This window comes from Oncorhynchus mykiss, chromosome 16 (assembly GCF_013265735.2).
Source record: "Oncorhynchus mykiss isolate Arlee chromosome 16, USDA_OmykA_1.1, whole genome shotgun sequence".
In the NCBI taxonomy this organism is placed as follows: domain Eukaryota; kingdom Metazoa; phylum Chordata; class Actinopteri; order Salmoniformes; family Salmonidae; genus Oncorhynchus; species Oncorhynchus mykiss.
The window spans coordinates 63,771,806-63,843,894 of record NC_048580.1 but is presented as its reverse complement, the minus strand read 5'-3'; positions in this window follow the sequence as shown (position 1 = coordinate 63,843,894).

Here is a 72,089-nt window from a genome sequence, read left to right as displayed (position 1 = left end):
GCAGGAGGAGAGGAAGGCAGGAGGAGCGGAAGGCAGGAGGAAAGGAAGGCAGTAGGAGAGAGGCAGTAAGAGAGAGAGGCAGTAGGAGAGAGAGGCAGTAAGAGAGAGAGGCAGGAGGAGAGAGGCAGGAGGAGAGAGGCAGGAGAGGAAGAAGGCAGTAGGAGAGAGAGGCAATAGCGGAGAGAGGCAGGAGGAGGGAGATGCAGGAGAGGAGGAAGGCAGGAGGATATAGAGGCAGAATAGCAAGAGAGGCAGGATAGCGAGAGAGGCAGGAGAGATAGAGGAGATAAGGTGAGGGAAGCAGGAGAGACAGATGGATCCCCAGTGGTGAAGGGTACACAGCCTCCTCTGAGCCCCCTCAGGTGGGCACAACCTTGGCTCTCTCCTGCCCCCTTCTTGCCCCCCCTCGCCACGCCCAGAGGGGTACCCAGGCATCCTGCAGGCAGGCAGCTGTTTTTTGGGTGTCCTTTCCTTAACCCCTTATCCCTCACCACTCACCCCAGGGAAGGGACAGGGACAAGCCCCCCCCACTACTGCTGCTGGTACCCCAGCCAGCCTCAATCTGTGGGACACCCAAGGACATCCTCTGATCATAACACACTTACAAAGGATACAGAGGATAGCACTGAGAGATGGAGTGAGAAAAGACAGATACCTTTGGATATAATGCAGTCCAGAGTAAGCAGGGAATGAGAGGTGTGTGGACAAGGTGTGTGAGTGTGTGTGAGTGTGGACAAAGTGTGGGTGTGCGTGGGTGCGTGCGTGTGGTCTGTCTCATGACCAGGGCCTGCTCAGTGTTTACAGACCTCTATTTTCTTGACTGGAACTCAGGCCGGCCTCCCACCATGCACCTCTCACCACACAGCTCACAGAGGATAAACAATATTCACGGCCAAGTGTAAAAAACCCAGAGTTTCACCTCAACTACCGCCCTCTACACCAGCTGTGGGAGGCCAGAGCAGGGGCTGTGTGAGGTGTGTGTGTGCAAATGTCCGTGTGTGAGAGAGAGAGCAAAAGACTGTGTGTGTGTAGGTGTGGGCGGCAGTGTGTGTGTGTGACTGGGGTTGCAGGACGGGTGACTGTTGGATTATGAGGTTGTCACCTTGTCCTGACCCCAGACCCCAGTCATATTGCTGTTTTATCATCATAGAGTTGGCCCTGTGAAATCCCCTTCTGACTGCTCTGTTTGCTTTGTTCTCTGTGCTGTATTTGTAAGGGGAGAGGCAAAGGTGAAAAGGATGTGCTGCTTACCGTCAGCAGGGAAAATTCCCTGGAAAACTATGAGAGCCATCCTTTGAAGAGTGAGTGGTTGTATGTTTGTGTGAAAGGGTGTGGGTGATTATGATTCAACTTTTCACTAAGGAGCATAACAGTAAGTCTTGAATATTCTTGTATGTTCTCTCTGCTGTGGGGTTTCTGTTGTGTGCATATGGCATTTCTTGTCCCGTGACTTCATAGTTACATGTTGTCTTCTTTGTTTGTGAGTGCTGTTTGTGTCTGTTCCTTCCCCCTTTTAACTTTGGTATGGATGAAAAGTGTCTGGGTTTCTTTATATCCGTCTCTTCTGTTAGTCATATTAACCCACAAAACAGCTGCATGTCCACTGCTACACACACACACACACTAACTTGAAATGATCTGACAAGATGTGATTGGACATTGGAATATAGTGAAGACCTTTCAAAACCACTGACTGATGATGCATGTTCTGGGTTATTTATTTAATACGTCAGAATTGAGACCTACGTTAAGCACCGTAAAGCTATGTTGTTGAAGCGGGATTCGTGACAGTACCCCCCCTCCGACGAACGCCACCGTGCGGACTACCTGGAGCGCCAGGGTGGAGGCGGTAGAAGTAACGAAGCAGGTCGTCATCAAGGATCTGACGCCGAGGAATCCAACTCCTCTCCTCTGGACCATATCCTTCCCAATCCACGAGATATTGGGTCAGAAACTCTAAGGAGGACCTTCCTGGCCCGATGCCAGGTCCGGTGGCAACGACGAATGTGGGCCTGGACAGAAGGAACCGAAAGATCCCTCTCCTGAGAAGGAAACAAGGGAGGTTGGTATCCGTACAGGCATTGGAAGGGGGACATCCCAGTGGCAGATGAAGGAAGGGTATTATGGGCATACTCGACCCAGGGTAATTGAGATGAACAAGAGGTGGGATCAGAGGAGACAAGACAACGCAGCGTGGACTCCATCTTCTGGTTGGCTCTCTCCGCCTGACCATTAGATTGTGGGTGAAATCCAGAAGTGAGACTGACTGTAGCTCCAATGGCCAAACAGAAGGATCTCCAAACAGCAGAGGTAAACTGAGGACCACGGTCAGAAACAATGTCACTGGGCAATCCGTGGACCCTGAAAACCTCCCTAACCAGGATCTCGGACGTCTCCGTGGCAGATGGAAGCTTGGAGAGAGGGACAAAATGAGCAAACTTGCTGAATCTGTCCACAATGGTCAGAATGACCGTGTTCCCAACAGAAGGGGGCAATCCCGTGACAAAATCCAGGGCCAGATGCAACCAAGGTCGCCGAGGAATAGGTAGGGGGTGAAGAAGCCCAGAGCTGGGCCGATTGGTACTTTTGTTCTGAGCACAAACAGGACATGCGGCAACAAACCTCCGGGTATCTTCTCCCATGGCAGGCCACCAAAATCGTCTGCGCAGTAGCGCCATAGTCCGAGCAACGCCAGGGTGACAAGCTATCTTGCTGGCGTGGGACCACTGAAGAACAGCAGAACGGACCGACTCAGGCACGAACAACCGACCGGGTGGACCGTTACTGGGGCCGGGCTGCGTCCGAAGGGCCGCCATCACATCCTCCTCAATCCTCCATGTAACGGCTCCCACGACAAGGTTCTGGGGAAGAATCGTCTCAGTCTTGGCCCCACTCTCATCCGTCTTGGAGAACATCCGGGACAAGGAGTCCGCTTTGCCGTTCTTCGACCCAGGTCGGAACGTCAGGGAAAAATTGAAGCGTCCAAAAAACAAAGCCCACCTGGCCTGACGGGAGTTGAGACGTTTAGCCGATTGCACGTAAGCCAGATTCTTGTGGTCAGTCCAGACCACAAACGGTTGCTCCGCTCCCTCCAACCAGTGACGCCACTCCTCCAAGGCAAGCTTCACAGCGAGAAGCTCCCGGTTACCCACATCGTAGTTTCTCTCAGCTGGTGAAAGACGACAAGAGTAGAAGGCACAGGGATGGAGTTTACCGTCAGTGGAGCTACGCTGGAACAGGATGGCACCCACCCCCACATCAGACGCGTCCACCTCAACAACAAACTGACGGGAAGTGTCAGGTTGAGAGAGAATCGGCGCGTTGGTGAATCGGCTCTTCAAGTTCAGAAATGCTCGGTCTGCCTCAGGAGTCCAACAGAAAATTCTGGTGCAAGATGTCAGAGCAGTTAAAGGGGCGTCCACCCGGCTGTAATCACGGATAAACCTCCGATAGAAGTTCGCAGATCCCAGGAATCTCTGGAGCTGCAATCTCGTACCGGGCCGGGCCCAATCCCGAACCGCCCGAACCTTCTCTTGGTCCATCTTGATCTCACCCCTGGAGATGATGTACCCGAGGAAGGATGTAGTGTGGGCGTGAAAATCACACTTCTCTGCCTTCACAAACAGACGGTTCTCCAATAACCGCTGCAGGACCTGCTTAACATGCTGGATGTGGCTGGAAAGCTCCTTGGAGAAAATCAGAATGTCATCCAGGTAAACGAACACAAACAGACCGATCATATCCCTCAGCACGTCATTCACCAAACCTTGGAACACTGCTGGAGCGTTGGAAAGTCCAAACGGCATCACCTGGTACTCGAAATGTCCCATAGGTGTATTGAATCCAGTCAACCACTCGTCCCCCTCTTTGATCCGAACCAGATGATACGCATTGCGTAGATCAAGCTTCGTAAACACAGTAGCACCCGGTAAAGAATCGAAAGCGGAGCTCATCAAGGGCAAGGGGTACTTGTTCTTGACCGTAATATCATTCAACCGCCGATAATCAATACACAGTCGAAGAGAGCCATCCTTCTTACTCACAAAAAAAATCCAGCTCCCAGGGGTGATGACGAGGGACGAATTAGACCTGCAGCAAGAGACTCCTTTATGTAGGTCTCCAGGGCTTCCCGCTCAGGTCGAGAAATACTGTATAACCGTCCCTTGGGAAAGGCAGCTCCAGGGAACAGCTTAATTGTACAATCATAAGGTCGGTGGGGAGGAAGTGACTGAGCTTTCTGCTTACTGAACACCTCACCCAACTCGTGATATGTTTCAGGAACCAAGGACAAATCAGGAGGAGCAGACTCACTGACCCGACTGGGGACAGCATGAGAACAGGCAGTCCTGAGGCAGTTAGCATGGCACTCAATGCTCCAACTAGTTACCTTACCAGTCACCCAATCGAACAAAGGATTGTGTTCTCTTAGCCAGGGGTATCCAAGAACCAGAGGAACATGGGGGGAAGGCAAAATGAAAAAAGAAATAACCTCTGAATGATTCCCCGACAACAACATCTTAACCGGTTCAGTCCTCATAGTGATCCGTGCCAGAATACTGCCGTTCAGAGTGGTTGCTTCAATGGCTTCCGGTAATTGCTCCTTGGAAAGCCCCAGCTGTTCCACTAAGTCGGCATCAATGAAGCTGTCATCGGCACCTGAATCGATGAAAGCGTTAATCGCTAAACTCTGATTCTTATTTATGAGGGTAGCAGGAAAACGAGGTCTGACAGGGCTCTTGAGAGGTTGAAACTGGCTCGCTAACAAACCTCCCAAACTTAACGAGCCGAGCAGTTTAACGGGCGCTGAGGACAAATGGAGATGTAATGTCCCGTCTACCACAGTAGAGGCAGTTGTTGGTCTCACATCTACGTTGGCGCTCGTCCTTAGTTAACCCGTGCAGCCCCACTTGCATAGGTTCAGGATCTGGCGGCAGGACTCCTCCACTAATCCCGTGTGAAGGAAAATGATCAACCTGTTCTGGTCCACTTCCGGACCAGAATGGTAACCGAGTCTCAGATTGATTCGATGGACCCCACTGCTTCTCCCCCTTCTCTCTCGGACTCTATTATCTACCCGAATAGCTAAGGTGACCAAGCTGTCTAGATCACTAGGCTCTGGATAGGATATCAGCTCGTCCTTGAGTTGCTCCGACAACCCCTGGTAAAAAGCCGCTTGTAGTGACTCCTCATTCCAACCACTCTCCACAGACAATGTCCTGAACTCGATCATAAATTCTGCCACACTGCGAGCTCCTTGGCGAAGAGTGAACAAACGTTTAGCTGCGTCCTTACCTCGGACTGGATGGTCAAAAAGCTTTCTCATCTCTCCCATGGACTCCTGGTATGAAGCCATGCAGGACTCCTGTCGTTCCCAAACGGCTGAAGCCCATTCCAGAGCTCTTCCACGCAGCAGTTCAATAACAAAGTCTATCCTAGCCTTGTCAGAGGCGTAAGAATGGGGCTGCAGATCAAACACTAACCCACACTGCATAAGAAAAGAACGGCATCTTCCCAAATCCCCTTCATATACCTTGGGTTCACGGAAGGAATCCGCACCAGACACGGCAGGTGAGATGGGTGAAACAGGTGGTGAATGAATCGCCGGCAAACTGAGCTGATCCTGGATTTGTGTCAAGCTAGCAGATAAGTTCTGGATTGAACCCGCTATCTCCTGTAGCGCCGTCTTGTGTTGTCCCAATGTCTTCCCCTGCTGGGTAATGGCATGGCAAACAGAGTCCAGGTCCGCTGGGTTCATCCTTGGCCGGATCGTTCTGTCACGTTCTTTCAAAATCGAACCCAGAAGCAGACCAGGACAAGGAGAGTAGGAAGAAGGTGAGTATTTATTTACAAGTGAATGTGAATGGGTAGATATATCCAGGTGGCGTAGCGGGCAGCGGTGGTGAGTTGATGGGAGTAAATAGGTGGATCCAATGGGGTAGCGGAATCCTCCGACGACTAGGCGGGAATGGGGTAAATGATCCGGGTGAGTAACTGAAGACAGAACAAATGGAGGTAAGTTTAAGGCAAGCAATACGTAAAAAACAACAAAACAAATTCTATCCAACTTGAGGCTGATACTATGGCACAACATACTGTTCATGGCTAACGATCCGGCAGGGAATGGATGTCAGGTCAGAGCTTTTGAAGGGGAGAGGTGATGATCAGGACAGGTGTGCAGATTACTGATGGGATACAGGTGCGGGTGAACATCGATCTCCCAACAAGCTAATTCGCCCGGCAACCAGACAGGGTGCGTTCCAGGACACCGGAAACACACTCCAGGACAGAAACACAGGCAAACACAGACTCAGGAAGCGAGATTCGTGACAAGGAGAGTCACCTTTGGTGGAAGTCGTGACACCCAGTTCCCCCCCCTGGCGCGCGGCTCCTGCAGCGCGCCGCCGCTGGCCTCGAGGGCGACCCGGAGGGCGAGGCGCAGGGCGATCCGGATGGAGGCGGTGGAACTCCCTCAGTAGTGATAGATCGAAGATGTCCTCCACCGGTACCCAGCACCTCTCCTCCGGACCGTACCCCTCCCAGTCCACGAGGTACTGTAGGCCCCTCACAGTCTAGAGTCCAGAATGGAACGTACAGTGTACGCCGGGGACCCCTCGATGTCCAGAGAGGGCGGATGGACCTCCAGCACCTCACCTTCCTGCAGGGGACCAGCCACTACTGGCCTGAGGAGAGACACATGAAACAAGGTGTTAATAAGAAGGAAGTTGTAACCTATAACACACCTCGTTTATCCTCCTCAGGACTTTAAATGGCCCCACACCCTGTGGCCCCAGCTTCCAGCAGGGCAGGCGGAGGGGCAGGTTTTGGGCCGAGAGTCAAACCCGGTCCCCCGGTGCGAACACGGGGGCCTCACTGCGGTGACGGTCAGCGCTCCTCTTCTGCCGTCCACCAGCTTGTTTAAGTGATTCCTGGACGGCTCTCCAGGTCTCCTTCGAGTGCTGCACCCACTCCTCCACCGCAGGAGCTTTGGTGTGGCTCTGATGCCATGGGGCCAGGACCAGCTGGTAGCCCAACATGCACTGGAAAGGTGACATGTTAGTGGAGGAGTGGCGGAGTGAATTCTGAGCCACCTCCGCCCATGGGACATACCTCGCCCATTCACCTGGCCGGTCCTGGCAATACGACCACAGAAACCTACCCACATCCTGGTTCATCTCTCCACCTGCTCATTACTCTCGGGGTGAAAACCTGAGGTCAGGCTGATCAAGACCCCCAGATGCTCCATAAACGCCCTCCAAACTCTGGACGTGAACTGGGGACCCCGATCAGAAATGATGTCCTCAGGCTCCCCGTAGTGCCGGATGACGTGGGTAAATAGGGCCTCCGCAGTCTGTAGGGCCGTAGGGAGACCGGGCAACGGGATGAGACGGCAGGACTTAGAAAACCAATCCACAACGACCAGGATCGTGGTGCTCCCCTGAGACGGGTGAAGGTCGGTGAGAAAACCCACTGACAAATGCGACCACGGCCGTTGTGGAACGGGGAGGGGCTGTAACTTCCCTCTAGGCAGGTGTCTAGGAGCCTTGCTCTGAGCGCACACCGAGCAGGAGGAAACATAAAACCTCACGTCCTTGGCCAAAGTGGGCAACCAGTACCTCCCCCAAAGTCCCCGCACTGTCCTCTCAGTACCAGGATGACCCGAAGAGGGTAGTGTATGGCCCCATCGAATCAAACGATCATGAACACCAAGTGGAACGTACTGAACACCCGCTGGACACTGAGGACGTGCAGGTTCCAACCGTAACGCCCGCTCGATTTCCGCGTCCACCTCCCATACCACCTGTGCCTCTCCTCGGTGTCATAGAGATGGGACAGCGCGTCGGCCTTAGTATTAAGGGAGCCTGACCTATAGGAGATCGTGAACCGAAACTGGTAAAAAACATGACCCACCTTGCCTGAATTGCGATTCAATCTCCTCACTGCCCGGATATACTCCAGATTATGACGGTCAGTCCAGATGAGGAAAGAGTGCTTGGCCCCCTCAAGTCAATGTCTCCACACCTTCAGTGCTTTTACCACAGCTAACAACTCCCGGTCCCCCACGTCATAGTTCCGCTCCGCTGGACCGAGCTTCCTCAAAAAGAAAGCGCAGGGGCGGAGCTTCGGTGGCATGTCCAAGCACTGTGACAGCACGGCTCCAACCCCAGCCTCGGACGTGTCCACCTCCACTATGAACGCCAAAGAGGGGTCCGGATGAATCAGCACGGGAGCGTCGGTGAACAGCTCCTTCAGACGACTGAAGGCTCTGTCCGCCTCCGCAGACCACCACAAACGCACCGGCCCCCCTTTCAGCAGTGAAGTAATGAGAGCAGTCACCTGACCAAAACCCCGGATAAACCTCCGGTAGTAATTGGCAAACCCTAATAACCGCTGCACCTCCTTTACCGTGGTCGGAGTCGGCCAATTACCCACGGCTGTAATGCGGTCACACTCCATCACTACCCCAGAGGTGGAAATGCGATAACCCAGGAAGGAACCGGCTTGTTTGAACACACATTTCTCAGCCTTGATGTACAGGTCATGCTCTAGCAGTCGCCCAAGTACTTTACGCACCAGAGACACATGCGCGGCGCCTGTGGCAGATTAGATCCGTATATCATCAATATACACAACCACACTCTGCCCGTGCAGGTCTCTGAGAATCTCGTCTACGAAAGATTGAAAGACGGCTGGAGCATTTTTCAACCCATATGGCATAACGAGGTACTCATAATGGCAAGATGTGTACTATATGCAGTCTTCCACTCATCTCCTTCCCTCCTGGATACGCAATCCTAAGGTCCAGTTTGTGAAAAAACGCGCTGCGTGAAATGATTCTACCGCCATGGCGATGAGAGGTAGCGGGTAACTAAACCCCACTGTGATGGAATTTAGACCTCTATAATCAATGCACGGACGCAGACCTCCCTCCTTTTTCTTCACAAAAAAGAAACTCGAGGAGACGGGTGACGTAGAGGGCCGAATGTACCCCTGTCCTAGAGATTCAGTCTGTCTCCATAGCCACTGTCTCCTCCTGGGACAACGGGTACACATGACTCCTGGGAAGTGCAGCATTTACCAGGAGGTTTATCGCACAATCCCCTCGTCGATGAGATGGTAATTGGGTTGCCTTCTTTTTACAGAAAGCGACAGCCAAATCGACATATTCAGTGGAAACGTGGTCTGGACTCTCCACCGTCGTCACATCGATGGAAACTCCTCTGCACCTACCTGAACACTCCTCTGACCACCCTTGGAGAGCCCCCTGTTTCCATGAAATCTCAGGATTGTGATTAGCCAGCCAGGGAATCCCCAGCACCACCGGAAACGCAGGTGAATCAATAAGGAAGAGACTAATCCGCTCCTTATGATCTCCCTGCGTTACCATGTCCAGTGGAACCGTGGCCTCCCTGACCAGACCTGACCCTAATAGTCAGCTATCTCAGGAGTGCACGGGAAGGGTTGGTCTAGCGGCACCAGCGGAATCCCTAGCCTTAATGCCAGTCCACGATCCATAAAGTTCCCAGCTGCGCCTGAATTGACTAGCGCCTTATGCTGGAGAGAGGGAGAAAACTCAGAGAAAGAAATTAGTAAGAACATGTGACCAACAGGGAGCTGGTGCTGACTCACCTGTGGTGACCGAGAAGTGCTCTGCCTGCCCTCTCGACTCACAGACGAGCTCCTCCAGCACCGATCCGCAGTGTGTCTTCTCCGACCACACCTGGTGCAGGAGGAGCCTCCTCCTCCGGTCCCTCTCGATGCGGCCCCCCTAACTCCATAGGGATTGGAGCGGGAGAGCCAGGAGGTGGAACTAACAGGGCCCGTTCAGCCAGCAGGTTGTCAATGAGTTCGTTGAGGGAGAGGGTGGCTTCCCAACAAGCCAGCTCCCAGCGGACGTCCTCCCGGAGGCTACATCGATAGTGGTCCATCAGGGCCCTGTTGTTCCACCCCGCTCTAGCGGCTAAGGTACGGAACTCCAGCGCAAAGTCCTGCGCTCCTCGTCTCCTGACGAAGGTGAAACAGCCATTCACCCGCAGCTCGGCCCTCTGGTGGGTGGTCGAACACGGCCCGGAACCGGCGGGTGAACTCTGGATAATGGTCCCTCGCAGAGTCTGGGCCATTCCACACTGTATTGGCCCGCTCCAGGGCTCGACCCGTCAGACAGGAGACGAGGACGCTCACGCTCTCCTCACCAGAGGGAGTCGGACGAACGGTAGCCAGGTACAGCTTAAGCTGTAGTAAGAGCCCCTGGCACCCAGCCGCCGTTCCATCGTACTCCCTGGGGAGCGCCAGACTCAGAGCAATGGATCCGGACGCCACCGGAGGAGTAGGTTGAGCCAGCAGGGTGAGGTAGGGAGACCACTCCTCTCCCATTGGTCCATTTTCTCCATCATTTGATCCATTGCTGACCCGATTCGGTGGAGAATGGCCGTATGATGGATGATACACTCCTCCACGGATGGGAGAGGGGGTGCAGCTGCTCCTGCTGACTCCATGGGTAATGGTGCGGGCTTCTGTCACACAGCCATGAGTGGTGGGTGTGGAGTCAAGCGCAGAGAGCAGAGGAAAATGGGGTAACCAAACTTTATTGCGGTATCCACAATTAACGCCAAAATCAACAGGCGAAGACAAAAGTGTCCAACCCAAAACTGGGCACAAACAGACAGGGAACACAACACGTAACCAACCTCGACTAACAGAAAACAAGCCAGCACAAAAGCAGCACAAAAGGGGATCGGTGGCAGCTAGTGGACCGGCGATGACGACCGCCGAGCGACACCCAAACAGGCAGGGGAGCCACCTTCGGTGGAAGTCGTGACAGAGTTTGTGTTGCTGAGATGCACTTGGAAAGTAAAGGAAGAAATACACAAGATGGGTTGAATAAATATATTTTCTATATTTTTTTTACGAATAAATAATTTCATTTGAAAACAAACAAAACAAACAATTAAATCTCGACCTCCATCCCTATAATGTCACAAAAATCGCAATAAAAATCCAGCTCTACTGCCACCTCTGGACCCCACTTCACATACCTGCAGTGGAACCAGAGCTGGCAGAAGTCACAGCACACCCATGGCACCTCAAACCTACACTCCTGCAGTGAGCTTGCAGGTGGATCACGCTCTTAAATAAATAAATAAAAACATTGATTAACATGGTTGTGCAAAATGTGGAAGTACTACAGCAACAATAGTAATTGATACAACTGAGAGAGAGGAAAAACCAACAGATGATGATTAACCTGAGAGTGGTGCCTTGGGTGGCGTGACAGAGGAGGCCGGTGGAGCTTTTCTCTTCCTTTTCTGTGCTGCAGTTGAGAGTAAAAGTAGTGTCAGACAGAGCATGAAAACACTTTTTAACTTTCTTACATCAATACCTCTGGAGGAAGCTGCAGAAGTTTTGGAGGAGGAGGACATGCCTTGAGGGCTGTGCTATGGACTGTGGATATGTAAAGAGAGGAAAAAAAACATTGCAGTTTTATAAAACATAACTAACATTCATTTTATGTAATTTAACATGTGTTTACCTGTGGAGGTGGCTGTATTTGAATTGCAGGGGGCAGGGACTCCAGACGAGACTGCTATGGTGGTGTGACCAGAGGAGACGGAGGAGGGAGTTGGTCCAGACGAGACTGCTGTGGTGGTGTGACCAGGGGAGACGGAGGAGGGAGTTGGTCCAGACGAGACTGCTATGGTGGTGTGACCAGGGGAGACGGAGGAGGGAGTTGGTCCAGACGAGACTGCTATGGTGGTGTGACCAGAGGAGACGGAGGAGGGAGTTGGTCCAGACGAGACTGCCAGCAGAGGCAATTGCGTCAATGGTCTCATCCATGCTCTTTCTCCTCTGCCTCGGCCTTCTCCTTCTCACCCCTCTCCTGACACTGGAGTGTGTATTCCTCCCCGGTGAGGCATGTAGCGACCACAGGGAGTCTTCTGTATCAGTCTATCCGATTCTTCAGGACAGTAAGGATGTGCCCCAGGTCCTTCGCTATCAGACCCTCCTCTATTAGGGGGTACTCTTCTAGAGCTAGTTTTAGAGCTGAGACTGGAGCAGGGACTGGGACTGGAACATGGGCTGAGGATCCTCCTGTGGTCGCTTTGGAGGAGGTGCTGATGGACGGCACAGTGCTGCTGGTTCCAGGAGAGGCGGTGGTGGGACACAGTAGGGACCGATACGGCATTAAACGGGACCCTTCATTGGCTGAAGGGTCAAAAGGGAACAGGTCATACTTCTTAATCCCTTCCACCACATAGCACATCCTTGAAGCGCTAGTACGGGTAGCGGAATACTCTGGAAAATTCTGATTTGTTTACCATGTAGGAGTTGTCAAAATGGCTAAGGCCTCTAGCTACCTTTGAGATCTCAGCCTTTTAAGGGCTAAGGTATGCCATGTCCAGCGGCTGCAGGACATGGGTGCAGTGTGGTGGAAGACAATGAAGTATAACCCCTTTGCCGCGAGCACCTCCGGTTCCATGTGGCTCTTGTGCCCATCAAAGAGGAGAAGGAGAGGACGCTTCTTTACTGCATGCTCAATGAAGTGCTGAAACCTCTTCCCGAACAGGTCCCCGTCAATGTAGCCACTGTTTGTAGTGTGTAGGGACAACTGGGGAAATACATGTGGTAGATGATAAATGGGGGGACATCCTCCCCAGCAGCATTGAAGCAGGCCAGCACTCTGATGTGCTCCTTGGTCCCCGGAGCCTGCAGGTACACGTGTTTTGCTCCCCGGGGAACCAGCACTTTGTGCCTGCTCTGGTCACTACAAAATCCAGACTCATTGCAGTTATAGATTTGTCTGGGTTTCTCCCCCAACCCACTCTCCTCCAAGTGCTTCTCATAAGAAGTGAAGAAGGTATCCATCGTCGGACATGTGGCACACTCAGCTCTCCCCCTGTCCAGGGTGTCCGGCCTCCTCATGCTCAGGTTATTGTGCCTCCTCCTAAACATTTCCCACCTCTTCCCAGGTGGTGGGATTATTTCCCCTGGGTGCAGAAACCTACAATAGAATAAAATATAAAATTGTCCATCAGGATGGAAATGTTTGTTTTGGCATCACCATACACATCCACATTTACATCACACACATTGAGAACAATCATTCTACATACATAAACACATGGAACACCAAATACCTGCTTATTTTGTCAGAGTATTTCATCAGCCTCTGTCTGGTGAAGGGGAACCCATGGCTGACGCAGTAGATACAGTACTGCACCAGAGAAATGATCCTTTTCATCCTGGTGCAAGCAATGTGGGTGGTTCACTGTGACAACCATGGGTCACCCGACCGCTCAGCCTGTCCGCCAGTGTCTGCTGAGGTACACCATCCACCTTAGTAGATAAGAAAATGTAACTGTTGCTAGCAGACAAAATGTACATACACGTGGTAATCTCCTAAAAATGAAAGATGCCTAACCTTGGATGCCTGGCGGATAGTCCCATGTCCAGCTCACTCCACTGCTTCCTCTCCATGCTGTGGTGGTAAATACATGTAGCTAAATGACTTGAGACACTATACACATTTTAGGAAGATAACCCAATCTGAATATGTATAAACATTTACATTTCAGAGCTAAGGCATTGAAAGGTGATGAAAGTTTTCACAAGAACTGAAAGTGTACCCACATTTTTTGTTTGATGTTATCTGAAATTAAAATTGTGCCAATTAGTTTAATATTGATGCGTACATTGTAACATTTGACTAAATACTGCCTCTATGTAGCTGTTGTAAGATGAAACATAGCCTACAGTGATACCGTGGCAAGGAAAAGAATGTGAACCCTTTGTAAATACCTGGATTTCTGCATAAATTGTTCATAAAATGTCATCTGATCTTCATCTAGGTCACAACAATAGACAAACACAGTCTGCTTAAACTAATAACACACAAATAATTATACGCTTTCATGTCTTTATTGAACACACCGTGTAAACATTCACAGTGCAGGGTGGGAAAAGTATGTGAACCCTTAGATTTAATTACTGGTTGACCCGCCTTTGGCAGTAAGGACCTCAACCAAACATTTTCTGTAGTTGCAGATCAGACCTGCACAATGATCAGAAGGAATTTTGGACCATTCCTCTTTACAAAACTGTTTCAGTTCAGAAATATTATTGGGATGTCTGGTGTGAACTGCTCTCTTGAGGTCACGTCACAGCATCTCAATTGGGTTGAGGTCAGAACTCTGACTGGGCCACTCCAGAAGGCGTATTTTCTTCTGTTGAAATCATTCTGTTGTTGATTTACTTCTGTGTTTTGGGTTGTTGTCCTGTTGCATCACCTGACTTTTGTTGAGCTTCAGTTGAAGGACAGATAGCCTAACATTCTCTAAGCTATTGCGTAGCGGTTTGTGTAGACTCCTGAACAAGACAGATGTTTTTTTAGGTTTTATTTACCGCCGTGTCTATTCATTTTCCAAATGCACGGCCACTTTCTCACTCTACATTTCTATAGAATTTTTGCTATAGAATTGCTGTAGAAATGCCTTAGCATACGTCATTCCCAAACATTCTAGAAATGTGTGTAAATGACCATATCTAAGTGATCGCTTGTCAGAAAATATAAAGAAAAGGTGTCATTTTCTTCCTGGGGGTGTATATGAACAGATTTGAATAATATTTCATGTTGTTAAAACACTGCCAGTTCCACTTTAAAGGGATACTTTGTGATTTTGTCATATCCATAGACTTCACAGGACACAGAGACATAACAATGGTATCCAAAACTTAATCTGACTGAAGTAGTTATAGGGCCTCATTACCAAAATCCCAAAGTACCCCTTTAATGTCTACCATTCAAACTCCTGTTACTATCTGTTAGTTGATGATGAATCTTGCTGTTGTTCATTGATCTTCCATTGATAAACTGTGATGTAGAGTTGCTATGGAAAGTATGTTGCAATTAAGAGGTTAAGTAAAAACACACACACACACACACACACACACACACACACACACACACACACACACACACACACACACACACACACACACACACACACACACACACACACACACACACAAACTTCTGTTTCACTCTCTTTCAACTCTTTCCTTCTCCCCCACTCTTCTCTCTCTGGTAAGTTTCCATGTTATAACCTGAACCCTATCTATCCTCTCCAGTCTTTTCACTTAGAGCCAGTTAAACAGGAGGTTAAACCTGGTCTCGGTACCCCAGAATGTGCTGTGGTGCCTGGGCAGCCTGCCCACTCCACCCCCAGGCTCCATCTTGGAGCTAGGCCTCCCTGGGGACAGCCCCGCTGCCATGAGCCCTACTTACTACTCTGATTATGTCTCTGTGTGCCGGCCGCTCGATGGCCGTAATAAAATTACCATGGCAATATCACTATTAAATGATGTTGTCCCAGCATTACAATAACGCTTATGCTGTGCATTGGTGGAGGGGATAACATTTATTATGTCTTCTTCTCTGGATCAATATTGGCTCAGATGTATAAACCCAGATTAGCATTGTGAATATCAATTAAGGAAGCGAGTGGGTCGATAGCATTAACAAAAATAAGTTGGCTTCAAAACCTTTGGGGAGTTCCTCCCGTAGCTCAGGGATCTGCTCTGTCTCAATGGAATTCTGGAGGGGGACAGGGGGAGGGTGGATGAGAGGAGGGGGCAGGAGAAGACAGGAGGTTGAGAGAAGGGGGAGAGAGGACTGTGAGAGAAGGGGGAGAGAGGGCCGTGAGAGCCGGGGGAGAGAGGACTGTGAGAGAAGGCTTTGAGAGCTGGGGGAGAGAGGCCTGTGAGAGCCGGGAGAGAGAGTCGAGAGAGAGGGAGGAGAGAGGACTGTGAGTGCCAGGGGAGAGAGGTGAGGGAGAGAGAGGAGAGAGGACTGTGAGTGCCAGGGGAGAGAGGCGAGAGAGAGGGAGGAGAGAGGACTGTGAGTGCCAGGGGAGAGAGGCGAGAGAGAGGGAGGAGAGAGGACTGTGAGTGCCAGGGGAGAGAGGCGAGAGAGAGGGAGGAGAGAGGACTGTGAGTGCCAGGGGAGAGAGGTGAGAGCGAGGGAGGAGAGAGGACTGTGAGTGCCAGGGGAGAGAGGCGAGAGAGAGGGAGGAGAGAGGACTGTGATTGCCAGGGGAGAGAGGCGAGAGAGAGGGAGGAGAGAGGACTGTGTGAGGAGGGGGAGAGGGGACTGTGAGTGCCGGGGGAGAGAGGCGAGAGAGAGGGAGGAGAGAGGACTGTGAGTGCCAGGGGAGAGAGGCGAGAGAGAGGGAGGAGAGAGGACTGTGAGTGCCAGGGGAGAGAGGTGAGAGAGAGGGAGGAGAGAGGACTGTGAGTGCCAGGGGAGAGAGGCGCGAGAGAGGGAGGAGAGAGGACTGTGAGTGCCAGGGGAGAGAGGCGAGAGAGAGGGAGGAGAGAGGACTGTGAGTGCCAGGGGAGAGAGGCGAGAGAGAGGGAAGAGAGAGGACTGTGTGAGGAGGGGAAGAGGGGACTGTGAGTGCCGGGGGAGAGAGGACATATACTTTGTCAGTATGTGTAGGGGGAGAAGTGATGGGAGAGAGGTGAAGCGGAGAAGTGAAGGACGTAGGGGGGAAGAGTTAGAGAGAAAAGCACAACAATGAGGTACTACAGAGTAATCACCCACTGGGGAGAGGGAGAGAGGTGACAAAAAGGGTAGGGAGGGATACGGTGAGGAGGAGAGGAAATGGGGGATAGTGGAGAGATGGAGAGATAGAGTGGAGTGGAGTGGAGTGAAGGGAGTGAGAGAAAGGAGATAGATGTGTAAGATGGAGTATGGTTAGGGGTAGAGAGAAAGGACAAGGAATACAATGAGGGTAGAGGTAGGAGGGGGCAAAGGCAGAGAGAGAGAGCGAGAGAGTGAGCGGAACGAGAGAGAGAACAAAAAGGAGAGAGGGCTTGCTAATTCAGTGAATAGCTGTGAATAGCAGCCAAGTCTTTTTTGTATGAACATAATGAACAGATGGTTTTAGTGATTAGGTTACATGTGATTCAGGAAGCCAGGCTGAGGCAGTGCTATTAGCAGAGTGGAGAGGCTGTGATTCAGGAAGCCAGGCTGAGGCAGGGCTATTAGCAGAGGGGAGAGGCTGTGATTCAGGAAGCCAGGCTGAGGCAAGGCTGTTAGCTGAGTGGAGAGGCTGTGATTCAGGAAGCCAGGCTGAGGCAGGGCTGTTAGCTGAGTGGAGAGGCTGTGATTCAGGAAGCTAGGCTGAGACAGGGCTGTTAGCTGAGTGGAGAGGCTGTGATTCAGGAAGCCAGGCTGAGGCAGGGCTGTTAGCTGAGTGGAGATGCTGTGATTCAGGAAGCCATGCTGAGGCAGTGCTATTAGCAGAGTGGAGAGGCTGTGATTCAGGAAGCCAGGCTGAGGCAGAGCTGTTAGCTGAGTGGAGAGGCTGTGATTCAGGAAGCCAGGCTGAGGCAGGGCTGTTAGCTGAGTGGAGAGGCTGTGATTCAGGAAACCAGGCTGAGGCAGGGCTGTTAGCTGAGTGGAGAGGCTGGAAATTCTGTCAGCTGGAAAAAAGATTGGTAAAAATCAGTGGAGAGTATTCAAACAACACCCACACATTTTATTATACTCAAAAGTGGGGGAAATACACACACACACACACACACACACACGCGCGCGCGCGCAATAATACACACATTCCTACAGCATACACAGAATATACAATGTCACATAAGAACACATTGGAGCGCTAATGTATTGTTTCGCTCTTCTGTGGTGAGAGATATAAAGAGGTTTTTATGAGCTGTGGCCCACTTTCAAAGCTTTGTGTCTGCATGTAAACAGATATTTGATATGAGAATAGTATGGTGCTGGGGGAACAGTCTTTGTGACTCCGTAAAATACAGAAATAGTCCTACTGGCCCACTAATATGTGTGTGTGGGTGCCTTTTGTTTTCTTCTGTATTTTTTGTGAATGTGTGTATGTGTGTGTGTGTGTGTGTGTGTGTGTGTGTGTGTGTGTGTGTGTTTTTGTTTATGTGTCTCTGTTTGTGTCTCTGTATTTCATTTTTTGTCTATCTTCCTGTGTGTGTGTTTTTCAATCAAATGTTCAGTCAAATGTATTTATAAAGCTGTTTTTACATCGGCAGATGTCACAATGTGCTATAAAGAAACCCAGCCTAAGCCTAAACCTAAGCCTAACCCCAAACAAAAATGTATCTTAATGTAGAAGCACAGTGGCTAGGAAAAACTCCCTAGAAAGGCAGGAACCTAGGAAGAAACCTAGAGAGGAACCAGGCTCTGAGGGGTGACCAGTCCTCTTCTGGCTGTCCCGGGTGGAAATTATAAGAGTACAGACTGTTCTTCAAGATGTTCAAATGTTCATAGATGACCAGCAGGGTCAAATAATAATCACAGTGGTTGTAGAGGGTGCAACAGGAGTAAATGTCAGTTGGGTTTTCATAGCCAACCATTCAGACCTTGGGACAGCTGGTGCGGTAGAGAGAGTCAAAAACAGCAGGTCCGGGACACGGTAGCACATCCGGTGAACAGCCACACGTTCCATAGCCACAGGCAGAACAGTTTAAACTGGAGCAGCAGCATGACCAGGTGGACTGGGGACAGCCAGGAGTCATCAGGGCAGGCAGTCCTGAGGCATGGTCCTAGGGCCTAGGTCCTCAGGGAGGTGAGGGAGGGGAGGGATGGAGAGAGGGAGAGAGAAAGAATTAAAGGGAGCATAATTCACACAGGACACCAGATAAGACAGGAGAATTACACCTAACATAACAGGTGGAGCCTAGCCCCCTGGCACATAGACTACTGCAACATATATACTGGAGGCTGAGATGAGGGGGGGACACTGTGGCCCTGTCTGACAATATCCCCGGACAGGGCCAACCAGGCAGGATATAATCCCATCCACTTTGCCAAAGCACAGCCCCCACACCGCTAGAGGGATATCAACAGACCACCAACTTACTACCCTGATATAAGGCTGACTTTAGCCCCCAAAGATCTCCTCCACCGCACAAGCCTGAGGGGGCACAAGACCGGACAGAAAGATCACGTCTATGTCTCAACCCACTCAAGTGACTCACCCCTCCCAGGGACGGCATGGAAGAGCACTATTAAGCCAGTGACTCAGCTCCCGTAATACGGTCAGAGGCAGAGAATTCCAGTGAAGATAGGAAAGCAGACCAGGCAGAGACAGCAAGGGTGTTTCGTAGCTCCAGTGCATTGCTGTTTACCGTCGACTACCTGGGTCAGACTACACTCAACCTGCTGATGAGATGAGTCTTCAGTAAATACTTAAAGACAGAGACCTGAGTCTGTGTTTTTCACATGAAAAAGCAGACAATTCCATAAAAATGTATCTCTATAAGAAAAAGCCCTGCTTCCAGCTGTTTGCTTACAAATTCTAGGGACAATAAGGAGGCATAAGTCTTGTGACCGTAGCGTACGTGTAGGTATGTATGGCAGGACCAAATTAGATAGGTAGGAGCAAGCCCATGTAATGCTTTGTAGGTTAGCAGTAAAACCTTGAAATCAGCCCTAACAGGAAGCCAGTGTAGAGAGGCTAGCAATGGAGTAATATGATTACATTATTTGGTTCTAGCAGCTGTGTTTAGCACTAACTGAAATTTGTTTTGAACTTTATCCAGGTAGCCGGAGAGTAGAGCATTGCATTAGTTTAATTATTTATTTGACCTTTATTTAACTAGGCAAGTCAGTTAAGAACACATTCTTATTTTCAATGACGGCCTAGGAACAGTGGATTAACTGCCTGTTCAGGGGCAGAACAACAGATTTTTATCTTGTCAGCTTTGAACCTGCAAAAACGGTCCTAAAACGGAACCTTGAGGAACACCAAAACATACAAAGGACATACCATTCACAGAGACAAACAAATATCTTTCCGACAGATAAGATCTAAACCAGGCAAGAACTTGTCCGTGTATACCAATTAGTGTTTCAAATTTCTCCAAAAGAACGTGGTGATCGATTGTTTCAAAAGAAGCACTAAGGTATGAGGTACTAAGGCCTGAGGACAGATGCAGAGCCTTGGTCTGACGCCATTAATCACTGCTGATGTGAAAGCCATCCTCTCTTGGGGAATGCTGCTTTTTAGTTAGCTTTCACGACAGAATATTTTTTTGGGGGGGATTGTTGTTATTCTTCTCAATTAGGTTGGAAAAATAGATTGCTCGAGCAGCAGTGAGGGCTCTTTGATATTGCATGGTACTGTCTTTCCAAGCTAGTCGGATGACTTCCAGTTTGATGGAGCTCCTATTCCGTTCTAATTTTATGGATTCTTGCTTCAGGGCTCGGGTATTTTCTGTATACCATGGAGAAAAAAGTTGTTCTAGGGTGTTATGCAAGGTTAAATTTAGATTCTCAGTTAGGTGGTTAACCAATGTTTGTACTCCGACTTCTGGAAGGGCATCTAGGTATCTTTGGGTTGTCTGAAAATTTATAGCACGGCTTTTGATGATCCTTGGTTGGGGTTTGAGCAGATAATTTGTTGCGATAGCAAAGATAATTTGATGCTGGTCCGATAGTCCAGTATTATGATATTATTTTTCTCTTTACCTTTTTAATCAGTGTGTGTGAGTGTATCATTATACTCCCTGATCACTGAGGTCCGGCACACTCATGCTGTGTTAGTCAGAGAATAGGAAGTGCAGTGTCTGTTATGGTTAGTTTCTGTCCATCAGACACTCACTCTGCCTGTGTGAGCCAATCCCATGAGCCATAGTCATTATTGAATCAGTTACATAATATTGTATATTCAGCAAAGCAGGTGAGATCATCATGCACATGTAATTGTAAGTATTTCTGTCTCTAGATGTCTGCCAGTTGACCAGTGTTTTCAGTTTTATTTGTCCCTCTGTGTGTATGTGCCTACAAAATCTGTTACTAATAAACTGGTGAATATTTCTCCAGAATCTAGTGTGTGTGTGTGTGCGTGTGCATGCGTGTGTGTGTGTGTGCTATTGCGTGTGTGCTTGTACTTGGTAGCCTTCCGGCATTCAGCACAGACATGGAGTGTCTCCGGCTCCTTGGGGACCTGTATGTGAATCAGTCTGGCCTCAATCACACATCCATAAAACCAGACTAATACGCTGATTATGACTGACCATTTTCCAGGACTCATCAGTTTTCCAAAACATCCCAAAATGGTTCTGATTATTGGTCCCGTGTCATCAAGCCAAGTAGGGTGTGATCAAGTTATCATTCAGTCAGTCTGTTGGCCCAAGGATGATTAAAGATTACATAATACTCTCTGTCTGTCTGTATATAACATAGGCCTAACACTGCAACCCACACTATACTCTCCATACTATATAACACAGGCCTTACCCTACACCAAACACTATACCCTCCATACAATATAGCACATGACTCACCCTATACCCCACCCTATACCCTCCACACTATATAACACAGGCCGCACCCTATACCCCACCCTATACCCTACATACTATATAACACATACCTTACCCTATACCCCACCCTATACCCTCCATTCTATATTAATCATATCTTACCATATACCCCACCCTATACCCTCCATTCTATATAACACAGACCTTACCCTATACCCTCCATTCTATATAAATCATATCATACCCTATACCCCACTCTATACAACACCATATACCTTACATACAATTTAAAACAGGCCTCACCCTACACCCCACCCTAAACCCTCCATGCTATATAGCACTGGCCTTGCCCTATACCCCACCCTATACACTCCTTACTATATAACAACGACCTTACCTAACACCCCACTATACCCTCCATACTATAAATAACAAAGAACTTACCCTATACCCCACTATACCCTCCATTCTATATAAATCATATCTTACCCTATACCCCACTATACCCTCCATTCTATATAAATCATATCTTACCCTATACCCCACTATACCCTCTATTCTATATAAATCATATCTTACCCTATACCCCACTATACCCTCCATTCTATATAAATCATATCTTACCCTATACCCCACTATACCCTCCATTCTATATAAATCATATCTTACCCTATACCTCACTATACCCTCCATTCTATATAAATCATATCTTACCCTATACCCCACTAGACCCTCCATTCTATATAAATCATATCTTACCCTATACCCCACTATAGCCTCCATACAATTTAACACAGGCCTCATCCTATACCCCACCCTATACCCTATTTATTGCCTTACCTCCGTAATCTTACCTCATTTGCACACACTGTATCTAGATTTTTTTCCTATTGTGTTATTGACTGTACGTTTATTTATTCTATATGTAACTCTGTGCTGTTGTTTGTGTCGCACTGCTTTGCTTTATCTTGGCCAGGTCGCAGTTGTAAATGAGAACTTGGTCCTATCACAGTGCCATCCGTTTTGTCGCCAAAGCCCCATATACTACCCACCATTGCGACCTGTACGCTCTCGTTGGCTGGCCCTCGCTTCATACTCATCGCCAAACCCACTGGCTCCATGTCATCTACAAGACCCTGCTAGGTAAAGTCCCCCCTTATCTCAGCTCGCTGGTCACCATAGCATCACCCACCTGTAGCATGCGCTCCAGCAGGTATATCTCTCTGGTCACCCCCAAAACCAATTCTTTCTTTGTCCGCCTCTCCTTCCAGTTCTCTGCTGCCAATGACTGGAACGAACTACAAAAATCTATGAAATTGGAAACACTTATCTCCCTCACTAGCTTTAAGCACCAGCTGTCAGAGCAGCTCATAGATTACTGCACCTGTACATAGCCCACCTATAATTTAGCCCAAACAACTACCTCTTTCCCTACTGTATTTATTTTATTTATTTATTTTGCTCCTTTGCACCCCATTATTTGTATTTCTACTTTGCACATTCTTCCACTGCAAATCTACCATTCCAGCATTTTACTTGCTATATTGTATTTACTTTGCCACCATGGCCTTTTTTTTCCTTTACCTCCCTTATCTCACCTCATTTGCTCACATCGTACATAGACTTGTTTCTACTGTATTATTGACTGTATGTTTGTTTTACTCCATGTGTAACTCTGTGTCGTTGTATGTGTCGAACTGCTTTGCTTTATCTTGGCCAGGTCGCAATTGTAAATGAGAACTTGTTCTCAACTTGCCTACCTGGTTAAATAAAGGTGAAAAAATAAATAAAAAATATCCCAACCTATACCCTCCATACTATAAAACACATGCCTTACCCTATACCCCGCCCTATACCCTCCATACTACATAACACAGGCCTCACCCCATAACCCACCCTATACCATCCATACTATAAAACACAGGCCTTACCCTATACCCTCCATACTATATAACACATACCCCACCCTATACCCTACCCTATATCCTCTATACTATATAACACAGGCCTCACCCTATACCCCACCCTATATCACCCATATTATATTACACAGGCCATACCCCTTACCTTATACTTCATACCCTATACCTTATACCCTATACCCAGCCCCACCTCCTGCCCCCTCCAAAGCTCCTGTCCCAGCCCCAGCCACAGCTTCTCTACCAGCCCCATTCCCATGCCCAACCCCTGCTCCTGCCCCAGGCTCATCTCCAGCTCCTGCTTCAGCCCCAGCTCCTGTCCCAGCCCCAGCCCCAGCCACAGCTTCTCTACCAGCCCCATTCCTATGCCCAACCCCTGCTCCTGCCCCAGGCTCATCCCCTGCTCCTGCTTCAGCCCCAGCTCCTGTCCCAGCCACAGCTTCTCTACCAGCCCCATTCCCATGCCCAACCCCTGCTGCTGCCCCAGGATCATCCCCAGCTCCTGCTTCAGCCCCAGCTCCTGCCCCAGCTCCTTCTCCAGCCCAAGTCCCAGCTCCTGCCCCAGTTCCTGTCCCAGTTCCTGCCCAAGCCCCATTCCCATCTCCAGCCCCAGCTCCTGCCAGTTTCTGGTGTGGACAGGGGCATAGAGGATCAATCAAAGCCATTATATCTTATTACTAACCTTATTTCACTCAGGCCAGAGCTGGGCAGTATAGATCCATGCATTAGCCTGGCTGCCCCAATGTCCGGTCTGGAGTGTGAAGTCATGAGCTCTGCTGGTTGGCTGCTGCATAGCAACCTAGCAGTGCCAAAAGTCCTGGTCTGCCCTAGAAAGCCTATGCAAATTATGATCAACAGAATGGCCTCACAATATTTTGGCCTCTAAAATTAGTTTATTTTGATTAAGTTCAAACCCCATGGTGAAGTATTTTAAAGTTCGCTACAAATGGAGATATTGCATAAAATAGTGATCCATTCAGACAACAGGACCACATACAGGACCACATGCTGACACAGACCAATCACGGGCCGGAATCCTACAAGGAGGCTCCCGGTTGACTATCTCATGGAGGATGAAAATGACTACATCGACCATGATCTTTTGCTATTTCCAGGCACTTTCACCATGATCCTTAACGATTTTTCGGTGCCCTTCAACGCCATTCAGCAATATGGCATGCTTCAAATTCGAATACTTCCGGCTTTATGTGTCATCGGGACTTTTCCATAGGAATACGTGGATGACATCAGCGAAATCGCCATCTACTGGTTTTAAATGGCTATGGACTGCCCTTGATTTGGAGCACAGGGGAGTAGGCTGGGAGGAAATGTGTGTGTGTGTGTGTGTGTGTGAGTGTGAGTGTGTGTGTGTGAGAAATCGTGTGTCTGTTTTCGTGGAAAGGTGTTTCCTGAGAAGGCCACAGCATGAGGATTAATTGAAACGAAATTGACAGGGAACCTCCACTTGACTTTAGAATAGAGCCTCATACAACCAAAACAAAGCTTTAAAATAGCCTCTATTAGTGGAAAAGAGAAGAAAACACACACAGCTGGGAATCAAGTTCAAGTTCAGGTGTTTTGCACACACTCACACACACACACACACACACACACACACACACACACACACACACACACACACACACACACACACACACACACACACACACACACACACACACACACACACACACAACTGACGTAGCTGTGGTCAAAGACTGATTTAAGAACGTCAGAGGTTGAAGGGAAGTAGAGTTTTGGCTGCACGTTCTAGGGAAGTGAATCTGCCAATTCCAGCAAATTTGGCCAAAACCCACCAAACTCTTTACCATACTGTTGTGGTGGGGAAAACTGATGAGAATGTCACTATTGGCGGCCCTTTACCCACTATCAACCTCTCTCTCTCTCTTTCTCTCTCTCTGTCCCTCTCCCTCTCTCCTGCTCACTCTCTCTCACTCAGACAGAAACAGGCAGACATTTTAAAAGTTCACTTTATGCAGAATCAAAGAGTCTGGCTATGTGGAGTTAAGAAATTATCTGTCTGCTGGTAATGGATATTTGCTTTTGTGAAGCATACCGCGCACACCACACACACACACACACACACACACGCACGCACACGCACGCACACACAAACGCATGCTGATGCACACCCAGACTGACTCCTCTCTACCCTTTATTGTTTTTAGTAATAAGAGAGAGTAATCGATACTGTCACAGTAACAAAGCAAAGAAATGAAAGAAACAAAACTGAGATTGACAGACAGGTGGGGTTAGCTATCTCTCTATCTCCTTCGGTCTCCCTCTCTCTATCTCCTTCGGTCACTCTCTCTCTATCTCCTTCGGTCTCTCTCTCTCTCTATCTCCTTCGGTCTCTCTCTCTCTATCTCCTTTGGTCTCTCTCTCTATCTCCTTTGGTCTCTCTCTCCCTCTATCTCCTTCGGTCTCTCTCTCTCTCTCTCTATCCCCTTCAGTCTCTCTCTATCTCCTTCGGTCTCTCTCTAGCTCCTTCGGTCTCTCTCTCTCTCTCTCTCTCTCTCTCTCTCTCTCTCTCTCCTTTCTTCTGTCTTTCTCTCACTGTAGAGGTCGTTTTAAAGACAAGGCCTAGGCCAATCAAAGTGGAGTTGGTTAGCCCTAGTTGTGGCTCACTGATTGAGAGTGACATTGACACGATTACCACAGACAAACTTGATTAACAACGACATGGCACTCCCTTCTCCCCCCCCCCCCCCCATACACAAATACTCTCTCTCATCCCCCCTTCTCTCTCCAACTTCTCTCTCGATCTCCACTCTCATCCCACTCTCATCCCACTGTCTCTCCCATCCAGCCTCACTCTTTTCCCTAACCTATCTCCCTATTCTTCTTATATCTCTTATTATTATCTCCCTAGTCTCTCTGATTTGAAGGAGTGTGTGTTTTCGATGTGTCTGTGTGTGTGTGTGTTGTGATGAGGAGGAAAGAGGATTGTTCTGGCTGATGATCTAATAAGACTCCATCTCGTTTTTCAGCGCTGCCCTCAGCCCCTCTCCCAAACATGGTTAGTATCGGTGCCATGATTACTTTAATGAAGTCTGAGGGAAGTCACTTCTCTGGCCCCTCTACACATCTACCACCTGAGAGCCTGCCACTCTGGCCCAGCAGAGTTGCTCCTGGATGGGGAAAGACTCACTCTGTGTGGGTGCTCCATTTGGGCCTCCACCCCCCCCACTCCCACACCGAGCGAGTTTTACTATCTAGGCAAGGCTATAGGTTGTTCAATATGGCTGTGATGAGTGACATTGATCCCATGGAGTGTCACCCCTGACCCATCTTTCTATATGCAGCCCTGAGGAACCACACCAATATGGGCTATCAGCCTTTCACAATCTAATCACTGAACGCCATCATATCACTGAGAGCTGTTATTACAAAATGACTTTATGATTTGTCTATAGTTACCAAGCTAGCTGTTACAAACACACACGGTTGTGTTTCCCAGCGCAGGCTAGATTCAACACTTTTATCCGTCTCTCGTGTCAACAGGGATGTGTGTGTCCTTGTGTTGGAGTGTGGAAGTGTGAGGGTTTGCATGCGTGTGTGTATGTGTATCAGGTGTGTGTGCATGTCCATGCATGGGTGCGTGTCTGTGTGCATGTGTCCTGGGCCTCCTGGCTGATTCCACTATGTTGTTCATGCTATTGTCTCCACAGCCAAGTCTTCGCCTACGTTGAATGAGTGTTTCATAACCTAATTCTTCTTCAAGACCTGAAGTGTCTCCATTATTAGAGGCTTCAATAGAGAGTATGAAAGGTCAGGGCAGCAGGTTGCCCCAGAGAGAGGACACTGGAGATGGTCTTACTACCTGCCTGCCTGCCTGCCTGCCTGCCTGCCTGCCTGCCTGCCTGCCTGCCTGCCTGCCTGCCTGCCTGCCTGCCTGGGAGACAAGTTGCTGCAGCGTTTCACAGTAGTGTAGTTTGGGATAATTTCATTGTATGATGCTATCACAGTGTGTCTGTTCAAGTATGTGTGTTTGTATTTGTGTGTGTGTGTGTGTGTGTGTGTGTGTGTGTTTGTGAATAATATGCACGTGCAAGTGACTGTGTGTGTGTTTGATTGTGTGTGTGTGTGACCGTGTGTGACTGTGTGTGCGTGTGTGTGTGTGTGTATGAGAGCCCTTTCATGAGGGCCTATCCCTAGGGGTGAGGTAGAGGGAGGGAGTCAGGGTGGGCCTGCACCCTGCTCCAGACCCTCTTTGATAACGCACTCTAATTGGTCTGAGTCTCACTCTCCTGAGAGGACTAATTAGAACAAGGTGATGAAGAGGAGAATAACACAACTTTCTTTCTCTCGCTCTCTCTCGCTCTCCCTCGCTCTCTCTCTCTCTCGCTCTCTCTCGCTCTCTCACGCTCTCTCTCGCTCTCTTTCGCTCTCTCTCACTCTCCCTCGCTCTCCCTCGCTCTCTCTCTCTCTCTCTCCCCCCCAACCCCCCACAACACCCTAGCAAAACTGAAGCCTACTTGATGGTAACAGCGCCTCACTGTAGCCCCAGTGGCCAGTTTTTAAGGCATTTCCCGACATCCTCAGGACATGGATAGACATCCAATTTCAATCTTGAACAACCTGGCTGCTCTCTCTCTCTCTCTTTTTCACTCTCTGTCTTTCTTTCTCTTTCTCTCTCTTGCTCTGTCTCTTTCTCTCTCTCTCTCCTCCTTACTCTCTTTTATTTTTTCTCTCCATCTGTCTCTGTATCTGTATGTCCTGTCTTTGTCTTTGTATATGTGTGTGTATAAGTGCTTTGTGTGTTTGTTCATAATCTACATGTGCAACTTTACATGCGTGTGTGTGTGTGTGTGTGTCTGTGCATGTGTGAATGAGTATGTGGGAGGCACATACTGATTTACAGCATCACTACGACACATTGATTGAAATCCTCCTTTTATGGATTGGGAGATGTATTTCTCACCACAATAAATCACATGCATTCAGACACGTGACGTAAATCTACAGCAGTGACATGCAGCGAGGTCGGTGGCTGGGTAGACACGGGCTATAATCAAAGCCAGATATACTCAAAAATACACCTTAAGCCCAAGTTCACCATACAACAGATTACTCCAACAACCAGAGTGATATAGGCTATTAACCGAAATTGTCGAACAATTTTCACCAAATGTAAATACCAATGTAACCAAAATACATAAGCGGTATCATCTGTTGGCGGCATATTTCATATCATTAAGAAAAACTACACACGGCTCAACAGCTCAGACAATTCTTCCAATGCACCACACACGGTGCGTGCAAGCACACAAACACATCTATCATAATATTATTAAGTGAAATATTATTACAGACACGTATCATAAATAGGGTTCTAATGTCATTTCCATATCAACAATCGATAGATGCAGTTCAAAACTGCTAAAAAGTTTATTGTAAAAACAAAATACTAGCTTGATAAATTAAATCAAATGTTATTTGTCACATGCTTCGTTGACAACACGGACACAGAACGAGACAGGAATAATGAATGCGGAAGCGGGGTACAGAGCTGGGGAATTGGGGAGGTAATAAACAGGTGATGAGTGAGTCCAGGTGAGTCCAATATCGCTGATGCGAGGGAAGGCAGGTGCGCGTAATAGATGATGGCAGGAGTGCGTGATGCAGGGCAGCCAGGCGCCCTCGAGCACCAGGGGGGAAGAGCGGGAGTAGGTGTGACACAACAGGTGTGGACTAACTGTGAAATTATTCCTTACATGTTCTTCCCAACAATACAGAGAGAAAGAAAATCGAAAAATTTAGAAAAAGAAAGAGGAATGTAGAAATAAAAAGAGAAGTGGGAGGCCCCGGTGCACAACTGAGCAAGAGGACAAGTACATTAGAGTGTCTAGTTTGAGAAACAGACGCCCCACAAGTCCTCAACTGGCAGCTTAATTAAATAGTACCCACAAAATACCAGTCTCAACATCAACAGTGAAGAGGCGTCTCCAGGATGCTGGCCTTCTAGGCAGAGTTCCTCTGTCCAGGGTCTGTGACACTCTAATGTACTTGTCCTCTTGCTCAGTTGTGCACCAGGTCCTCCCACCCCTCTTTCTATTCTGGTTAGAGCTAGTTTGGACTGTTCTGAGCGTTGTTCAAGATCTTCAGTTTCTTGGCAATTTCTCGCATGGAATAGCCTTCATTTCTCAGAACAAGAGTCAATTGATGAGTTTCAGAAGAAAGTTATTTGTTTCTAGGCATTTTGAGCCTGTAACTGAACCATCAAATGCTGATGCTCCAGATACTCAACTAGTCTATAGAAGGCCAGTTATATTGCTTCTATAATCAGAACAACAGTTTTCAGATGTGCTAACATAATTGCAAAAGGGTTTTCTAATGATTAATTAGCCTTTTAAAATTATCAACTTGGATTAGCTAACACAACGTACCATTGGAACACAGGAGTGATGGTTGCTGATATTGGGCCTCTGTACGCCTATGTAGATATTCCATAGAAAATCTGCAGTTTCCAGCTACAACAGTCATTTACAACATTAACAATTAACAATCATTAGAAAACCCTTTTGCAATTATGTTAACACTGTATTTCTGATCAATTTGATGTTATTTTAACGGACAAAAATGTGCTTTTCTTTCAAAAACAAGGACATTTCTAAGTGACCCCAAACATTTGAACGGTAGTGTATGTCTACTTCACCATCTGCCCATTTTCTTGGTAAACTACAAGGTAGAGTAAACACTGTATTTTTTTTACGATCCAATAGGTAATATGGTACACTAGATAGGCTAGAAAAGTGATCAAGATCTTCAATGAGACTGTGCAGGGATCCAGATTGCGGACTTAAGAAATAACTATATTCATCGGCATACATTGACACTTTTGTTTTTATCCCCTTGATTTCTAACCCCTTGATGTTTTTGTTGGATCTAATTTTAATAGCTTGCATTTCAATGGCCATAATAAATAGATATGGAGACAATGGACAGCCTTGTTTAACTCCTCTTAAAAGCTCAATACTTTCTGGGAAGTAACCATTATTTACTATTTTACATCTGAGGTTGCTGTAAATAACTTTAACCCATTGTATAAGAGATTCACCAAAATTAAAGTAATCCAGCAATTTATATGTATATTCTAGTCGTACTTTATCAAACGCCTTTTCAAAATCTGCTATGAAGACCAGGCCTGGTATCTTTGATGTTTCATAATGTTTAATTGTTTCAAGTAATTGTCATATATTACCTTCAATATATCGTCCGTGTAAAAACCTGTCTGATCAGGATGAACAATATCTGGTAAAAAACTTTTTTATTCTATGTGCTATGCATTTCGTCAGGATTTTCACATCACAGCATTGAAGTGTTTAGAGACCTCCAGTTTTTTAAATTGACTGGATCTTTATACTTACCACCTGGGTCCTGTTTTAGTAGTAATGAAATCAGACCTTCTTGTTGAGTACCAGAAAGTCTACCATTTGTATAGTAATTAAAACATGCTAAAGAGGTCTGATATTCCTCTACTAGTATACCGTCAAGCCCTGGGGTTTTTCCAGACTGATAAGATTTTGACTCAAAAAGTTCCTTTTCTGTAAGTTGGCCTTCTCACAGGTCTTTCTGTAAAATGTGTTAATTTTACATTATTATTATTAGGAAATAAATCCTTACAGCTAACACCATTCAGTGGAAATGGAGGAGATTGAAAAGAAAACATATGCTTCAAATATTTTGCTTCCTTTGTCAAAATGGAATTTGGTGAATCATGGATGACTCCAAGATTTCTAACCAGTTTCTGTAAATTCTTCCTGGTATAATTTCTATGTTAATGATTCATGAAAAATGAAACATTTTGTGAATTTCTCACCATTTTCCATCCAATTTGCTTTATTTTTGTAATACATTACACTTGATCGTTATTGAATAAGTACCTCCATTTCTTTGTGTTGTTCCTCTAACCTATTCTGTGCCTCTATAGTACAGTTTCCATTACCATTTCCATTACCATTCCATTACCTGTGCTGTTACTTCCTATATTTCCTTTATTAGTCTAATCTCTTTTGACCTAAACTGCTTTTCTTTTAATGTTGAGTATTGTATTGAATGGCCTCTAAAAGCACATTTAAAAGTGTCCCTTACAATAAAGGGATCTGCTGTACCTATGTTGTGCAGAAAAAGAAAGTCAATTATTAATTATTTTGTCTTCATTAAGAACAAATTGATATCCAATAGGCTTTGATTAAGTGTCCAATATCCCCGTCCATGTGGAGTTATATCAAGGCCAGTTAGATGGTGGTCCGATCACACTCGGTCTCCTATTAATACTTTAAAAACTTTTCATGCCAGCAAGAATGAGACTAGGAAGTAATAAAGATGACTAGCTTGTTTAAGCCTCCATATAGCACATCAAATCAAATCAAACCTTATTTGTCACATGTTCCGAATACAACAAGTTTAGACTTTACCATGAAATCCTTAAGTTAAGAAAATATTTACCAAGTAGACTAAAATAAAAAGAAATAATGAAAAAGTAACAATATGAATAACAATAATGAGGTTATACACAGGGGGCACCGGTACCAAGTCAGTGTGCGGGGGTACAGGTTAGTTGAGGTTATTTGTACATGTAGGTCATTTGTAAATATATCCACTTGTTCTAATGTATCCATGATATTTGTGATCTCCTTAAGTGCTTGAGGGTGATAGTTTGTAGAATTATTTCCTTTCTAATCCATTGAGGTACTTAAAACCGTATTATAATCTCCCACCATAATAATAGATGAATTAGTTGCTTGTGAGCTCAATAGATTATTATAGTGTGGATCATCATTATTTGGCCCATATATATTCATTCGCCAGATCTGTTTTTGGTCCAATAGCATATTTAAAATAATCCACCTTCCTTTTTTTGTTGTTTGTTTTTTTGGATCTGTTGCGGATCTGTTTGCACAGTTTGCACAGTTTGCACAGTTTGCACAGTTTGCACAGTTTGCACAGTTTGCACAGTTTGCACAATCAGATCAAATGTGTATTAAATAGTATAATCTGTCATGTACTGTCATGTTGTCTTGTCTCTGTCCTTTCCCTTCACCCTGTCTCCCTCTGCTGGTCGTGTTAGGTTACCTTTTCTCCCCCGCTTTCCCCCAGCTGTCCCTTGTCTCCTCTAACTACCCATTCACCCCGTTCCCCACCTGTTCCCTTTTTTCCCTCTGATTAGGTCCCAATATCTCTCTCTGTTTCTGCTCCTGTCCTTGTCGGATTCTTGTTTGTTTGTGTCATTCATGCCTGAACCAGACTGTCGTCATGTTTGCTGTAACCTTGTCCTGTCCTGTCGGAATCTGCCGGTCCATCTGAGCCTACCTATGTTTGGTAATTAAAGAAGCTCTGTTTAAGTTGATTCGCTTTTGGGTCCTCATTCACGCACCGTAACAGAAGAATCCGACCAAGAATGGACCCAGCGACTTCGGATCCTCTCCACTCAGCCGTCGAGATCCAGGGAGCGATGCTAGGCAGACACAAGCAGGAATTGTCTGCTGCTCGACATGCCGTTGAGACCCTGGCCACCCAAGTCTCCAACCTCACAGAACAGGTTCACCATCTCCGCCTCGATCCACCGGCCACTTCCAGGGCTTTCGAATCTCCGGAGCCCAGAATCAATAACCCGCCGTGTTACTCTGGGGAGCCCACTGAATGCCGCTCGTTCCTCACCCAGTGTGATATTGTGTTTTCTCTCCAGCCCAACACTTACTCCAGGAGCACTGCTCGTGTCGCCTACGTCATATCTCTCCTTATTGGACGGGCTCGTGAGTGGGGCACGGCAATCTGGGAGGCAAGGGCTGAGTGTACTAACCAGTATCAAGACTTTAAGGAGGAGATGATACGGGTTTTTGATCGATCTGTTTTTGGGGAGGAGGCTTCCAGGGCCCTGTCTTCCCTATGTCAAGGCAATCGATCCATAACAGACTACTCTATTGAGTTTCGCACTCTTGCTGTCTCCAGTGGCTGGAACGAGCCGGCCTTGCTCGCTCGTCTTCTGGAGGGTTTCCGCGCAGAGGTAAAGGATGAGATTCTCTCCCGGGAGGTTCCTTCCAGCGTGGATTCCTTGATTGAACTCGCTATTCGCATTGAGTGACGGGTTGATCTTCGTCACCGAGCTCGTGGAAAGGAGCTCGCGCTCTCCGTCGCCTCCCTCTCCGCATCACTACCATCTTCCTCTGCCGGCTCGGGTGCTGAGCCCATGCAGCTGGGTGGTATCCGCATCTCGACTGAGGAGAGGGAACGGAGAATCACCAACCGCCTCTGTCTCTATTGCGGTTCCGCTGGTCATTTTGTCACTTCATGTCCAGTAAAAGGCCAGAGCTCGTCAGTAAGCGGAGGGCTACTGGTGAGCGCTGCTACTCCTGTCTCTCCTTCAAGATCCTGCACTACCTTGTCGGTCCATCTACGCTGGACCGGTTCGTCAGCTTCCTGCAGTGCCTTAATAGACTCTGGGGCGGAGGGCTGTTTTATGGACGAGACCTGGGCTCGGGAACATGACATTCCTCTCAGACATTAAAGGAGCCCACGGCCTTGTTCGCCCTGGATGGTAGTCCTCTCCCCAGGATTCAGCGTGAGACGCTACCTTTAACCCTCACTGTTTCTGGTAATCATAGTGAAACCATTTCTTTTTTAATTTTTCGTTCACCTTTTACACCTGTTGTTTTGGGCCATCCCTGGCTAGTTTGTCATAATCCTTCCATTAATTGGTCTAGTAATTCTATCCTCTCCTGGAACGTCTCTTGTCATGTGAAATGTTTAATGTCTGCTATCCCTCCTGTTTCCTCTGTCTCTTCTTCACAGGAGGAGCCTGGTGATTTGACAGGGGTGCCGGAGGAATATCACGATCTGCGCACGGTGTTCAGTCGGTCCAGGGCCACCTCTCTTCCTCCACACCGGTCGTATGATTGTAGTATTGATCTCCTTCCGGGAACCACCCCCCCCCGGGGTAGACTATACTCTCTGTCGGCTCCCGAACGTAAGGCTCTCGAGGATTATTTGTCTGTAGCTCTTGACGCCGGTACCATAGTCCCCTCCTCCTCTCCCGCCGGAGCGGGGTTTTTTTTTGTCAAGAAGAAGGACGGGTCTCTGCGCCCCTGCATAGATTATCGAGGGCTGAATGACATAACAGTGAAGAATCGTTATCCGCTTCCTCTTATGTCTTCAGCCTTCGAGATCCTGCAGGGAGCCAGGTTTTTCACTAAGTTGGACCTTCGTAACGCTTACCATCTCGTGCGCATCAGGGAGGGGGACGAGTGGAAGACGGCGTTTAACACTCCGTTAGGGCACTTTGAATACCGGGTTCTTCCTTTCGGCCTCGCTAACGCTCCAGCTGTCTTTCAGGCATTAGTCAATGATGTCCTGAGAGACATGCTGAACATCTTTGTTTTCGTTTACCTTGACGATATCCTGATTTTTTCACCGTCACTCCAGATTCATGTTCAGCACGTTCGACGTGTCCTCCAGCGCCTTTTAGAGAATTGTCTTTTTGTGAAGGCTGAGAAGTGCACTTTTCATGCCTCCTCCGTCACATTTCTCGGTTCTGTTATTTCCGCTGAAGGCATTAAGATGGATCCCGCTAAGGTCCAAGCTGTCATTGATTGGCCCGTCCCTAAGTCACGCGTCGAGCTGCAGCGCTTTCTCGGCTTCGCGAACTTCTATCGTCGTTTCATCCGTAATTTCGGTCAGGTGGCAGCTCCTCTCACAGCCCTTACTTCTGTCAAGACGTGCTTTAAGTGGTCCGTTTCCGCCCAGGGAGCTTTTGATCTCCTCAAGAATCGTTTTACATCCGCTCCTATCCTTGTTACACCTGACGTCTCTAGACAGTTCGTTGTCGAGGTTGACGCGTCAGAGGTGGGAGTGGGAGCCATCCTTTCTCAGCGCTCCCTCTCTGACGACAAGGTCCACCCATGCGCGTATTTTTCTCATCGCCTGTCGCCGTCGGAACGTAACTATGATGTGGGTAACCGCGAACTGCTCGCCATCCGGTTAGCCCTAGGCGAATGGCGACAGTGGTTGGAGGGGGCGACCGTTCCTTTTGTCGTTTGGACTGACCATAGGAACCTTGAGTACATCCGTTCTGCCAAACGACTTAATGCGCGTCAGGCGCGTTGGGCGCTGTTTTTCGCTCGTTTCGAGTTCGTGATTTCTTATCGTCCGGGCTCTAAGAACACCAAGCCTGATGCTTTGTCTCGTCTCTTCAGTTCTTCAGTAGCCTCCACTGACCCCGAGGGGATTCTCCCTGAGGGGCGTGTTGTCGGGTTGACTGTCTGGGGAATTGAGAGGCAGGTAAAGCAAGCACTCACTCAAACTCCGTCGCCGCGCGCTTGTCCTAGGAACCTTCTTTTCGTTCCCGTTCCTACTCGTCTGGCCGTTCTTCAGTGGGCTCACTCTGCCAAGTTAGCCGGCCACCCTGGCGTTCGGGGTACGCTTGCTTCCATTCGCCAGCGTTTCTGGTGGCCCACCCGGGAGCATGACACGCGTCGTTTCGTGGCTGCTTGTTCGGTCTGCGCGCAGACTAAGTCCGGTAACTCTCCTCCTGCCGGCCGTCTCAGGCCGCTTCCTATTCCCTCTCGACCGTGGTCTCACATCGCCTTAGATTTTGTCACCGGACTGCCTTCGTCAGCGGGGAAGACTGTTATTCTTACGGTTGTCGATAGGTTCTCTAAGGCGGCTCATTTCATTCCCCTTGCTAAGCTTCCTTCTGCTAAAGAGACGGCACAAATCATCATCGAGAATGTTTTCAGAATTCATGGCCTTCCGTCAGACGTCGTTTCGGACAGAGGTCCGCAATTCACGTCTCAATTTTGGAGGGAGTTTTGCCGTTTGATTGGGGCTTCCGTCAGTCTCTCTTCCGGCTTTCACCCCCAGTCTAACGGTCAAGCAGAACGGGCCAATCAGACTATTGGTCGCATCTTACGCAGTCTTTCTTTTCGCAACCCTGCGTCTTGGTCAGAACAGCTCCCCTGGGCAGAATACGCCCACAACTCGCTTCCTTCGTCTGCGACCGGGCTATCTCCTTTTCAGAGTAGCCTCGGGTACCAGCCTCCGTTGTTCTCATCTCAGTTCGCCGAGTCCAGCGTTCCCTCCGCTCAGGCTTTTGTCCAACGTTGCGAGCGCACCTGGAAGAGGGTCAGGTCTGCACTTTGCCGTTATAGGGCGCAGACTGTGAGAGCTGCTAATAAGCGTAGAACTAAGAGCCCTAGATATTGTCGCGGTCAGAGAGTTTGGCTCTCCACTCAGAACCTTCCCCTTAAGACGGCTTCTCGCAAGTTGACCCCGCGGTTCATTGGTCCATTCCGTATCTCTCAGGTCATTAATCCTGTCGCAGTGCGACTTCTTCTTCCGCGATATCTTCGTCGCGTCCACCCGGTCTTCCATGTCTCCTGTGTTAAGCCCGTTCTTCGCGCCCCCGCTCGTCTTCCCCCCCCCCCCCCCCATCCTTGTCGAGGGCGCACCTATCTACAGGGTCCGTAAAATCTTGGACATGCGTCCTCGGGGCCGTGGTCATCAGTACCTAGTTGACTGGGAGGGGTACGGTCCTGAGGAGAGGAGTTGGGTTCCCTCTCGGGACGTGCTGGACCGTGCGCTGATTGATGATTTCCTCCGTTGCCGCCAGGTTTCCTCCTCGAGTGCGCCAGGAGGCGCTCGGTGAGTGGGGGGGTACTGTCATGTACTGTCATGTTGTCTTGTCTCTGTCCTTTCCCTTCACCCTGTCTCCCTCTGCTGGTCGTGTTAGGTTACCTTTTCTCCCCCGCTTTCCCCCAGCTGTCCCTTGTCTCCTCTAACTACCCATTCACCCCGTTCCCCACCTGTTCCCTTTTTTCCCTCTGATTAGGTCCCAATATCTCTCTCTGTTTCTGCTCCTGTCCTTGTCGGATTCTTGTTTGTTTGTGTCATTCATGCCTGAACCAGACTGTCGTCATGTTTGCTGTAACCTTGTCCTGTCCTGTCGGAATCTGCCGGTCCATCTGAGCCTACCTATGTTTGGTAATTAAAGAAGCTCTGTTTAAGTTGATTCGCTTTTGGGTCCTCATTCACGCACCGTAACATAATCACCCTTTTTGAGTTTCTTTGCCCATGACAAAAATATATTTCTCCCTCCCAGTCCTTTTTCCACCCACCCTTATCTATATTTGTAGAATGAGTTTCCTGTAAACAATAGAGATTATATTCTTTCTCTTTTATCCATGTACATTTGTAATATTTTTTATGATCTGCTAAGCCATTGCAATTATAACTGGCTATACTTATTTCCCCACTTACCATAATGATACCCAAGTTTAAATTATACTTACCACAACCAATGTTTGTAAACTTACCATTAAAAAGCACCATGATTATTAAGTGTCAATATAGCTGTACCATAATATTTGCCCTAATATTCCACCCACTAAAACCTCCCACCATGTCTAGGTCTGTTGTCACTAAGACCATCAGACCATCTCCCTGACTCATGATGCACCTTTGAGTCCTCAGGCAAACCCTTAGCCGCCAAATGGCTTTGGCCAGAGGGAAAAACGAGGGAAAAATGAGCAGTCCCATGATAACATAAATATCTATGAGGGTGCTTAAGATAACTAACCAAACCAAAAAAATTAATAGTAACAATAATAGACCATATTGATAGAAATAATAACAGCACAATCTTATAAATGAACGCTCATATTAGAAAGTCCTAGCAAGGCTATAAGCATGTCAGCCCAGCCTGCTCACTTCATTGAATTCAGTTGTTTGAAAAATTGTTCTAATGGCCACTAATGACTGCAATTAAAAATGTGTCTTAGGCATCACACTGCCCATAAAGAAATACACAAGTTTAACTTACAATCAACTCCAACACAGTCATGGCACGATAGCCAAGAACACATGCAGTACTGACAATCCAGAGTGAGTAAACCTGTAAAACCAACCCTCTCCACCCACACATGTTGTTTTTTTATTCCAGTGTTGTTCGTTGTTCTATCACCTCGTCTGTTTTACACCTAGGCCTAAATCATTAGGATCAAGAATATAAAAAGGTAGCATAAATAGCTTTTATGGAAATATATAACATACGTCTTTCTCGTTTAGAGAAGTCCTTCCATAAGCCAGTTATTGTGTTTGTTCAACCACTAATAGAGACAATAACCCTGTTGACAATACCTAATCCATTTGCTGTTGTGTGTCGGAACAATAATCATCCTTCACATTTTTTATTTTGAGATGTATTTTTTTAAATGTGAAAGGGTAATTATTTTAGGATCGTATAAGCTTATTCCAATAGATAACCTAGGGAGGTTTTTAATGCTATAGTCCTTTAACCTAGTCCTACAATAAATATTTTCCTATTTATTACATTTTATCTTAAAAGCTAATAATTCCGATTCACATCCGCAAACAAGGGCCGCTGACATTGGGGGAGAGGCCAGGTCTCTGAACTCCTCCATATAGACTGTGGAGACACTTGCCAGCTGGTCAGCACATGCTCTGAGTACGCATTCTAGTCATCCGTCTGGCCCTGCGGGCATGTGTATCACGGCTCAGGCTAAGACCCAGATGCAGACACATGAGACAGAAAGTCTCAGTTTTTGATAGTTCAAGGGGCAGGCAAAAGGTAAGTCAAGGCAGGCAAAGTGTCGTAATCCAAATCAGGGTCAGACAGGCAGAAAGGATAGAACTGGGAATACTAACAAAAACAAAAACTAGAGCACAGGAAACACAGGAACACGCTGGTAGGACTTGACGGGACAAGACGAACTGATGATGAGGGGAGATGGGAGACACCTGGTGGGGGGTGGAGACATGCACAAAGACAGGTGAAACAGTTCAGGGTGTGACAGTACCCCCCCTCTAGGGACACCACCTGGCGTCCCACCTGGGAGCATACCTGGTTGACCGGGGTGCCGGCGGTGGAACTCAGTTATGATGGCTAGGTCCAGGATGTCACTAGCGGGGACACAGCACCTCTCATGAGGCACCTCACCGTGTATGCCGGTTCTTTGTTAATGAGACGGGGGAGAGTGGTCGTTCTTCACAATCGGGAGACAAAGGGCTGTGAGACAGGTTTAATGCTAGACACATGAAAAGTGGGATGTATATGGAGAGTGCGGGGAAACAGAAGGCGAACAGTAGAGGGACTAAGGACCTTAATGATGGGAAAGGTCCGGGGGGGAGTTTGCAGGACTCCACCTGGAGGGGCAGATCCCGAGTGGACAGCCATACCCTCTGCCCAAGACGGTAGCGGGGAGCAGGGGTCCGGTGGTGGTCCCCCTGATGTTGATACCTAGAGGGGATTTTGAGATGAGCGGCCCGGGCTCTCTTCCAGGTACGGCGACAGCAACGGACGAACATCTGTGCAGAAGGTATGCTGACCTCTTCCTCTTGCTCCGAGAAGAGTGGGGGCTGATATCCCAGGGAACACTCAAAAGGTGAGAGACCCATAGCAGAACCGGGAAGGGTGTTGCGTGCATATTCCACCCACATGAGTTGCTGGCTCCAGGTGGTGTGATTGGTGGAGACGAGGCAGTGAAGAGTCATCTCCAGGTCCTGATTGTCTCGCTCCGACTAGCCATTAGACTGGGGATGAAAACCAGAGGACAAGCTAGCCGACAACCCAATGAGGGTGCAGAACACCTTCCAGAACCGGGACGAGAACTGAGGACTGCGATCGGAGACCATGTCGACCGGTAGTCCATGGATCCGGAAGATGTGCTGCACCGTGAGCTGGTCCGTCTACATAGCTGAGGGCAACTTAGAAAGGGGAATAAAATGGGTGGACTTGGAAAAACTGTCCACCACCGTAAGGATGGTGGTGTGCCATCTGATAGAGGGAAGCCTGTGGCAAAGTCCAGAGATATATGGGATCAGGGGCGGTGGGGGTCAGGGAGTGGTTTAAGGAGGCCAGCCGGAGCTTCCCGCGGAGTCTTGTTCTGTGCACACACAGTACAGGCAGCAACATTATTGGACCCCGGGCAGTAGCAGATAGTGAAATAGAAACAAGTGAATAACAGGGCCTATGATAATGTTGATAGCATAGTCGTAGGGTCGATGTGGCGGAAGAGATTTGGCTTGGGCAGAGTTGAAATCCTTCTGTTAATCCGCGGGAACGGCGGAGAGAGCCAAGATTTTTCCCAAGCCAGCAAGAAGATGTCCCGGGGCAGGTTGTGCCGACTTCCAACAATTAACATGGCAAAATGGGCTCCAGCCCATGATGGACCCTGTAACCCAGTCCATAAGGGGATTGTGACTCTGGAGCCATGAAAACCCCAAACACCATGGGTACATGAGGAGACTCCAGGAGCAGAAACTGCATGGATTTACTGTGGTTGCCTGACACTCGCAATAGAGAGCTCGGATGTCCATCTGAATGCAAAGGGGTTGAGTGGAGATGCCCAGCTACAACATCAGGGTAGTGTTCATAAAGCTCTTGTTGATTCCTCAGAGGCGAGGTGGGAATCGAGGAAGAGCGAGGGCAACAGGAACAGATTCCCTCTCCCTCCTACGTTCCCATAGCCGCCCATCGATCTGGATAGTCAAGGCTATGAGGGAATCGAGGTCCATGGTCAGCTCCCGGGCTGCGAGCTTGTTTTTAATCACCTCCGATAATCCATGAAGGAACATGTCGAACAATGCTTCAGGGTTCCAGGCACTCTCAGCCACCAACGTATGAAAACCCACCACGTAGTCTGCCACACTAAGGGAATCTTGACATAGCTGGAGCAGCTTACCTCTTTCCCTGACCACGGAGAATCAAACACCTTACATACCCCAGCCACAAACTCCTCCAGACTGAGGCAAACGTCGGACTGTTGCTTGCACACCGCCATAGCCCAGGTGAGTGCCCTCCCGGACATCAGCGTTATGAGGTACGCTATCTTTGAGCAGTCCGAGGGGAACGAAGAAGGCTGCAGCTCAAATTTGAGGGACCATTGGGAGAGAAAGGCCTGGCAGGTACCAGAATCTCCAGCGTAACGCTCCAGAGGAAGTAAGCGAGGTTCTCGGGAAACACGGGGTAGGCTGGGAAGAAGCGCTGCTGGTTGCGGGGGGATTACTGGTGTGGCTTGCTGCCTAGTAGGGAATCCGCGGAATTGCTCCATCAATGGTCATGGTGTTCTGCCAGGGTGTGGAGTCCCTCCATAAGCCATTCAGTAACTTATTGTGTCTTCAAATGGTGGCTCCTTGCTGGGAGACAGTGTTGTGGAGCTGGTCTGAGTCTGCTGGTCAGTCATGGCCAGTTTGTACTATCACGGCTCAGGTTAAGACCCAGATGCAGACACAGGAGGCAGATAGTATGAGTCTTAGAGTTGTTTATAGTTCGAGAGGCAGGCAAAAGGTAAGTCAAGGCAGGCAAACGGTCGTAATCCATATCAGAGTCAGGTAGGTATAGGATGGCGGCAGTATCAGGGTCAGGACAGGCAGAAAGGTCAGAACTGGGAAGACTAAGAAAAACAAAAACTAGAGCACAGGAAACACAGGAACACTCTGGTAGGACTTGACGAGACAAGACGAACTGGCAATAGACAAACAGAAAACGCTGGCATAAATACACGCAGGTATAAATACACAGAGGATAATGAGGGGAGATGGTAGACACTTGGTGGGGGGGAGAGACAAGCACAAAGACAGGTGAAACAGATCAGGTTGTGACACTGTGAATGTTAACCTGTTGAAAGGTCTTACTCACATTGGCTACGGAGAGCGTGACGAGAGCGTGATCACACAGTCGCCCAGGACATCCGACGAGCGTCAGAGCCGGTGTAGTGGAGCACAAACAACATTGTGAAAATCTCTGTTTTGAATGCAACTGCATCTGTTCATTTATTTTCCATTTCATACTACAACTACTTGCACAATGTTACAACACCTTACATAGCCAATAATATAACATTTGAAATGTCTATATTCTTTAAAAAAAGTGTGAGTGCAGTGTTTACTAATGTTTCCCTTTAGTTTATTGTCTATTCCATTTGTTTGGCAATGTAAACGTGTTTACCATGCCAATAAAGCTCTTTGAATTGAATTGAGTGGGATAGGAAGAGAGGGAGAGAAAAAGACACTGTGTACAACGTAAAACACCAATTAATGCATGCAGAGCAGAATTCGGCCGATACTTGCTAATTATCAAAATCCAGAAAATAGATTTTCAATTCTACGACCACCTAAAAGGAAGCGATTCTCAAACCTTCCATAACAAAGCCATCACCTACAGAGAGATGAACCTGGAAAAGAGTCCCCTAAGCAAGCTGGTCCTGGGTCTCTGTTCACAAACACAGACAGACCCCACAGAGCCCCAGGACAGCAACACAATTAGACACAAGCAAATTAGTCCCAAGCATTGGAAAGAATTACCAACTAAACTGAGCAAACTAGAATGCTATTTGGCCCTAAACAGAGAGTAAATAGTGGCAGAATACCTGACCACTGTGAATGACCCAAACTTAAGGAAAGATTTGACTATGTACAGGCTCAGTGAGCATAGCCTTGCTATTGAGAAAGGCCGCCATAGGCAGACCTGGCTCTCAAGAGAAGACAGGCTATGTGCACACTGCCCACAAAATGAGGTGGAAACTCATTTGAAATTACTTTACTCTTTTGGAACTTTTGTGAGTGTAATGTTTACTGTTAATTTTTTATGTTTATTTCACTTTTGTTTATTACTTAAGTCACTTGCTTTGGCAATGTTAACATATGTTTCCCATGCCAATAAAGCCCCTTATTAAATTGAAATGTCATTGAAAGAGACAGAAAGACAGACTAAGAGAGAGAGAGAGAAAGAGAGAAAGTTTGTAGATGATGTAGCTGTTTGCCAAGACAAGCCTGTTCAATTTGTTCTCCTCCTCTTTTCATTCCTCTCTCATTTCCTTTTCCAATCTCTATTCACTTATTGATCTCTTCTGTCATTGATCTGTCCGTTGAACCCCCCCATCCCTCCATCCTCCATCTGTCTCCTTCTGACAGACTTTTAATTGATGAGAAAGCAGGTCAAATTAAGCAATTAGGCCAAGTGGCGGGAAAAGAGACAGATTGGCATGACATTTCCAGGTAGACTGGAAGGGATGAGGGAGAAGGAGGGAGGAGAAGGAGGGAGGAGGAGAAGAAAAGGGAGGGTGGTGTGGAGGATAATGAATGCAGGAGGCATGGAAAGATGCAGGAATGTTTACGCTTTTTCATTTCAGAATTTGAATGAATTTTTCATAGCTATTCATAAAAAACCCATCAATATTTCACCTGGGGAGAGAGAGAAGGAGAAAGAGAAAGAGAGAAAGAGAGGGAGGGAGAGAAAAAAAAAGGACCCTTATGGAATGAGTTGTCATGAAAGTCCATTGAAGCAAGCGGAGTCAGTGGAGAAGAAGGGAAAAGAGAGAGGGAGGAGGGATAGAGGGATGTTTATGCCGAGGACACAAACACCTAGAAAGGGGGAGGGATGAAGGGAGGAGGGGAGCTGGAGGAGAGGAGGGGAAAGGAGGGGGGACACCACAACGTAAGTGTCTGGGTGAGAATGAGAGAGAAGGCTGGTGTGGAGACAGAAGAGGGTGGTGTGTGTGTGTGTTTGTGTGCGAACCTGTGTATGTGTTTGAGAGAAAGAGGGAAAGAGGTGGGAATATTCTCAGACACAAAGCCTAATCACTAGGGCATCAACAACACCAGCTATCAGCAGGAAAGGAGTATGTGTTTGTGAGAGTTGGGTTAATTTTCACTTTGTCAAACCCCATTATGTGCTTAGTATTCCTGATCTTCCCCATGACCATAGCTTTATTCCCAGACACCTGTGATGGCATCTCTGTTATTGGGGAGCAGGATGTGGAAGTTACTGTAGATCTTGTTTTTTGGGGAGCAGGATGTGGATGTTACACTAGATCCTTGCTTGTATTGTCAACAGATCTGGGTTCAAATACATGTCTTTTTAATAATTTGTACTTGAAAATACATGCCAAAACACATGCAAGTAGTTTCATTCCGATACTGTATTTCCGAATACATTCCAATATTAAACGAGTATTTGAAAAATAACCAAATAATGTCTTTGAAAGTAATTGAAATAAAACCCAGGTTTGATTGAATAATCCTTCCATTGTCCACTGATACACATGTCCAGTGGCAGTGTAGTGATTAGTGAGCAAGCTGCAGGCTTGACCCTGGCAGCCTCTAGTTGAACTCTAACCCTGAGGACTACGCCGCTTAATCTACCCTTGGGTCAAGTGGGCCTTCATTTGCATGAATTTATGAGTGTGTGTGTGTGTGTGTGTGTGTGTGTGTGTGTGTGTGTGTATGTCTGTGTGTTTGTATATGTGTGTGTGTGTGTGTTGGGGGGGGGGGGGGGCAGCTATTTGTCTACAGATAGTCAATTAAATATCTAATTAACTGGGGAGGAGTTAAATAATTCAGGGGTATTGACCTGGGAGAGAGGAATGGATGGAGAGACAGAGAGGGAGGAATGGGTGGAGGGAGGAAGGTAGAGAGGGAGGAGGGATGGTTGGAAGGTGTGTATTTAAATGATGTTGTCTACAGCAGGCTGAGGTGGGGCACTCTAACAGAGAGGGACATTTTTCAGACAAAAACATCAGTGATGGTATACACTGACTATACCAATTATTAGGAACACCTTCCTATTATAGAGTTGCACCCCCTGTCTATATTTCTATTTTTTATTAAATTAAAATGTAGGCTAATGAAGTCATTTAGAAGGACGCAGACTCGGTAGGTCCTATGATTGAGTGTAGTCTAGCCCAGGGGTGCAAAGGTGAATGGCAAGGCACTGGAGTGACAAACCTCCCTTGCTGTCTCTGCCTGGCCAGCTCCCCTCTCTGCACTGGGATTCTCTGCCTCTGACCCTATGATGGGGGCTGAGTCACTGGCTTACTTGTACTATTCCATTCCGTCCCTAGGAGGGGTGTGTCATGTCGTGCCAGGACTTTTTTGCTATACTCAACTTGAATAGGTTGAGTCACTGACCTGATCTTCTTTTCCGGTGTTGCGCCCCCTCGGGTTCGAAGATATCTTTTTGGGCTATACTCAGCCTTATCTCAGGGTCGAAAGTTTGTGGTCTGTTGGTATACTGGTTAGCCCTGTCTGAGGGTATCAACGGACAGGGCCGCAGTGTCCCCCGACCCCCTCTGTCTCAGCCTATGCTACAATAGTCGGGGGACTAGGGTCAGTCTGTCCTATCTGGTTACATTTTCATGTCTTATCTGGTGTCCTGTGTGAACTGAAGTATGCTCCCTCTAATTCTCCCATCTCTATCCCATCTCTCTCCGGACCTGAGCCCTAGGACTATGCCTCAGGACTATCTGGCCTGAGGACTCCTGGCTGTTCTTTTCCCCAGTCCACTTGGCCCAGTTTCTGCTGTTTTGTCTATCTCTCTCTCTCTCTCTCTATCTCTCTCTCTCTCTCTCTCTCTCTCTCTCTCTCTCTCTCTCTCTCTCTCTCTCAACCTCTGAATGCTCGGCTATGAAAAGACAAATTACATTTATTCCTGAGGTGCTGACCTGTTGCACCCTCTACAACCACTGTGATTATTATTTGACCCTGCTGATCTTCAATGAACATTTGAATGTTTTGAAGTACGATCTGGCCTTAATGGCCATGTCCCAGCCATGTCCCAACCGACAGTCAGAAGAGGACTGGCCACCCTTCAGAGTCTGGTTCCTCTCTAGGTTTCTTCCTAGGTTCCTGCATTCTAGGGAGTTTTTTCTAGCCACCGTTCTCCTACATCTGCATTGCTTGCTGTTTGGGGTTTTAGGCTGGGTTTCTGCATAAGCACTTTGTGACATCTGCTGATGTAAAAAGGGCTTCATAAATACATTTCAAATGGCATGAATTATATTATTTTACCATTGAATGTGGAACGTTTGAATAAATATAGGCCTACTAACTCTATATTCTTATACTCGAATAACTAGTTTTACATTCGTTAACCTTACAGTTTCTGATGCTCCTGATAGGTTGATATTTCATTCGGGGTAGGAGTAGAGAACCTAAACCTAGCTGTCTGGTATCATAATTACTTGACACGGTAACAACAGGAGATCAACTGATCTGCTGGTTTATCCTTGTGGGTTATATATATATATTTTTTACCAGCTAAATCCAGCATTAAGACCATCTGAGTGGAAAATGTGCACGCACGCACGCACGCACACACACACACACACACACACACACACACACACACACACACACACACACACACACACACACACACGTGAGTAAACGTATCCACTCAGATAGTCTTAATGCTGGATTTAGATTTAGTGAAGATAATGGCAGCACCACACATTGTTATCCATGGGTTGTGACAAACAAAGACAGAATGAATGAAAGTTCTACAAATTCTGCTGTGGGGTTGTGAGAAAAATGTGCATTTTTTAAGCCTATTTCCTGCAGTTCTAAACATTTTGCTATAGGATGGAGAGAAAATTGTTCCATTTTAAAGCTAATTACCTGCAGTTCTACACATTTTGCCATGACTTAGTTATGCAATTACTAACAAAAACAATAGGGCCCCGTAGAGGTCAGGGACCGTGGGCACGTGCCTTGCATGCCCGGTCAGTAATTCGGCCATGTACAAGGTTTAGATAACTGGCTAGACTAACTTAACTAAAAATCTATAACATTTTAGAAAGTACTCAGACCCCTTAACTTCTGAAATGGATTAAATACAAAAACATCATGAGCAATCTACAGAGCTGAGGAAGGGCAACAAAAAATGAAGGTCCCCAAGAACACAATGGCCTCCAGCATTCCTCAATAGAAAAGTTTGGAACTGCCAAGACTTCCTAGAGCTGGCTATAAGGCCAAGCAATCGGGGGAGGGCCTTGGTCAGGGAGGTCAGGGAGGTGACCAAGAACCCGATGGTCACTCTGACCAAGCTATAGAGTACCTCTGTGGAGATGGGAGAACCTTATGGAAGGACAACCATCTCTGCAGCTTTCCACCAATTAGGCCTTTATAGTAGAGTGGCCAGACGGAAGCCACTTCTCAGTAAAAGGCACATGGCAGCTTTCTTGGAGTTTGTCAAATGGCACAAATGACTCTCAGACTATGAGAAACAAGATTCTCTGGCCTGATGAAAACCAAGATTGAACTCTTTGGCCTGAATGCCAAGCATCACGCCTGGAGGAAACCTGGCACCAACCATAAAATGAAGCTTGGTGGTGGAACCATTATGCTGTTGGGATGTTTTTCAAAGGCAGGGACTGGGAGATTAGTTAGGATCGAGGAAAAGATTAACAGAGCAAAGTACAGAGAGATCTTTGATGAAAACCTGCTCCAGGGTGCTCAGGACAAAGCAGGAGTGGCTTTGGGACAAGTCTATGAATGTCCTTAAGTGGCCCAGCCAGAGCCCAGACTAGAACCCAATCGAACATCTCTGGAGAGACCTGAAAGAGACCTGACCCTTTGAGTAATGTTGCTGGAGGGTATGGCTGCCGGCTCCGAACAAACTGTGCTTTTTTGTTTATTTTTTCACATTGTTTGTAACTCATTTTGTACATAATGTTGCTGCTACCATCTCTTATGACTGAAAAGAGCTTCTGGACATCAGAACAGTGATTACTCACCTCGAACTGGACAAATATTTTTTCTTTAATGAGTTCGACGCAAAGGATATACTGCTTTGCCGAGACTTTAATACATGCAAACTTAAATCAGTTTTACCTAATTTCTACCAGCATGTGCAACCAGAGGGAAAAAAACTCGAGACCACCTTTATTCCACACAAAGAGACACATTCAAAGCTAGGGCAAGGGTAATTATATCTTACTGATTCCTGCTCACAAGAAAAAACTAAATAAGGAAATACCAGTGACTTGCTCAGTACGGAAGTGGTCAGATGGCGCAGATTCTACTCTACTACGCGGACCCTACAGTTTTGCTAGCACAGACTGGAAAATGTTCCGGGATTAATCCAATGGCAATGAGTATACCACATCAGTCACCGGCTTCATCAATACGTGCATCGATGATGTCATCCCCGCGGTGACCGTACATACAGTGGCAAGAACCCTTTGGAATAACCTGGATTTCTGCATAGATTGGTCTTCAATTTTGATCTGATCTTCATTTAAGTCACAACAATAGACAATAAAACCTATAACACAAAAATGATTATATTTTTCTTGTCTATATTGAATACATATTTAAACATTCACAGTGTAGGTTGAAAAAAGTGTGTGAACCCCTAAGCTAATAACTTCTCCAAAAGCTAATTGGAGTCAGGAGTCAGCTAACCTGTAGTCCAATCAATGAGATGAGATTGGAGATGTTGGTAGGAGTTGCGTTGCCCTATAAATAAAAAACACTTACAAAATTTGAGTTTGCTTTTCACAAGAAGCATTGTCTGATGTGAACCATGCCTCGAACAAAAGAGATCTCAGAAGACCTAAGGTTAAGAATTGTTGACTTGCATAAAGCTGGAAAGTGTTACAAAAGTATCTCTAAAAGTCATGATGTTCCTCAGTCCACGGTAAGACAAATTGTCTATGAATGGAGAAAGTTCAGCACTGTTGCTACTTTCCCTAGGAGTGGCTGTCCTGCAAAGATGACTGCAAGAGCACAGCGCAGAAATCTATGGAACATTCTAAGATCTCTGTTGACGAGTCCACGACACGTAAAACACTAAACAAGAATGGTGTTCATGGGAGGACATCATGGAAGAAGCTACTGCTGTCCAAAAAAAGCATTGCTGCACAACTGAAGTTTCCACAGAACTACTGGTAAAATATTCTGTGGACAGATTGTTTGGAAGGAACACAGATTGTGTGGAGAAAAAAAGGCACAGCACACCAACATCAAAACCTCATGCGAACTGTAAAGTATGGTGGAAGGAGCATCATGGTTTGGGGCTGCTTTTTTGCTGCCTCAGGGCCTGGACAGCTTGCTAACATCGACGGAAAAAGGAATTCCCAAGTTTATCAAGACATTTTGCTGTAGAATGTAAGGCTATCTGTCCGTCAATTGAAGCTCAACAGAAGTTGGGTGATTCAACAGGACAACGACCCAAAACACAGAAGTAAATCAACAACAAAATGGCTTTAACAGAAGAACATACGACTTCTAGAGTGGCCCAGTCAGAGTTCTGACCTCAACCCGGTTGAGATGCTGTGGCATGACCTCAAGAGAGCAATTCACTCCAGACATCTGAAGAATATTGTTGAGCTGAAACAGTTTTGTAAAGAGGAATTGTCCAAAATTCCTCCTAACAGTTGTGCAGGTCTGATCCTAAAATGTTTGGTTGAGGTAATTGCAGCCAAAGGAGTGTCAACCAGTTATTACATCCAAGGGTTCGCATTTTCCACCCTGCACTATGAATGTGTACATGGTGTGTTCACTAAAGACATGAAAACGTATAATTGTTTGTGGGTTATTAGTTTAAGCAGACTGTGTTTGTCTGTTGTTGTTTCCTAGATGAAGATCAAATCAAATTGTATGACTAATTTATGCAGAAATTCAGGTATTTCCAAAGGTTTCGCATACTTTTTCTTGCCACTGTACATATCCCAACCAGATGCCATGGATTACAGGCAACATCTGCACTGAGCTAAAGGCTAGAGCTGCCGTTTCAAGGAGTGGGACACCAATTTGGACGCTTATAAAAAAACTGCTATGCCCTCAGATGAACCATCAAACAGGCAAAGCGTCAATACAGGACTAAGTTTGAATCCTACAACATCGGCTCTGACGCTCGTCGGATGTGGCAGGGCTTGAAAATTGTTACGGACTGCAAAGGCAAACCCAGTGGCGAGCTGCACTGTGACGCAAGGTAAATGCCTTTAATACTTCGAGGCAAGCAACACTGAAGCATGCAAGAAAGCACCAGCTGTTCTGGACGACTGTGTGATCACGCACTATGTAACCGCTTTGAGCAGGACCTTTAAACATTCACAAAGCCGCAGGACCAGACGGATTACCAGGACATGTACTCAGAACGTGTACACTGCATTGTCGGAACTAGAAGCACAAGAATTTCGCTACACTTGCATTAACATCTGCTAACCATGTGTATGTGACAAATACATTTGATTTGATTTGTTTTGATTTTGATTTGAACAAGCGCAGACCAGCTGGCTGGAGTGTTTACGGACATATTCAATCTCTCCCTGTCCCGGTCTGCTGTCCCCACTTGCTTCTTGATGTCCATCATTGTTCTTGTACCCAAGAAAGCAAAGGAAACTGAAGTAAATTACTATTGCCCTGTAGCACTCACTTCTGTCATCATGAAGTGCTTTGAGAGGCTAGTTAAGGATCATATCACCTCCACCTTACCTGACACCCTAGACCCACTGAAATTTGCATACTGCCCCAATAGATCCAATCAGATGATGCAATCGCCATCACACTGCACACCGCCCTATCCCATCTGGACAAGAGGAATACATACAGTGCCTTGCGAAAGTATTCGGCCCCCTTGAACCTTTTGCCACATTTCAGGCTTCAAACATAAAGATATAAAACTGTATTTTTTTGTGAAGAATCAACAACAAGTGGGACACAATCATGAAGTGGAACGACATTTATTGGATATTTCAAACTTTTTTAACAAATCAAAAACTGAACAATTGGGCGTGCAAAATTATTCAGCCCCTTTACTTTCAGTGCAGCAAACTCTCTCCAGAAGTTCAGTGAGGATCTCTGAATGATCCAATGTTGACCTAAATGACTAATGATGATAAATACAATCCACCTGTGTGTAATCAAGTCTCCGTATAAATGCACCTGCACTGTGATAGTCTCAGAGGTCCGTTAAAAGCGCAGAGAGCATCATGAAGAACAAGGAACACACCAGGCAGGTCCGAGATACTGTTGTGAAGAAGTTTAAAGCCAGATTTGGATACAAAAAGATTTCCCAAGCTTTAAACATCCCAAGGAGCACTGTGCAAGCGATAATATTGAAATGGAAGGAGTATCAGACCACTGCAAATCTACCAAGACCTGTCCGTCCCTCTAAACTTTCAGCTCATACAAGGAGAAGACTGATCAGAGATGCAGCCAAGAGGCCCATGATCACTCTGGATGAACTGCAGAGATCTACAGCTGAGGTGGGAGACTCTGTCCATAGGACAACGATCAGTCGTATATTGCACAAATCTGGCCTTTATGGAAGAGTGGCAAGAAGAAAGCCATTTCTTAAAGATATCCATAAAAAGTGTTGTTTAAAGCTTGCCACAAGCCACCTGGGAGACACACCAAACATGTGGAAGAAGGTGCTCTGGTCAGATGAAACCAAAATTGAACTTTTTGGCAACAATGCAAAACGTTATGTTTGGCGTAAAAGCAACACAGCTGAACACACCATCCCCACTGTCAAACATGGTGGTGGCAGCATCATGGTTTGGGCCTGCTTTTCTTTAGCAGGGACAGGGAAGATGGTTAAAATTGATGGGAAGATGGATGGAGCCAAATACAGGACCATTCTGGAAGAAAACCTGATGGAGTCTGCAAAAGACCTGAGACTGGGACGGAGATTTGTCTTCCAACAAGACAATGATCCAAAACATAAAGCAAAATCTACAATGGAATGGTTCAAAAATAAACATATTCAGGTGTTAGAATGGCCAAGTCAAAGTCCAGACCTGAATCCAATCGAGAATCTGTGGAAAGAACTGAAAACTGCTGTTCACAAATGCTCTCCATCCAACCTCACTGAGCTCGAGCTGTTTTGCAAGGAGGAATGGGAAAAAAATTCAGTCTCTCGATGTGCAAAACTGATTTACAGCTGTAATCGCAGCAAAAGGTGGCGCTACAAAGTATTAACTTAAGGGGGCTGAATAATTTTGCACGCCCAATTGTTCAGTTTTTGATTTGTTAAAAAAGTTTGAAATATCCAATAAATGTCGTTCCACTTCATGATTGTGTCCCACTTGTTGTTGATTCTTCACAAAAAAATACAGTTTTATATCTTTATGTTTGAAGCCTGAAATGTGGCAAAAGGTCGCAAAGTTCACGGGGGCCGAATACTTTCGCAAGGCACTGTATGTAAGAATGCTGTTCATTGACTATAGCTTAGCCTTCAACACCATATTACCCTCCAAGCTCATCATTAAGCTCGGTGCTTTGGGTCTGAACCCCGCCCTGTGCAACTGGGTCCTGGACTTCCTGATGGGCCGTCCCCCAGGTGGTGAAGGTAGGAAACAACACCTCCACTACTCTGATCCTCAACACAAGGGTGTGTACTCAGCCCCCTTCTGTACGCTCTGTTCACCCATGACTGCGTGGCCATGCATACCTCCAACTCAATCATCAAGTTTGCAGACAACACAACAGTTGTAAGCCTGATTATGAAAAATGACAGCCTAAAGGGAGGAGGTGAGGGTCCTGGCAGAGTGGTACCAGGAAAATAACCTCTCCCTCAATGTAAAAAAACTAAGGAGCTGATGGTGGACTTCAGGTAACAGCACGCCCAAATCCACATGGATGAGATCGCAATGGAGAAGGTGAAAAGCAGCTTCTATCGCAAGGCCAGCAGACTGTTAAATAGTCATCACTAGAAGGCTACCACCATATTACTCAACCCTGCACCTACAGTTGAATTTGGAAGTTTACATAGACTTAGGTCGGAGTCATTAAAACTCGTTTTTCAACCACTCAACACATTTCTTGTTAACAAACTATAGTTTTGGCAAGTCAGTTAGGACGTCTTCTATGTGCGTGACACAAGTAATTTTTCCAACAATTGTTTACAGACAGATTATTTCACTTAAAATTCACTGTATCACAATTCCTGTGGGTCAGAAGTTTACATACACTAAGTTGACTGTGCCTCTAAACTGCTTTTAAAATTCCAGAAAATTATATCATGCCTTTAGAAGCGTCTGATAGGCTAATTGACATAATTTGAGTCAATTGAAGGTGTACCTGTGGATGTATTTCAAGGCCTATTTTCAAACTCAGTGCCCTTTTGCTTGACCTCATTGGAAAATCAATAGAAATCAGCCAAGACCTCAGTAAATAAAATTGTAGACCTCCACAAGTCTGGTTCATCCTTGGGAGCAATTTCTAAATGCCTGAAGGCACCACGTTCATCTGTACAAACAATAGTATGCAAGAATAAACACCATGGGACCACTTAGCCATCATACCGCTTAGGAAGGAGACGTGGTCTGTCTCCTAGTGATGAACGTACTTTGGTGCGCAAAGTGCAAATCAATCCCAGAACAACAGCAAAGGACCTTGTAAAGATGCTGGAGGAAACAGGTACAAAAGTATCTATATCCACAGGAAAACGAGTCCTATATCGACATAACCTGAAAGACAGCTCAGCAAGGAAGAAGTCATTGCTCCAAAACCACCATAAAAAGCCAGACTACGGTTTGCAACTGCACAAGGGGACAAAGATTGTATTTGTTTGAGAAATGTCCTCTGGTCTGATGAAACAAAAATAGATCTGTTTGGCCATAATGAACAACGTTATGTTTGGATGAAAAAGAAGGAGGCTTGCAAGCTGAAGAACACTATCCCAACCATGAAGCATGGGGGTGGCAGCATCATGTTGTGGGTGTGCTTTGCTGCAGGAGGGACTGGTGCACTTCACAAAACAGGTTGCATCATGAGGCAGGAAAATTAAGTGGATACATTGAAGCAACATCTCAAGACATCAGTCAGGATGTTAAATATTGGTTGCAAATGGGTCTTCCAAATGAACAATGACCCCAAGCATACTTCCAAAGTTGTGGGAAAATGGCTTAAAGACAACAAAGTCAAGGCATTGGAGTGACCATCACAAAGCCCTGACCTCAATCCTATAGAAGATTTGTGGGCAGAACTGAAAAAGGGTGTGCGAGCAAGGAGGCCTACAAACCTGAATCAGTTACACCAGCTCTGTCAGGAGGAATGGGCCAAAATTCACCCATCTTATTGTGGGAAGCTTGTGGAAGGCTACTCGAAACATTTGACCACAGTTAAACAATTTAAAGGCAAAGCTCCTAAATACTAATTTAGTGTATGTAAACTTATGACCCACTGGGAATGTGATGAAGGAAATAAAATCTGAATTAAATCATTCTCTACTATTATTCGGACATTTCTCATTCTTAAAATAAAGTGGTGATCCCAACTGACCTAAGACTGGGAATTTTTACTAAGATTAAATGTCAGGAATTGTGAAAATGGAGTTTAAATGTATTTGGCTAAGGTGTATGTAAACATCCGACTTCAACAGTATGTACATAGACATGGAATCAATGGTCACTTTAATAATGTTTACATACTGTTTTACTCATTCATATGTACACTACATGGCCAAAAGTATGTGGACACCTGATTAATCACTCCAGAGAACGCTTTTTTTTCCAATTCAAGCTATTATGTAAAATACTTGGAAAAATAATGCTCAATATATGAGGCATGGAACAGTCAACCTTGTGCAGACTCTGCCACCTGGAATCAGAATCTATAGAACATATTTTCTGGTGGTGTCAATTGGTGGCTCGCTTTCTGAGTCAGGTTCAGCAATGGTTGTTATGTCCTAATATCAGGGTTCAGATGGACCTGCAAACTGTGTTGTTAGGAGATCTGACAAACCATGATCAGTCAATGGGAAATATCATTATACTCTCAAGTAAAGTATTTATTTTCCGAGCAATATTGTCAGAAGACATCAAAGTAAAATGGAGTGATGTACTGCAGAAGGAAAGAGCAAAATGCCATTATATTGGGAAAGATGGGTTAATCTGTGGACATCAGAGGGTTGTAGTTAAGATCAGAATGAATGGTGGATTGGCTGCTGTGGATGAATATCCTGAAGGAAGAGGAAATGAGGAATACATGTATAATGATTTAACTACAGGTACTGTAGACGTGAGTGAAATAGCTGTAAGTAGCAGTAGAATATTGTTGTTCGTTAGTTCACTCCAATTAGGCCAACAAAAAAAAACTTGCAGGCTGGTTTTGGCAGTTGGTGACTCCTGTCATAAAGCATGGAAAAACAAACATGAATACTGATAATGATCAGAGTGTATAGCTCAGTCCCTGAGACAGCACATAGCACTTTCTGTCTTATGGCCTACGCATTTGATGTCACTGTCTACATGTTCAACAATAACTGAGAAGAGGATTCGTGGTCTAGCTGTTGCATTTATGCTGTTACAATGTTTGACAAAGATCTTGCAATGATGTTGCGTTTCTCTGACATATTGAGTTGAGGAAGTTTATCTGTCAGGCATGTCTCCCATGGGAACTCAGGGACAGCTGTAAGGTGAGAGCATCAGGAATGTTCGTCAGCAGAATCATAGCATGATAACGTTGAGTGAGCGTTTGAATAAAAATGTTGACTCAGGATTGGCATTACTTTCCCATGATATGATGGCATAGTGGTGGATTACAGGAAGTACATGGTGAAGACTCTGTTGGTCTGAGAAACATTCAAAGACTCTTTATCTCTCTGATTCTCTGTTTCTTTGTTTCTCTGTCTCTGTTTTTGTCTCTTTGTTTCTCTGTCTGTCTGTCTGTCTGTCTGTCTGTCTCTCTCTGTCTCTCTGCTTCTATCTGTCTCGCTGTCTATCTGTTTCTCTCTTTCTGTTCCTCTCTGTCTCTTTGTCTGTCTGTTTCTCTCTCTCATATAGCGTCATGAGGTTTGAAACACAATCAGAACCACAAGCTGCCAACAATACATTTGCCTCCATCCCCTTGGTTTGGATGGAGATGAACTTGTTCATATCTTTTTGGCTGCTTTAAATGTTTTCTTGTATAATATAATTTGCCTTTATTTATTATTATTCTTTGTGTCTGGAATGGCTCTAGACTTGTGCATGGATGCATGTTTTTACGTGTGTGTTTCTGTCTGTGTGTGTGTATGTCTGTGTGTGCATGTGTTTCTGTGTGTCTGTGTGTGTGGCTGCTCTGTGTGTGTGTCTCAGTGGATTGTGGAGAGCATATGGTAACATGGTGCCATGGCACAGCCCACTGCCTCTGACATGAACACACACAACACAGAGGAGGGCCTGAGGGAGAGGAGACAGGGACTCTATCTGCTTCCTCCTCTCCTCTCCCTCTCCCTCTCCCTATCCCTCTCCCTCTCCCTCTCCCTCCCCCCACCCACCCTAACTCTCTCCCTCTCCCTCTACTCCCTCCCACCCTCTCTCTCTCTCTCTCTTTCCACTCTTACATCTATCTCTCTCAGTCTCACTTTCCAGAATTACCATTCTCTTTCTCCATCTGTTGCTCTCACTCACTCTTTCATCTCAAAGTATTGATGGTAAGAACACAGTTTCCACCAGTCTAAATGAGGCTGTGAGTATTTTGCCAGACAGTCCTGGGACAGTGGGTGTGTGTACATTTTTCTTCTCCTCCTCCTTCCCATTCTCCCAGTGTCCCCTCCCTCTTCTCTCCTTCTCTCTTCCTCCCTCCCTCCCACTCTACCCACCCTTATCTCCTTTCTCTCCCCTCCATACTGCCCCCTCTCCCTCTTCCCCTCTCTCTCCCCCTGTTTCCCTCCCTCTCTCCACCACCATCCAGATGTGTTAATCAGTACGCCCTGTTAACACATGATTCTCTCCATATGTCTGCTGCAGCGCAAGGACTCCACTGGGGAGACTGGCGTGTGTGCGAGTGAGTTTATGTGTGTATGTGTGTGTGTGTTTGTGTGCAATGTGCGTGTGTATACAATTGTTTGTGTATTTGGAAGTTTGTGAGTGTGCATGTGTATTCACATGCTTATGTGTGTGCATGTGTGTGTTTGTGTGAGTGTGTATATGTGTGTGTGAATCCAGCAGGTCCTTTCCATTGGGATGTAGTGTGGCTGTCAGTTCAAATCAGCCTCTTCTCCCCATGAGTGAATGCAGTAATCCAGGAGTTGGCCTCTCTTTCTCTGTGTGTGTGTGTGTGTGTGTGTGTGTGTGTGTGCGCGTGTGTGTGCGTGTGTGTGTGTGTGTGTGTGTGTGTGTGTGTGTGTGTGTGTGTGTGTGTGTGTGTGTGTGTGTGTGTGTGTGTGTGTAAGCGTGCTAATCTAGGGGAGGGCCCTGCCTAACATCCCATGAAAACACTCCATTCACCAGCAATTAGAGCCTGGGGCCCTGGATCCACCTCTAAACCTCCACTGGGAGAAAGACAGACAAAGGAGAGGGGGAGGAGAGCGAGCGAGAGAGCAAGAAAGAGAATGAGATGGGGAGTAGGGGAGGAGATTGGGAGAGGATGCACTGTTATCATAGAAGAGAGAATCGTCGGGCCTTGACTTTGTTTGAGAGAGGGAAAAGGGATATATGGAGGTAGAGAGAGACAGAGACTGGAAGATATGGAGGTAGAGAGAGCCAGAGACTGGGATATATTGAGGTAGAGAGAGACTGGGAGATGTGGAAGTAGAGAGAGAGAGACTGGGAGATATGGAGGTAGAGAGAGAGAGACTGGGAGAAATGGAGGTAGAGAGAGACTGGGAGATATGGAGGTAGAGAGAGAGACTGGGATATATGGAGGTAGAGAGAGACTGGGAGATATGGAGGTAGAGAGAGAGAGACTGTGAGAAATGGAGGTAGAGAGAGAGAGACTGGGATATATGGAGGTAGAGGGAGACTGGGAGAAAGGGAGGTAAAGAGAGAGAGACTGGGAGAAATGGAGGTAGAGAGAGAGACTGGGAGAAAGGGAGGTAAAGAGAGAGAGACTGTGAGAAATGGAGGTAGAGAGAGAGAGACTGGGATATATGGAGGTAGAGGGAGACTGGGAGATATGGAGGTAGAGAGAGACTGGGAGATATGGAGGTAGAGAGAGAGAGACTGGGAGAAATGGAGGTAGAGAGAGCGAGAGACTGGGAGATATGGAGGTACATAGAGAGAGACTGGGAGATATGGAGGTAGAGAGAGAGACTGGGAGATATGGAGGTAGAGAGAGGGAGACTGGGAGAAATGGAGGTAGAGAGAGAGACTGGGAGAAAGGGAGGTAAAGAGAGAGAGACTGGGAGATATGGAGGTAGATAGAGAGAGACTGGGAGATATGGAGGTAGAGAGAGAGACTGGGAGAAATGGAGGTAGAGAGAGAGACTGGGAGAAAGGGAGGTAAAGAGAGAGAGACTGGGAGATATGGAGGTAGATAGAGAGAGACTGGGAGATATGGAGGTAGAGAGGGAGACTGGGAGATATGGAGGTAGAGAGAGAGACTGGGAGATATGGAGAAACAGACTTGGATATATGAACGTAGAGAGAGACAGAGACTGGGAGATATGGAGGTAGAGAGAGACTGGGAGATATGGAGGTAGATAGAGAGAGACTGGGAGAAATGGAGGTAGATAGAGACAGAAACTGTGAGATGGAAGGATGTGTGAGTGATACAAACTCAGTTGTGAAAGAAAACATTTCCTCCATTATTGTTCCCACTCAGAGAGAAGATCTATGTATGTGTTTAAGTTTGTATAACCTGCAGCGAACATAGTTGTGACCCACCACCTGGATTCGGTCCTATATAGCAACATTTGAAATGTTGTTTTTTACATTGGATAAAAGTAGAGACTCAGAGCTAGAGAATGGTATACATACACTGCAGTTGAGGAACAAAGCGAAAGTAAATATTATTTGAAAGTTAATAAACTTGTAATCCCACTTTTGAGAAAATGGCCCTTGAATGTTTTGGTACACTTACTGTAGAGCTCCTATTTTGTCTACACCTATTCTACATCGCTCACACCCTCTTAAGCCTTAGCCCCGCCCATCTCTTTAAGAATTCACACATGAGACCATGTGCTAAACAGAGTGAGTAGTGTAGTAAACAAGCAAAGAGTTCAAGACTAAAAGTGGTAAAAGTAGTAGCCCACAATAAGGAAAATCCAGGTAAAAATCCACTTTATCTAGTCCTTGGCCTATATCCTAATCTGACTTTGGTGCAGGTAATGTTGTTTTTCACATTGTCGCCTCTGGTAAACACACTATATCAAATAAAATCTATGTTTATTTGTGACATGCACATGATTCAGAAGCTGTAAATGGTACAGTGAAATGGCTACTTGCATAGTAGCAACATCAAAAAAACAGGAAGTGTCCAGATAAATATATTTTATTAATATTTTATAATTATAAGATGTCACTTACCCAGACACACTTGTCTAAATTGAATGGTCATGTGAAAGAAATGCTATAACCACCCTTCAGCCACATCTAGCTTAGTGGATGGGTCGCAATTGTCTAAACATGTACACATGTTAATGAAATACAATAGACGGTCATAATCACCCCCAGACACACCTGGCTAACTTGATGAGTCATGTAATCATCTGGTGAAGTGGAGTCTTTTGTTTAGCTAACTAGCTAAACAATGAACCAGCACAGTCCCAACTCATACAGTACTGCCACCAGTACAAAAATTGTCATAGCTGTAGTATGAATCTGCAGGTAGCTAAAGCTAACCAACTAGGTTCAATGTAAGCTAGCTAACATTAGGCTATAACTATAAATGCAAATGGATTTCTGATTCAAATAATATTACTTCACAGATCATACACGTAACATTAGCTAGCGAGTCAGCAAGCTAACGTCCACTACCGAGCTAACAGTACTCTTTAACTTGCAATGAAAATGACTTTCTGACAAACTTATAATATCTGAAAATGTAGCTAGACTCCTACCCATGTACATGGATGAATGCTGCATGGCAGAGTGGAACCATTTAACTTAGTTTTGTTTGTGGCTACAGTACATTTTGCTTTTCCAGCTACGTGTAAATCACACCGGTTAACACTAATCGTGGCATTTGCACAAAGTAGCCCATCACAACTTTTTCCAACTGATCTGTCGAAAGCGTCTTCTAAATTCAGGGCATGAATGCTGTTGAGAAAATTAGCAAAACTTTTGTAGTTCTTGATGGCTAACGTTATATCTTTCAAAAACACTGCAATAGATGAGCAGCTCACATTACAGACAGAAGCATGCTACATGGCAGACGAATCCAAAATCATCTCCCGACATGTCCAGCCCATCCATTATCTTAGCCAATCATGGCTAGCGGGAAGGTTCCTAACTTTTTCGTGGCTAAACCAACTAGGCTTGTAATTTAACAATTGTATTTGTATTTACAGATGGAATACAAGTTTGTTATTAAGGCACATGAAAGTTAACATGCTCCAGAAGCCATTTCTGCCCCAAAAAACGCATTTTGATAAAATGAGACTACTTCGCCTGTGAAGTAGTGACATGCGACATAAGCCTAGCTTCCTGAAACGGGTCACAGTTGTTAAACAGAGTGTTCCATGAGAATAACCAACACCCGGAGAAACTGTGGGGGCCTCGCAATATTCTAAAGTGGCATCTGGGGAAGTGTAAGAGAAAGAGGACAGGATGGTGAAAAGCTAGAAAAGAAGTTCGAGAGCCATAGAGATAGAATATATCGTGAAGGTAAAATGCTGAGAAGTAGAGAGAAAAGGAGAAAGAGAGAAAAGAAAGGATAGAAGAATGAAGGAAAGCTAAGTGCTGTAACAGTCAACACAGCAGGTGTGTTGGACCAAGTACGGCAGAGCTCTGCTATTTCAACTATCACTGAGAAGCATTGGGTTTTACTCACACGCACAAACCCACACCCACACTATAGTGTGCTTACACTCATGCCATACCAACCTGCAGAAATACACATGGACACACACAAGCAAGCACGCAGGCACACATGCACGAATGCACACACGCACCCACGCATGCACACACGCACACACACAGACATTGTAGCACACACTTGACTCCCCTTGCATAACGAGTGCAGCAGAGAGAGAGAGAGAGAGATAGAGAAAGAAAGACCGAGAGAGAGAGAGAGAGAGAGAAAGAAAGAAAGAAAGAAAGAAAGAAAGAAAGAAAGAAAGAAAGAAAGAAAGAAAGAAAGAAAGAAAGAAAGAAAGAAAGAAGGAAGGAAGGAAGAGAAAGAAAGAGAAAGAAAGAAAGAAAGAAAGAGAAAGAAAGAGAAAGAAAGAAAGAAAGAAAGAAAGAAAGAAAGAAAGAAAGAAAGAGGCTTACATTCAAATCATCACTATGGGCCATAACCTTGAAAACTCCAGTTTAAAACATTTCTCATACTTTTTTATTGCTATTTATGTTGACAGCCGCTTGGCACTTTGGAACACTCAATCTATCAAAGCGGTTTTCCCCGTTTCAAAACTGCTTCACTTGCTCTTACAGAAACAAAAAAGTCCCTTTAAACATGAATGACATAGTATTGCTTTTGAACTCGCAGGTCTGACTTCACAATGCCCATCCCATCCTCTCTTTCCCCTGCACCCCCACCGTCAGTTTAATTATTGATGCTTGTTCCTGAATAGGTTTGTAATAAAGAATAGGTACAGTAAGTAGCATAAAATATTGATTTTGTACATTTCCTTGTGAATTTTATTCTGTGGAATGATTAAATTTGTCATATTTTTGGCGCTTGGGAGGTTTCTGACAAATTCATCCCATTTTATTGTGTGCACACAACTGGTGCTTCCAATTTGGGAGAATGAATTATGCAGCCGGGGTCGTGTGTGTGTGTGTTGCTCTGTCTTTCTCTATGAGTGTGTGCATTTGTGCTTGTGTGATCGTATACATTATATTGTAAGTATACATCTATGTTATGCATACAGGTGTGTGTCTTCCCACGCAGTGATTTTGAATTCACAGGAAATAGCTGTTACAACCCAAGCACAGATTCAGAGGAAGGCAAGACAGTTTCCAAGACAGTGTGTGTTTCTGTGTGTGTTTCACGGTGTGTACGTTGGCTAGAGGGCTGGCTGTGAAGTGGTAATTAACACAATAGTATGATTACCCATGCAGACGACTGGCCACAGGCTACGAAAGAGAGAGAGAGAGAGAGACAAAGGTAGAGCTAGAGACAGAGAGAGCGAGACAGAGCGAGAGAGAGAGAGAGGGGGAGAGAGAGTGAGAGACAGAAAGTGTGTGAGAGAGAGAAAGGGAGACAGAGACTGAGAGAAGAGATTGAAAGGGGGGTACAGAGAGAGAGATAGAGAAACAGTGAAAAGTGAGAGACAGAGAAAAGGGAGAGACAGAGAGAAGAGCGAGAGAGAGAAGAGAGAGAGAGAGGTGGAGACAGAGAAAAGAGAGAGAGAGAGAAGAGTGTCTGGTAGAGCAGTTCACTGGGTCTCTCTCCAGCTTGCAGCTCATTCTAAACCACTACATTAAATCAGTTTACCTCTGCTTGGAATGCTCTGAGGGCAATAACTAATAACTACCCCACTCACCCATCATATACACTTGCGTGCATGCACAATAGGGCAGCTTTCGTAACTAATCCTGGAGATAACATATGATAAGGGTAGCACACCTTAATCGTATTCAAGCATCTACACACCTGTTTTAATGACTATGTGGATCTCCATGGCCAGAGAAAACCCCTGCTCTAAACCATTTTATTTTGGAAACATGTTCAAGCTATATTAGTGAAACATAAATATAGCTTTCCAATATTCTGTAGAGATCTCATTGTGCTGGAATCAGGTTTTATTGGTTTCAATGAGAACAGGAGAGTAATTGCACCACAGCTGAGATGATACAAAAAAAATGTGTAATATGAATTGCGAGCGGTGCAAAGAAGAGGACTTCATTGTGAGGTGAATATATTTGAGGAGACCTTGAGCATGAGTTGAATGGGATGGATGTGCGTCGGTCGGGGAAAGCCGATGCTGATCAATGAGAATGAACTTATCTAGGCAGGGGGTGGCTAGCTGGTGATATAGACTTTATGAATATTAACCAGAGAGGGATCAATAGTGGGACACCTCTCCACAGCCCAACGGAACCACTGACTTAAAGAGATGGTGGGGGGAGGAGGCGAGGTGTCACACTGTTCACAGACACTTACATGCAGGTATGAAAGAGAGGGAGGGATGGAAAGAGAGAGGTGGACAACCACTTGATTTCCATTCTTTGAGAGACTCAGATAAAAATATATTACCTTTTCCACAACAGCTGTTCATCACAACAAATATGACTTCTGTTGACCAACAGAAAGGATCATGAGACTTGCAGTTCAATACGGCTATCCTCTGCCTCTCCTCCCTCTCCTTCCCTCCTTCTTCCCCCTCCTTCCCTCCTCCTTCCTCCCTCTTCTTCCCTCCTCCTCCTTCCTACCTCTTCTTCTCCCTCTTTCCCTCCTCCTTCCTACCTCTCCTTCTCCCTCCTTTCCTCCTCCTTCCTACCTCTCCTTCTCTCTCTTTCCCTCCTCCTTCTTCCCTCCTCCTTCCTACCTCTCCTTCTCCCTCCTTCCCTCCTCCTTCCTCCCACTCCTTCCTACCTCTCTTTCCCCCTCCATCCCTCCTCCTTCTCCCTCTTCTTCCCTCCTCCTTCCTACCTCTCCTTCTCTCTACTTCCCTCCTCCTTCCTCCCTCTCCTTTCTCCCTCCCTCCTTCCCTCCTCCTTCCTCCCTCTCCTTCCTACCTCTTCTTCTCCCTCCCTCCTTCTCTCCTCCTTCCTCCCTCTCCTTCCTACCGCTTCTTCTTCCTCCCTCCTTCCCTCCTCCTTCCTCCCTCTTCTTCCCTCCTTCCCTTCCTCCCTCTCCCTCCTCCCTCTTCTTCCCTCCTCCTTCCTCCCCCCCTCATGTCTTTTCTGTATTCTCCCTTCCTTCATCATTGCTGTCAGAACCAGAACCTGTGCTCTATGTAAATAAATGAATATGCAATAAAAGCGTGTTTAAAGCACAAAGTGACCTCTCTTCTACTATCACACACACACACACACACACACACACACACACACACACACACACACACACACACACACACACACACACACACACACACACACACAAACATACACACACACATACACACACACACACACACACACACACACACACACATACACACACACACACACACACACACACACACACACACACACACACACACACACACACACACACACACACACACACACACACACACACATACACCTCACTCTACTAATATCATCCAGCATCTTTGCACCCCCAACAAATGAACTTGAGGCCACCTCAAGGGTATATCGGAATAATGTAGTGTGTGTGCGTGTAAATAATGTGGTCGCTATTATGGAAACAAATTGGGTTGATGTAACAACAGTATCTGAGTATGAGGGGCAGTCAGTAATGTGTTCTAACATGTACCCCCTAGACTTGTGTGTGTTTGCATTTTCTTGTTGTCTATGTATCCTGTGGTTGGTTCAAATTGCACTGACAGCAAAATATGGGACTGTCTCACACGAGAGAAGCAAGGATAAGAGGACAGAGAGAGGATAGCTACAGAGAGATCAGAGACGTAAAGAGGGAGCCCCAACGTTTTCATATTCCTTCTGCCAGTCATCTACTAAAATTGTATTGGAAGTATCGTGGCCTACCTTAGTGACACAGGCCTTAGTGATACAGTCATAGTCTCAAGAGTTCTGCTATTTATTCAACGCAATCTCTAAGGCAAGTGGAGACAGTAACTGCAGGCAACAGAGATGACGGAGTGTGTTGCCATTAATATTATGGAATGTGTTGCCCTTTTTATTACGGAATGTGGTGCCGTCAGTAGATTATGGGGTGTGTTGCCGTTTTAATTACGGAATGTGGTGCCGTCAGTAGATTATGGGGTGTGTTGCCGTTTTTATTACGGAATGTGGTGCCGTCAGTAGATTATGGGGTGTGTTGCCGTTTTTATTACGGAATGTGGTGCCGTCAGTAGATTATGGGGTGTGTTGCCGTTTTTATTACGGAATGTGGTGCCGTCAGTAGATTATGGGGTGTGTTGCCGTTTTTATTACGGAATGTGGTGCCGTCAGTAGATTATGGGGTGTGTTGCCGTTTTAATTACGGAATGTGGTGCCGTCAGTAGATTATGGGGTGTGTTGCCGTTTTAATTACGGAATGTGGTGCCGTCAGTAGATTATGGGGTGTGTTGCCGTTTTAATTACGGAATGTGGTGCCGTCAGTAGATTATGGGGTGTGTTGCCGTTTTAATTACAGAATGTGGTGCCGTCAGTAGATTATGGGGTGTGTTGCCGTTTTAATTACGGAATGTGGTGCCGTCAGTAGATTATGGGGTGTGTTTCCGTTTTAATTACGGAATGTGGTGCCGTCAGTAGATTATGGGTTGTGTTGCCGTTTTAATTACGGAATGTGGTGCCGTCAGTAGATTATGGGGTGTGTTGCCGTTTTAATTACGGAATGTGGTGCCGTCAGTAGATTATGGGGTGTGTTTCCGTTTTAATTACGGAATGTGGTGCCGTCAGTAGATTATGGGGTGTGTTGCCCTTTTTATTACGGAATGTGGTGCCGTCAGTAGATTATGGGGTGTGTTGCCCTTTTTATTACGGAATGTGGTGCCGTCAGTAGATTATGGGGTGTGTTGCCGTTTTTATTACGGAATGTGGTGCCGTCAGTAGATTATGGGGTGTGTTGCCGTTTTAATTACGGAATGTGGTGCCGTCAGTAGATTATGGGGTGTGTTGCCGTTTTAATTACGGAATGTGGTGCCGTCAGTAGATTATGGGGTGTGTTGCCGTTTTAATTACGGAATGTGGTGCCGTCAGTAGATTATGGGGTGTGTTGCCGTTTCAATTACGGAATGTGGTGCCGTCAGTAGATTATGGGGTGTGTTTCCGTTTTAATTACGGAATGTGGTGCCGTCAGTAGATTATGGGTTGTGTTGCCGTTTTAATTACGGAATGTGGTGCCGTCAGTAGATTATGGGGTGTGTTGCCCTTTTATTACGGAATGTGGTGCCGTCAGTAGATTATGGGGTGTGTTGCCGTTGTAATTACGGAATGTGGTGCCGTCAGTATATTATGGGGTGTGTTGCCGTTTTAATTACGGAATGTGGTGCCGTCTGTAGATTATGGGGTGTGTTGCCGTTTTAATTACGGAATGTGGTGCCGTCAGTAGATTATGGGGTGTGTTGCCGTTTTAATTACGGAATGTGGTGCCGTCAGTAGATTATGGGGTGTGTTGCCGTTTTAATTACGGAATGTGGTGCCGTCAGTAGATTATGGGGTGTGTTGCCGTTTTAATTACGGAATGTGGTGCCGTCAGTAGATTATGGGGTGTGTTGCCGTTTTAATTACGGAATGTGGTGCCGTCAGTAGATTATGGGGTGTGTTGCCGTTTTAATTACGGAATGTGGTGCCGTCAGTAGATTATGGGGTGTGTTGCCGTTTTAATTACGGAATGTGGTGCCGTCAGTAGATTATGGGGTGTGTTGCCCTTTTTATTACGGAATGTGGTGCCGTCAGTAGATGATGGGGTGTGTTGCCGTTTTAATTACGGAATGTGGTGCCGTCAGTAGATTATGGGGTGTGTTGCCGTTTTAATTACGGAATGTGGTGCCGTCTGTAGATTATGGGGTGTGTTGCCGTTTTAATTACGGAATGTGGTGCCGTCAGTAGATTATGGGGTGTGTTGCCGTTTTAATTACGGAATGTGGTGCCGTCAGTAGATTATGGGGTGTGTTGCCGTTTTAATTACGGAATGTGGTGCCGTCAGTAGATTATGGGGTGTGTTGCCGTTTTTATTACGGAATGTGGTGCCGTCAGTAGATTATGGGCTGTGTTGCCGTTTTTATTACGAAATGTGGTGCCGTCAGTAGATTATGGGGTGTGTTGCCGTTTTAATTACAAAGTGTGTTGCCGTCTATTAGGTGTCAGTCAAACTGCTTAAGGTTAGCTTTAATAACGTCTACGGGATTGGTGTCCCTAAAACAGGACGGTTGTTGCTCAAAATGTGATGATGTGACTAAAAATGTTGTATACAACAGCCAACTTTCCCGGTCATGTCTTCAATGGGCAGAAAGCTTCAATTCATGTTAATCTAACTGCAGTGTCCAATTTACAGTAACTATTACAGAAAACAAATATCAATCTGTTATTTGAGGATAATGCACAACAACAAAACACTTTTATCATGGCAACTGGTTTGATACATTCACCTCTGAAGGTAAATCATTTACTTACATTCAGCAATCTTGCTCTGATGTGTCATCCTGAGGGTCCCAGAGGTAAAATGTAGCGTCGTTTTGTTTGAAAAAAATCAATTTTTAAATTCAAATGCAGGAACTGGGTTCTACAGTTTGACCCCACTGCTGTCCCTGGCTCCACTCTCTGCTGCGCCTTATCAGTAGCATGTACAGCACCCGCCACACTATGGAAAATATTTATGAAAACTAACTAGCTAAATTGTTTCTTACATTTTCAGAACATTTGCAGCCTCCTTGATTCTCTGTGGAACCTGAGTAATGATGGATCATTCCATTCCCCCTGAAATCTTCCTTTAAGATCCCAATCAAACGCGAGTTGGATTAGTTGAGATTTTCTCAGGTGTAGCATGTTTCTTCTGTGCTAACATTGGTCAAAGTTTTCCCATGTAGCTTAATCAGTGACAATCTCACACAAGAGCCCTATGAATGTATGTTGAACATTGTGTGATGTGTATGTGGCATTGTGGGGTATGATGCTAAACACCTTGGCAAGCTCCTTGTATGTTCAGTGAGTGTACTCCATTGTAAACAGAAAAAGTCCACTGTCCCCCTCCCCTATTGACTCTATTGCGTCCAACGTCATCATGAGAGGTTGCTGGTTTAAAACAAGGAACTCAATATTGTCCAAAATTGCGGACACATACAGTTGAAGTCGGAAGTTTACATACACTTAGGTTGGAGTCAATAAAACTTGTTTATCAACCACTCCACACATTTCTTGTGTTGGTTAGGACATCTACTTTCTAATTTTTCCAACAATTGTTTACAGACAGATTATTTCACTTAAAATTCACTGTATCACAATTCCAGTGGGTCAGAAGTTTACATACATTAAGTTGCCTGTGCCTTTAAACAGCTTGGAAAAATCCTGAAAATTATGTCATGGCTTTAGAAGCTTCTGATAGGCTAATTGACATAATTTGAGTCAATTGGAGGTGGACCTGTGGATGTATTTCAAGGCTTACCTTCAAACTCAGTGCCTCTTTGCTTGACATCATGGGAAAATCCAAATAAATCAGCCAAGACCTCAGTAAATCCTTGGGAGCAAGTTCCAAATGCCTGAAGGTATAACGTCCATCTGTACAAACAATAGTACACAAGTATAAACACCATGGGACCACGCAGCCATCAAACCGCTCAGGAAGGAGACTTCTTCTGTCTCCTAGAGATGAACGTACTTTGGTGTGAAACGTGCAAATCAATCCCAGAACAACAGCAAAGGACCTTGTGAAGATGCTGGAGGAAACAGGTACAAAAGTATCTATATCCACAGTAAAATGAGTCCTATATCGACATAACCTGAAAGGCCGCTCAGCAAGGAAGAAGCCACTGCTCCAAAACTGCCATAAAAAAGCCCAACTACGGTTTGCAACTGCACATGGGGACATAGATCGTACTTTTTTGAGAAATGTCCTCTGGTCTGATGAAACAAAAATAGAACTGTTTGGCCATAATGACCATCGTTATGTTTGGAGGATAAAGCGGGATGCTTGCAAGCCGAAGAACACCATCCCAAACGTGAAGCACGTGAGTGGCAGCATTATGTTGTGGGTGTGATTTCCTGCAGGAGGGACAGGTGCACTTCATTAAATAGATGGCATCATGAGGCAGTAAAAGTATGCGGATATATTGAAGCAACATCTCAAGACATCAGTCAGGAAGTTAAAGCTTGGTCGCAAATGGGTCTTCCAAATGGACAATGACCCCAAGCATACTTCCAAAGTTGTGGCAAAATCGCTTAAGGACAACAAAGTCAAGGTATTGGAGTGGCCATCACAAAGCCCTGACCTCAAACCCATAGAAAATTTGGGGGCAGAACTGAAAAAGTGTGTGCGAGCAAGGAGGCCTACACACCTGACTCAGTTACACCAGCTCTGTCAAGAGGAATGGGCCAAAATTCACCCAACTTATTGTGGGAAGCTTGTGGAAGGACTATGACCTCAAGCATACTTCCAAAGTTGTAGCAAAATGGTTTAAGGACAACAAAGTCAAGGCATTGGAGTGGCCATCACAAAGCCACTGCGGACACATACAGTTGAAGTCAGATGTTTACATACACTTAGGTTGGAGTCAATAAAACTTGTTTTTCAACCACTTTCTAAAAGAGTTTCTAAAAAAGTAAAAGCTGAAATAATACATTATCTCTGCTATTATTCTATCATTTCACATTCTTAAAATAAAGTGGTGACTAACCTAACTGACCTAAGATGGGGATTTTTTTACTAGGATTAACTTCTCTATGGTAGGGGGCAGCGTTGGGAATTTTGGATGAAAAGCGGGCCCAAATTAAACTGCCTGCTACTCAGCCATAAAAGCTAGAATATGCATATAATTAGTAGATTAGGATAGAAAACACTCTGAAGTTTCTAAAACTGTTTGAATGATGTCTGTGAGTATAACAGAACTCATATGGCAGGCAGAAACCTGAGGAAAAATCCAACCAGGAAGTGGAAAATCTGAGGTTTGGAGTTTTAAAACTCTTGGCCTATCAAATACACAGTGTCTATGGGGTCATATTGCACTTCCCAAGGCTTCCACTAGATGTCAACAATCTTTAGAACCTTGTTTTATGCTTCTACTGTGAAGTGGGGGCGAATGAGAGGGGAATGAGTGAGGGCTCTGCCAGAGAGCCACGAGCTCAGTTTCACGCATTCACGTGATAGTTAGCTTGCGTTGCATTACAATTCAACAGACAAAGGATTTCTCCAGTTGGAACATTATTGAAGACTTATGTTAAAAACATCCTAAGGATTGATTCTATACTTCTACGGACTGTAACGGAACTTTTTGACTTTTCGTCTGCTGCTAGTGACTGCGCGTCATGAGTTTGGATTGTGTACTGAATGCGTTAACAAAAGGAGGTATTTGGACATAAATTATGGACATTATCTGTTATGGTGAGTGAATGAGGACCCAAAAGCGAACTAACTTAAACAGAGCTTCTTTAATAACCAAACATAGGTAGGCTCAGATAGACCGGCAGATTCCGACAGGACAGGACAAGGTTACAGCAAACATGACGATAGTCTGGCTCAGGCATGAAACACAACAAACAAGAATCCGACAAGGACAGGAACAGAAACAGAGAGAGATATAGGGACCTAATCAGAGGGAAAAAGGGAACAGGTGGGAAACGGGGTGAATGGGTAGTTAGAGGAGACAAGGAACAGCTGGGGGAAAGCGGGGGAGAAAAGGTAACCTAACAACGACCAGCAGAGGGAGACAGGGTGAAGGGAAAGGACAGAGACAAGACACAACATGACAGTACATGACAGTACCCCCCCACTCACCGAGCGCCTCCTGGCGCACTCGAGGAGGAAACCTGGCGGCAACGGAGGAAATCCTCGATCAGCGCACGGTCCAGCACGTCCCGAGAGGGAACCCAACTCCTCTCCTCAGGACCGTACCCCTCCCAATCTACGAGGTACTGGTGACCACGGCCCCGAGGACGCATGTCCAAAATTCTACGGACCCTGTAGATGGGTGCGCCCTCGACAAGGATGGGGGGGGGGGGGGGAAGACGAGCGGGGGCGCGAAGGACGGGCTTGATGCAGGAGACATGGAAGACCGGGTGGACGCGACGAAGGTATCGCGGAAGAAGAAGTCGAACTGCGACAGGATTAATGACCCGAGAAATACGGAACGGACCAATGAACCGCGGGGTCAACTTGCGAGAAGCCGTCTTAAGGGGAAGGTTCTGAGTGGAGAGCCAAACTCTCTGACCGCGACAATATCTAGGACTCTTAGTTCTACGCTTATTAGCAGCCCTCACAGTCTGCGTCCTATAACGGCAAAGTGCAGACCTGACCCTCTTCCAGGTGCGCTCGCAACGTTGGACAAAAGCCTGAGCGGAGGGGACGCTGGACTCGGCGAACTGAGATGAGAACAGCGGAGGCTGGTACCCGAGGCTACTCTGAAAAGGAGATAGCCCGGTCGCAGACGAAGGAAGCGAGTTGTGGGCGTATTCTGCCCAGGGGAGCTGTTCTGACCAAGACGCAGGGTTACGAAAAGAAAGACTGCGTAAGATGCGACCAATAGTCTGATTGGCCCGTTCTGCTTGACCGTTAGACTGGGGGTGAAAGCCGGAAGAGAGACTGACGGAAGCCCCAATCAAACGGCAAAACTCCCTCCAAAATTGAGACGTGAATTGCGGACCTCTGTCCGAAACGACGTCTGACGGAAGGCCATGAATTCTGAAAACATTCTCGATGATGATTTGTGCCGTCTCTTTAGCAGAAGGAAGCTTAGCAAGGGGAATGAAATGAGCCGCCTTAGAGAACCTATCGACAACCGTAAGAATAACAGTCTTCCCCGCTGACGAAGGCAGTCCGGTGACAAAATCTAAGGCGATGTGAGACCACGGTCGAGAGGGAATAGGAAGCGGCCTGAGACGGCCGGCAGGAGGAGAGTTACCGGACTTAGTCTGCGCGCAGACCGAACAAGCAGCCACGAAACGACGCGTGTCATGCTCCCGGGTGGGCCACCAAAAACGCTGGCGAATGGAAGCAAGCGTACCCCGAACGCCAGGGTGGCCGGCTAACTTGGCAGAGTGAGCCCACTGAAGAACGGCCAGACGAGTAGGAACGGGAACGAAAAGAAGGTTCCTAGGACAAGCGCGCGGCGACGGAGTGTGAGTGAGCGCTTGTTTTACCTGCCTCTCAATTCCCCAGACAGTCAACCCGACAACACGCCCCTCAGGGAGAATCCCCTCGGGGTCAGTGGAGGCTACTGAAGAACTGAAGAGACGAGACAAAGCATCAGGCTTGGTGTTCTTAGAGCCCGGACGATAAGAAATCACGAACTCGAAACGAGCGAAAAACAGCGCCCAACGCGCCTGACGCGCATTAAGTCGTTTGGCAGAACGGATGTACTCAAGGTTCCTATGGTCAGTCCAAACGACAAAAGGAACGGTCGCCCCCTCCAACCACTGTCGCCATTCGCCTAGGGCTAACCGGATGGCGAGCAGTTCGCGGTTACCCACATCATAGTTACGTTCCGACGGC